The 72,089-nt window shown below is 33.2% G+C and overlaps 6 protein-coding genes and 1 pseudogene across 13 annotated transcripts in view; 3 read left to right on the top strand and 4 right to left on the bottom strand.

Annotated features, from left to right (window-relative positions):
* Positions 1-230: 230 nt before the first annotated feature.
* On the top strand, positions 231-12,443 carry LOC108224377 (protein PELOTA 1). Of its 6 annotated transcripts, none has more exons than XM_064079978.1 (19): positions 232-525; positions 626-708; positions 1,908-1,983; positions 3,188-3,262; positions 3,346-3,402; positions 3,967-4,012; positions 4,606-4,681; positions 6,101-6,176; positions 6,315-6,347; positions 6,450-6,518; positions 6,727-6,833; positions 7,971-8,043; positions 8,181-8,219; positions 8,549-8,643; positions 8,822-8,932; positions 9,084-9,141; positions 9,277-9,408; positions 10,267-11,260; positions 11,364-11,865. In XM_064079978.1, exons 1-15 carry the CDS (start codon positions 475-477, stop codon positions 8,919-8,921), a joined length of 1,056 nt encoding a protein of 351 aa, XP_063936048.1. In that variant the 5' UTR covers positions 232-474; the 3' UTR covers positions 8,922-8,932; positions 9,084-9,141; positions 9,277-9,408; positions 10,267-11,260; positions 11,364-11,865. The 6 variants fall into 6 exon arrangements, with proteins under 6 accessions (XP_017254455.1, XP_063936048.1, XP_017254452.1 ...); XM_017398963.2 differs by having other exon boundaries at positions 8,822-8,928; XM_064079977.1 differs by having other exon boundaries at positions 9,084-9,408.
* Positions 12,444-17,852: 5,409 nt separating this feature from the next.
* LOC108226718 (sucrose transport protein-like) lies at positions 17,853-20,439 on the top strand (annotated as a pseudogene).
* Positions 20,440-24,427: 3,988 nt separating this feature from the next.
* Positions 24,428-26,066, top strand: LOC108225657 (GRAS family protein RAM1). The gene has a single exon (XM_017400583.2). It carries the CDS (start codon positions 24,605-24,607, stop codon positions 25,970-25,972), a length of 1,368 nt encoding a protein of 455 aa, XP_017256072.2. The 5' UTR covers positions 24,428-24,604; the 3' UTR covers positions 25,973-26,066.
* Positions 26,067-27,318: 1,252 nt separating this feature from the next.
* Positions 27,319-29,748, bottom strand: LOC108224632 (protein SENSITIVE TO PROTON RHIZOTOXICITY 1). The gene is made up of 2 exons (XM_017399309.2): positions 29,639-29,748; positions 27,319-29,012 (listed from the first exon to the last, which is right to left on the bottom strand). Exon 2 carries the CDS (start codon positions 28,975-28,977, stop codon positions 27,436-27,438), a length of 1,542 nt encoding a protein of 513 aa, XP_017254798.1. The 5' UTR covers positions 28,978-29,012; positions 29,639-29,748; the 3' UTR covers positions 27,319-27,435.
* Positions 29,749-43,763: 14,015 nt separating this feature from the next.
* On the bottom strand, positions 43,764-50,171 carry LOC108224706 (uncharacterized). Of its 3 annotated transcripts, none has more exons than XM_017399403.2 (7): positions 49,747-50,171; positions 46,144-46,311; positions 45,761-45,995; positions 44,860-45,082; positions 44,630-44,778; positions 44,162-44,300; positions 43,764-44,054 (listed from the first exon to the last, which is right to left on the bottom strand). In XM_017399403.2, exons 1-5 carry the CDS (start codon positions 50,095-50,097, stop codon positions 44,634-44,636), a joined length of 1,122 nt encoding a protein of 373 aa, XP_017254892.1. In that variant the 5' UTR covers positions 50,098-50,171; the 3' UTR covers positions 43,764-44,054; positions 44,162-44,300; positions 44,630-44,633. The 3 variants fall into 3 exon arrangements, with proteins under 3 accessions (XP_017254892.1, XP_017254891.1, XP_017254890.1); XM_017399402.2 differs by having other exon boundaries at positions 43,764-44,051; positions 49,726-50,165; XM_017399401.2 differs by having other exon boundaries at positions 49,726-50,165.
* Positions 50,172-56,004: 5,833 nt separating this feature from the next.
* On the bottom strand, positions 56,005-58,747 carry LOC108226615 (aluminum-activated malate transporter 2). Its single transcript, XM_017401605.2, has 6 exons — positions 58,377-58,747; positions 58,088-58,228; positions 57,547-57,819; positions 57,343-57,455; positions 56,750-56,893; positions 56,005-56,636 (listed from the first exon to the last, which is right to left on the bottom strand). Exons 1-6 carry the CDS (start codon positions 58,651-58,653, stop codon positions 56,229-56,231), a joined length of 1,356 nt encoding a protein of 451 aa, XP_017257094.1. The 5' UTR covers positions 58,654-58,747; the 3' UTR covers positions 56,005-56,228.
* Positions 58,748-66,092: 7,345 nt separating this feature from the next.
* Positions 66,093-72,089, bottom strand: part of LOC108193032 (protein CHLOROPLAST J-LIKE DOMAIN 1, chloroplastic) — a 10,616-nt gene continuing 4,619 nt past the window's right edge. Inside the window, exons 7-10 of the mRNA XM_017359598.2 lie at positions 68,763-68,885; positions 68,563-68,658; positions 67,036-67,107; positions 66,093-66,432 (exon numbers count right to left, since the gene is read on the bottom strand). Of these exons, the coding sequence (XP_017215087.1) occupies positions 66,370-66,432; positions 67,036-67,107; positions 68,563-68,658; positions 68,763-68,885 (354 nt within the window). The 3' untranslated portion in view covers positions 66,093-66,369. The remainder of the gene's footprint in view (positions 66,433-67,035; positions 67,108-68,562; positions 68,659-68,762; positions 68,886-72,089) is intronic.

Below are 72,089 nucleotides of genomic sequence, written 5' to 3' on the forward strand. Positions count from 1 at the left end.
GCGCCTCTCACATCGTTCCGTTCTATTTTTCAATTTTTTTGGAATTTTTGGATGAAAAATATCAAAAATTAGAACTACCTTTTTTAGTTTCGGGTATATTATAAGCAAGTTTTAAAATCTGATTTTGTTTCAAATTATTTATGGAATATATTAGTTTGAAAATTTTATTTATTAATAAAAAATAATATAACAAATATAATGTATATTTTTATATTAGCAAATTTTAAGCACCAGAACATTTCATGGGGAAAAAAACGGAATCTGACAAATCGCTACAAGTCCCCAGTTAACCCAATCAAACCAACCCGACCCGAATACAATTCCCGCTACACTCAAATTTGCCTCCTCCTCTCAACCGAATCCTACACAGAATTTGATTTAATCACCCTATATATAAAAGCCCTTCTTCTTGCATGTAAAACTCATTCTGTACACACCCAGAAAGTAAATTAATAAAATTAGTAAAGTTTAAAGATGAAGATAGTTCACAAAGACATAAGCCCTAATGGCCCTGGGAGTGTTAAGGTATAATCAAGCTGATTTTTGTATGTTTTGTGTGGTTTTGCTTAATGGGTATTTGTTTTTATTGAAAACTGGGATTAATTTGTGTTGGTTTGGTTTCCAGATGGTTCCTGAAGAAGCAGATGATTTGTGGCTGGCTTATAATTTAATTAGTAAAGGTGACAAGGTGATGGCTGCTACTGTGAGGTACTTTTTGTTTCTTTCGGTTTTTCGTGTTAGTCGTAAATTTTAGCGAAGATGTGATTTTTGGTAGTTGGGTTGCGAAATTTGGTGGGGGGAAGTAAAGTTTGTGACTTTATGTCCTGTATGATGTTCTTGTTTAAGGACGTTATTTGGGGTTAAGTTTGTTGTGTATTTAGTATATTAGAGTAAAAAGTTGCAAAGAATTTAAGGTGGAATGAATTAATTATGTTAATTTCTGATATCTTTATAAGTTTCTAGTATAGGGTTTACCAAGAGTTGGATATATATATATATATATATATATATATATATATATATATATATATATATAGTCCTATGCCAATACAAACGAGTAGAATAGAAACTAAATAGAAACCAATGCGATTAAGTAGAATGATGCGGGTTTTGGGACCGGGGATGGACCCCGAGATGGGCCTAGACGGGGTCTACGTGGGGGCTAGTAGGGCCGGGTCGAGACCTAGTGGGACCATGGTGGGGCCAAGTTTTGGCTCTTAAGACTGTCTGGAGCATGTCCAGGGCATGTGAAGAGCCTTGGCGAGGCCCTAGCGGGCCCGGGGTGGATTGAGTGGGGTGAGAGTGGACCCTAGGTGGGTGATGACATATAGGGGGTGGGTGATGACATATAGGGGGTGGGTGAGGTCATTTAGGTATAGTTTCTCTTGGTTTCTATTTTAGTTTTTATTTTAGTGGTTTGTATTTGAGCAATTGCCTATATATATATATATATATGTATATTTATATACATGTATTGCATTATGAAGGTAAAAAGTGACTGGATATGTTAAATTTATTGAAGTATATCTAATCCTCTGTTATGATTTTAGAGTAATGGGACATGTGTTTTTGTAATAGATGCTTACTACGAGAAAGAAGCTAATTTGTGCAAGAACTTGTTGTAGCAAGAGGCCTAATATTGTAACTGATTACAGTACTATTACTATTGAATGTAATTGTTTTTGAACATTTACTGCTTTTTTGACCATGTATAGTCTTGCAAAGCCTTCAAAAGCAGTTTCTGTTTTCCTTATGTAAAGCCGAAATTCAAATTTTAAAACCTCATATAAGCTATAATCACCTTGGCAGCATTATTCAGCTTGTGAATATTTTTGAGGTTTGGCATAATTAACATATATCATCCAATTAACTTGTTTTCATAATATATATATTTTAATTTTTTGCAGGAAAGTTTTGAGGGAAACAGCTTCTGGCGGTAGAGATTCAGAGCGTCTGAAATTGACGTTGGAAATCAAAGCTATGGTATGACCATGCATCACGAACAATGGTTTAGCTTAGCTTCCGGAATGTTAATATGTGGTAGTGTTAATATAGTATTATAGTTTTCTATAAATTGTGGTGTGTATACTGAGGAGATTATGTAATGCAAGTATAAGAAATAGATTATTTACATACTTAATACGAGAGAAACTTTTAATTAGGGATGAAGCTCGAATCACTACGTTGATTGGTATCCCTGGATGATTTTCATTAAGGGCTCATTTGGCAAATCTGAATATAAAATATCTAAATGATTAAAATAGCTGAATGAATAATCTTATTTGAGAAAAATATATTTGAAAATGTCTGAATGATATTAATTTTTATTTTTGACCTGAAATAAAAAAATTATTTAACATAATATTATTAAATATAAAAATTGCTTTAAACTAGCTATAATATAAATTAGTCGTTAAATATAAAGTAAATATAATATTACATGAAAATCTATATGAATGTTATAATAAAATTAAAATTAATTTAATATATTTAAAAGTAAATGCGATATTACATAGAGATATTGTTTAGAATTGTGTATTCTTTTGATTATATTTAGGTACCTTGCACTTACAGAAAAAAGAAGATGAAAGCGTGTAAAACTGGTGTAATTACAGAAATATGTTGTCTGAGCCATGCAGCCTCCAAATTCTACACTACTCGGTCAGCAATTATTTTGAATCATTCTGCCTCATCAGCTAACTAAATAATATACCAAACAGGCTGAGCCATTCAATTTATATTTATTCAGCCACATTCAGGTATAAACAAATGACTCCTAAATCTCTTGTACTTTAAGGTTCTCTCGTAGGATAATAATTTGATTAGTATAAAGCACTAACCTGTTGACCCAAACAAAATAACAAATTAAATAATTATACCTTTATTTCCTCCTGTGGCTCTTGTCCAATTCTATGACTATTGTGATCCAGTAGTATTGGTATGTAACTATACTTAGTTGCTTGTAGGATTATAACTTCTCTTATCCATTTTGAAATATTTCTTCTTTTCTGTTTTTTCCTTTTAGCTTTAAATGTTTTGTTAGCCCTAGAGAACAATATATTGCAAGAGTTATCATTCTATATATATGCATATAATTGCATCAATTGAGGAATTTTGAAGCAAATTGCGGCATTGCAATACAAGGAATCTAATTAAAATATGTTCCTTGTTATGAATTTCTACATAGGATGTGGACTATGACAAAGAAGGATCTTTATTGCGTATACGAGGAAAAAGCATTGTGGAAAATGCACATGTAAAGGTATGCACAATATAACATAAAATTGATATGTAACATTTAAGTTTCATTAAATTTATTAGTGAACATAAAGCGATCTACTTCAGATTGGAGCTTTCCATACGCTTGAACTTGAGCTGCACCGACCTTTTGTGCTAAGAAAGGTATGCTTTTCTCTTGTTATTGCATCAGTCAAAATTCTGTTATTGCGTCAGTCAAAATTGAAATGCCTATCTGTTTAATTCTTTCATTGTTCATGAAGATAAATGTTTGTATTAATTCGTGGAGGTATCTTCAGGCTAAGACTGTACTAGACAATCATTGTGGGTGCTGTAATAAGTATCAAATGGGTTGGCAAAAGTAATATATTAAAAGCCAAGTGTAAGCAATATAATGAATAATTTTGGCACCAGTGGTGTCAGATAATTTGTGTTGAAGTGTTTGTATGCACATATAAATTTTTATTTGTGTCATTTATACGTTAGGAGGTGTGTATACATGTATGCTGGTAGTATATGCTTTAACTATCTACTTATGGATAAACAAAAATTTGAACGTAAGCTGTATTTTCCTTCATTACCTGCTGTGTTTATATTGTATATCTGTGCAAAATGGATCCTCCTCATCGGGAATCAGTGCTATATGTAACTAATGTGCACAATCAGGCAATTAATTTTAATACCACTTGTACTTTCTATAATGCTTAACGAGGATTGTCTCTTCAACAGGTGGTTTGGGATACAATGTCATCAGATGCACTCTATCAAGCCTCTGGTATGCAATTGCGTTTTCAAATTTTGTTTTTTTTTGCTATTTACCTGGTTTGCAGTTTTAACTATAATTTTTATAATGCACATGTTTGAAGAATATAAAGTATAGCATGCCCGTTAGAAGTCATGCTAAGATGAATTATTCGAAACTGCCATGTATACTCTTTCGTAGCTCTCTACTATTTCCTGACTTTATTTGTCTGTCTAATTGTCATGTAATCCAGTTAGGCAGTGCTAATCTCTAGATTGTTAATGCAAATGTTTGTTTTGAATTTCGTGGTGCCATTAAAAATTGTAATAGGGTTGTAACTTGTAGCCTTTAAGTTGAATCGAAAGCTTGGGAAAAGATTTATATTTTCATTTGCTCAGTGGATTGGATTACTTTTTTTTTTTCTTCACAATGGTATCTCAATTAGAATTTATGATGCAAAACCTGTTTTGCATATTTGTGGGGTTTTTTCAATTTTGTGCATGTTTTGTGTCTTTTGTTTGCAGAAGCTGAAAGTATGAAATGCTTTACACCTCCTCACGTGTTTTTTGTTGTATACATAAAATTATGATTCTAGTAATTCATCTCACTTTTTAGCTGTCATACAGATCCTTCTGCAAGTGCTGATCTGGCTGTGGTTATGATGCAAGAAGGGCTAGCACAAATATTCCTCATTGGAAAAAGGTACATTTGAGTGATTACTCGCTTCTCAATATGTGTTTGTTCATGTGATTCGAAGACTTGGACCTTTTTTCTTGTTACTCTTTTGTTTTCTATACTTATTCTTCGTTTAGCATATGAGAGCTAAGGATGTCTAGGGTGTAAGAATCTAGGAGAGCATTTAACTGATGTTTGGTAATATATATATATATATATATATATATATATATATATATATATATATATATATATATAGGTTTCGAATTCTTTTAGTTGTGGTAGAGATCTTAATTATGAACTTGCATGCTCATTACTAAATTGTTCAAACATTAGAAACTTCATATTTATGATAAAGATGGGTAATTAGACACTTGCTGCCATCTAAAATGTTTTGGCACTTACTCCGAAGGTACCAAATCTTTAGGATCATCATAGGATATACTAAATATGAATTTCGCTTAGCTCTCCTTTGCTGCAAGTATGTTTCTCTTGTTGCCACTTTTGTAAGTCTAATCACTTCACGACATAAGTTTCCCTTTATATAGTCTCTCCCCACGCTTCATATTTTTTTGAAGACACTAAATATTTGGAATTTTACTATTTAAGCTTTTCACCTTCTACATATAATCTTGACTTTAATGGACTTGGCGTTCTAACTCAAGCTTTTGGTTTAAAAGGCAAGATATTAAAATAAACTGCTTCTGAAAGAATAATCAAATTAAATTATGGAATTGATAAATAAACTCCAACATTTACTAAGCAAGCCCCAATTGTGCTTGGAAGTAGTTGTAGATCATGCATAAAAGGTTGTCCACTTTAGAAGGAATGTTGTACATCATGCACATGATTTTGTACATGGAGCTTTCGAGTAAATTTTAGGGCTTACTTATCGTTTCCCTTATGTTAGTATCAGTGTAATTATACAGGGACATACTCCACTACAAACTTCTCAGCCTTCCAAAACTACAAACCAAAATAATTTACCAATATCGACATGGGATGCACTACAAGTATAAGTAAGACTCGCCAAATTATTATGCATATATAATTTGTAGAAAAAATACACAAGTTGACCAAAACATACCTAAAATCACCAGGTATATAAACTCCTTAGTTTGTAGTTTAGGTTATGATGATTTCTACTTTTAGCACAAACCTGATTATATATACATATTGTTTAATGTGTGTCCTGCTTACAATGAGCACATTCAGTTATTAATATAAAAATCTGAAACAACATTAGTCTAATTTCTTTGATTTGTTTTTCTGTATATGGATACTTGATGAATATTAATGAAGTGCTGCAGTCGATTTGCTATAATATCTGTAATTATTATCTGATGAGTTACAAGAATGCAGTTATTCTGTGTATGTTTTTAGTTTGAGAACTTTTTGTTGTATTCGTCAAAATTTGATTTCTGTAATTTGGTGATTTTTCAACAGTGTGACAGTAATGCGTTCAAGGATAGAAGCTTCAATACCTAGGAAGCATGGACCTGCTATAGCTGGTTATGACAAAGTATGGTTCCAGTTTCCTATCCATATGTATTAAATTGACCAGTTTCATTTAATGCAAGTTGTGAGGGTAAACAGTGGTAGTTAGTATAGCTGTGTATATAATGATTATTATTGAATATTTCCACTACTTGGTTTACAGGCTTTGGACAAATTCTTTGAGAATGTCGCACAGGTGAAAGCTCAAACCAGGACTTATGACTAAGTCTTGTTATCCTACAGAGAAGTTATAAAAAAATTTCGGCAACTTAAAATTTTCTTTTTGGGTGTGTTACAGGCTTTCTTGAAACATATTGATTTTCAAGTTGTTCGCTGTGCTGTGATTGCAAGTTCAGGATTCACAAAGGCGAGTTATTAAATTCTTTAATTATGTATTTGGTCCTGTTTAGAAACAATTAATTGCGTAAAGGGGCCATGCCTTGTGTAACTTATCTGCTTTTTGTACAGTGGAAGCTTTGAAATTGAGTTCTCAAGTTAACAGTTTGCATAAAACTGAAGTCATAAATATTTTTAAATAATTTAATAATCCGGAGCTATTTTCCAATTTGTTTCAGGATCAATTTCATCGTCATTTGATGTTGGAAGCAGAAAGGAAGCAGTTGAGAACTATAATCGAAAACAAGTCGCGCATAATTCTTGTGCACACGACCTCAGGATACAAGTATGTCTACCTCACTCTTTTATGAAACTAAATAGTATCATTTTTGAAGACTTTTAACACAAAGTGAGAATCAATTTCAACATTTTAACCATTAAGCTCATTATCAGTTTAAGCAGAATTTTGGTTGCAAAATATGCCTGATTTTATAGGCTTGAGAATCTGCATGCTATACAATTGTGTAAGATTGGGGATTCTTTAAGGGGACTAAGTTTGTAGTAGTATAACATGAGCTGGTAATTCCTTTCATAAGATTCTCAATATTCCCTTCTATATGTCAAAGTTAGGTGGAAGCAAAGAAAAAAGTTAATAGGAGCTTCAGAAATAGGCGTGAACTGTTGATGGTTTACAGAATATAGGTTAACAAGCTCATCTCGGTTTAGTCAGTTACTATATTGTATATTTCTTAATTTACTTTAGTATTAGTATTTGTTACCTGAAAAACAATCTTATAGTTGCCCAAAATGACGGGACTGACAAATGAGCAAAACACTATAAACCTAGCAAGTAGCTTTCGTTTATCTATCCATTAGTGCAATATACTAAACAGAAAGATATTCGAGGGAAAGCGGCATGTTTGATATTCTTCCCGCATGATGTGACCTTTTTAGTACTTCAGAAATACTCTCTCCGTCCCACTCATTTCTATACAGTTTCCTTTTTAGGATGTCCCATCATTTCTATACATTCCAAAAATAGTAACTTTTTATAACATAAAACACTATTACAACCACTACTTTCTTCCACTATCTCCTAAATATAATAATAAAAACACTATTACACCCACTACTTTCCTCCACTATCTTAAATCTATTATTAAAAATAAATGGGTCCCACCACTTTACCCACATATCATCTAACGTTACTCATTTTTTTACACTTTTTCTTGGTCTCCGTGTCCCATACAAATGTATACAATTGGTTGGGCCGGAGGGAGTAATTGGATGCCTTAAATTTCTCGCATTTGGTTATGATGAGTTAATATAAAAACTGTGTTATAGTAGTTTTATGGGCCCAGGGTGTCCAGTGGGCTTAATGTTTCTATTGCTCGGTCTTTTAACCGCCTACACACATAGTCATTTTTTTGTGAAAATTGTTATTGACATGTAATTGCTTAATTATTGCTCGACTTATACACAGGCATAATTTAAGAGAGGTTCTGGATGCTCCAAATGTGATGAATATGATAAAAGATACAAAAGCAGCACAAGAGGTAATTTTAGAAACCGAGGTGCCAAACTATAATTATCAGCTTTCATATCAGAACTTCTCATTTTCTCTCCTTTGTTCCTTCATGGCATCTGCTCTTTCTCTTTAATCACTAAAACATATTTCCTTCTGATTATTAAGGCCCGAGCACTTAAAGATTTTTTCGCCATGCTTTCAAATGTAAGTGTGTGCGTGGAATAATACTTCATTTCATGTAAAATAGAGGTTATCACAAATTGTAAAGAATGTTCATCACTCCTCATGGTTTACCAGTGTTCACCTGTCTATATATTTATGTATGTGCTTATGCAACAGTGGTAAGGAAAAATAAGGTTGGATAAAAATCTCACGCTATACAAGGAAAAGTTAGGGTGGATAGCATTAGTAAATGGTCTATGACATATTTTTACACAAAAATAGTTATACATGTATGGGAATATTAATGTTTCACTTATCTGTTTCAAATTGTACTTACATGTCTTTTCCTCTTTTTTAATTATTTGGAGTAGGATGCATATCGTGCATGTTATGGACCAAAGCATGTTGAAGTTGCCCACGAACGCATGGCCGTGCAAACACTTCTCATCACTGATGAGCTCTTTAGGTTAGTAATCTTTTGTATCTATCCTACAAGTCTTGCCTGATGTCCAAATTCTGGACTTTGTTTAAAGTGTTTATTCAATTAAAATGGCACTGCTCCCTCCCTGAACCACAGCAACAGTTTTACTTAAAAGGGGTACAGTCTTGCAGTCTATAATTGACAGTGATTCATTTATTTGCAGGAATTCTGATGTAGGAACAAGGAAAAAATATGTCAGTTTAGTCGATTCGGTAAAGAATTCAGGGGGCGCTGCACATATATTTTCATCAATGCATGCTTAAGGAGAACGTAAGTATAGTTTATCTTCCCTCTTGCTATAAGTTACAAGTTTGAGCTTACATCGATACTTATGGCTACTTAATGTTACAGCCCCTCCAAATGATTATTATGCTTCTACTTTTATTATTAATTATCACTAGACTAACTGGATCACGATGTAACAGAATTGGCACAGATAACTGGAATCGCAGCAATCCTTCGATTTCCATTATGCCCTGTTTGGTAACCTTGATTTGATTTCAAATCCTGCATTTGTTCAAATCTACTGTTTGCCAAATTCTATAAATTCTAGATTTGGATTTGTTCAATTCCATCAAATTTAAACAAAAGCTAAAACAAAATAATTTGAAATACTAGTCAGCAAAGTGTCATTTGAAATCAAAAAATAGAAGACAAACTCCATGCCTTCACTTCGGGCTGCTCGCTCATCTTCTCTCCCTCGCCCCTCTTCTCTCCTGCCATTATTCCGTCTCCGCCGAAAATTCAAAGGTGCAATTCTCTCTCTCTCTCTCTCTCTCTCTCTCTCTCTCTCTCTCTCTCTCTCTCTCTCTCTCTCTCTCTCCCTCCCTCTCTCCCTCCTTCTCCCTCTCCCTCTCCCTCTCTGCATCTATCCTTCTCCTTGTCTCTCTTGCTAGTATTGGATTATACGCATCTTTTCTCTCTGTATACATTGATTGTTGTCATTTTATTCCTTAATTTGATATCTATATGTATATATGTGCGTGTAATTGATTTCACTGCTCTCATTTTTGTAATTAGGGTTTAACATTGAAGTTGTTTGTTTTTCTTTATCCTTGTGTCGCATTATCTTCTAGATGTCACAGCCTTTAGAGTTAAGAATGTCTGTAGTTACCCTGTCTTAGTTTACTATTCTGGGGGGGCAACACTTGATTGACATTTAAGCCATATGTTTTGGAGTTCACCAGCTATATGCAAACTTGATATGTGTTTTTAAAAGAGGAAAAGAAGGTAAGGAAATGATAGAATCTGAAGATTTTAACAATTTGGTTGCTCCTTTACTTGGTTCCTAAATCATGATATCGCTGCTTTCAATTTCCTAAAACTCTGGCTGTCATATCCAGAACTATAATGCGGTCTAGAAATTTGGTGGAATGTTTTTCTAGCTTTTTAGTGTGGTCTCGGTTTGTACACAGAGAAACATGCTTTTCTTATATAGGCCCGGTGCCCAAATTATAGTAGTCAAAGCTCTTCCTAATTCCAGCTAACTCCTAAATTTTCATGTCAGCTTCTTCCTTATCCAACTATACTGCATCGAATAATAATAGAATAATAGAATAAGATTTTGTCTTTCATCAAGATTTCAATTTCTTATCCTTTCATATTCAGTTTCTTGGATTCCTGATTAAACTTCTTCGACGCAATAGAGTCCAAGGTGTGGAAAAAACTTGTTAACATAAGAGATTCGTGTAAACGTTTGAGGGATGATGAAGATATGGAGTTAGTTACGATAGTTGCGGGTTTTATTGTGGTTGTAGCAGCGGTCTCATATGGTCAAATGTATGGTCAAATGATGAAGATATCAAAGTTCTGCAGGAGAAGCAGTAATCTGCTCTGCTCTGTTCTTTTTAAAGCTGTAATCAAAGTTCTGCATGAGAAGGATTTGATAGAAAGTTCCATTTAAATGCATTTACGTTGTTGTGCTTCTTAAATTAAGCAGTGATAAATTATGTAATGCTAGAATTACTCTGTCTTAAGCAAAAAAACAAAATATCAAACATAGGAATTGTGCTAGAATTATGTGCTATCAACTAAATAATTATGAGCAGATTTCTTTATCAACTAAATATCTATGGCCTTAGAACAGTATATAGCTGTGGCCTGTGTGCTTGTAAAGTATTCTGTATCAATTACCAAATAAGCATTCTTTAGATAATATATTTGCAATGCTACATTGACAATAATTAGCTCACTTGTATGTTTTGGTCTGACCAATCAATGTTTCTTATTATATTCTTGTGATGCAATGCTTTGGTCTGATAATATATTGAAATGTTTCTTACTTGTGATGCTTTGGTCTGTGCAATATAAACTTGTACCAGACATGTATTTCAGATTACTAAGTTCACATTTTTCTAAGATAATTAATAATTAATACTGATCATCATTTTGCTCTTCACATTTCAGATTACTAAGCATTTCAAAGTGTATGTTAAGTAGTGTGTATGGTGCGTGGTCAGTGTCTTACTTGTGTGTCTGACTAGATTCTGTATTTGTTGAATATATTGATGAGAAGTGGAGTGGTGATAGCTCCTCGATTCTCCCCTCTGATCCTTATGATCGTGTTGTTGCGCGATTCTGGGCTGCGTATTTTGATGACAAGGTACATTTTTAAATTTTGATTTCGTAAGTCACGTTATTTTAACAATGCGTAGAAGTTTTCTCATTTTTCTTAAGATTTTTCTTAATATTGTCGCATATTGCAGGTGGTTCCAGTCCAGAGAGCGAAAGGGTGGCGTTGATAGAGCAGCTAGCGGAAGGATTGGTGCCGCTGGAGGAGGCTTTCAAGACATGTAGCAAAGGGAAGAGCTACTTCGGGGGAGATAACATTGGTTACACTGATATTGCTGTTGGAAGCTTCATTGGATGGATCAAGGCAATCGAGAAAATGAGTGGCATCAAGGTTCTGGCTGAGGCAAAAACACCGGGCCTCGTCGGATGGGTGACCAAGTTTCTGTCGACTGATGCTGCTAAGAAATTTGTTCCGGAGCCTGAAGTGTATGTTGAGCTTCTTAAGAAGATGCAGGCTTGAGCCTGAGCTGCATAAAGGAACTGGGGGTGTGTCTGTTTGATCCAATAAGTGACTTGTGTTTTCTAGCAAGTTTATGTAGTATTAAAATCATAAGATAAGTACAGATCGCTTGTAATATTTGAATTATAAGTGTGAAGTACATGTTATAATAAAGTATTTACTCATTTTATCTTGGATTTTATTTGTAATTTTGAATGAGATTAAATATTTATCTCATGTGTCGTCTACTTCAAAATATTATTTAGATAAATATTGAAGAACGCATTTGTGATTAAATTTGGAGTTATGATTAAGTTTTTAAGTAAAAATTTGTTTAAATTCCAAATTCAGCTTTTGAAATACTTAAATAACCCAAACAGTGGATTTGGATTTCAAATCCAGGATTTGAAATTCTAATATTCCCAAACAATGGATTTGGATTTCAAATTCTGGATTTCAAATTCTGAATTTGAAATCTCACATTTCAAATGAAATCTGTGTTTTCAAACGGCACCTTACCGGATTTGGACGACATTGAAATGTGATGGCATAGCTGTAGAGGAGTGAACTGATATTAGATTATTCACAATAACTTATTTTTATTTAATCTTGTACAATAACCATGAGTTTTCAGATGACTTGTGGTATAATTTTGTTAGCAAAGGCCATCGTGCCTTGTGTATGTAGTACTTGTTAGTAATTATTTTGCCAAAGGAATAAAAAAATTATATTCCAGTATTGTTGTATCTTTGCCAAAATGCTAAACAGGTTCAACAAATTTTAGATAATGTGTTTGATTTAGAACTCTAATTTAGTCCAGCGTTTTTAACCAACATTGTTAGTGATGCTATAAACAACAAATGTGTCATTTGGTATGTTCTCAATTTTTCAAAAATAATGTTTTAATTTTTTCTGTTGTTTTGTTATATATTTTCTGAAAACCTTGTTTGAAAATAGGACCAAACATCACATATGTTTTTAAAAACAATTTTCCTGTATAATTTTTTTTTGACAAATGCAAGAAGATTTTATTAACTTGAATATAGTACGGCCGGGACAAACCCCCAGCTATCGATACAACCAGGTGGTAAAACAAATAACATATTAAAAACAAGTAGCTGATTTGTTTCCTGATCGTTTAACACATAGAATTTAAGAACTCTTGAAGCTAAAAACAAAATCAAAGAAATCCCAAGCGATCCAACTTGCACCAACATCTCTGGAAATAGTAACATCGCAATTGACCATATCACATAAAAACTATTGTTAGCCCAATGTTCAAAAACACCAATCACATAAATTGAGATTGGGGAAGCGGCACCACAGCTATCTACATGTCGGACACCAACTATAGACATGCCGAAAGCACCCCAGCTATCTATATGCCGGATACTAGCTATAGACATGCCGAAAGTATAAATCCGTGAAGGATGAACAATCTTTGATTGTGAAAGGTGAGCTATTGCAATAATCACCACCGTCTCAGAATTGATACAGTTTTTGCAGATCACCAAAAATATCAATAACTCGTTTTCAACAGATCTAACACCATATAAACTCAATCACAATTAGACAAAAACATAACAAAACACTCCAAAAAGAGAGACAAAGCACACACTCTAAGAGGAGAGACACACAAACACTCAAAAGTTTGGGCTTTATTGAAAAGAAATTAATGAGAATAAAGGATAAATGAAGGGGTTGGGGCTTTCCACCGGAAAAAACCAGTGGAAACCCCTTGATTTATTTGAAAATAGACAAACCCTAGATTAGAGGAGAGGAGGGAGGCGGTTATAATATATTTCCTGTATAATTTTAGTTATGAAACCGTAGACCCGCTCATAAGCTGAATAAATGGTTCATATTTCTGTCACTTTACGAAAGTTTTACTTAGGTACACAAAGAACTGATATTAACAATCCTAAATCTTGAGCCCGACTTTAAGGAGCTTCTCTGATCATATAAACCCCTTAACTAAAAAGTATGTTGTATATCAAAAATAAAAAATATAATCAATTTTTGAAAATATCACACTCCAACCATTCAGTTTAGGGCTGTCAAAAAAGTCCGAAAAATCCTATATCCATCCGGAAAATCCGTATTCGTATCCGTGATAAAGCGGATATTATCCGTATCTGAGTCTGGCAATTCCGGATACGGATACTGATATAAGCATATTCGTATCCGATAATATCCGAATCCGAAATAAAATATAAGTGATATTTAAATATTATATATATATATATATATATATATATATATATATATATATATATATATATATATATATATATATATATATATATATAGGGTAACACTCCATAGCATACCCTCTTATATGGAGTTACGTAGCACACCATTATAAATATATACATAATATATATTTTATTATATTTTTTATGAAATATAATTACAAATTTTGATTATTAAACCGAAAACGAAGTTATACAATTTTTTTATTCCAAAGATCATCTAAAATTATGCAATATCTCAACATGATTCTATAACAGAATAATCATCATCCAGAATTATTCTGTTGTGGAATCAGTTTCGAAAATATATTTTTTTAATCAAATTTTAAATGTTAAATTACTTAAAATAGATTTATTTTATAGTATTCTATATTAGAAACACGTTTTATATGTATTCTATAACAGAATTTATAGTAAAATTGATGATTTATAGTGGCGCACTATGTAACTCTATATAAGGAGTCCCTCTCTGGAATGTTGGCCTATATATATATATATATATGGGTTTGTTCAAATACAAACCAACTTTATCATAAAAACCTAAAAACTAATTTCAAAACTAAACAAATATCCCCCCAAACTCTTAAAAACTAACAATATCACCCCCTAGCTTTGCCATCAACTTCCCCAAATTTACACTTTCCACCCCGCCACGTCACCACGTCACGTCAGCACAGGGGGTCCCCAACTGCTGACGTGGCACTGCCACGTCATACCAAGTATTAATTACTTAGTAGAGCTTATTCTACACTTTCAGCACTTGAGTACTGATAGACAAACTTGAGTTATTAAATCTTTCTGTGATTATAATTGATGATGCACTTACATCTCTTCTTCTCATGCAATTATCTGCTATTCTTTATGTTCTATATTTGGTAGTTTGCTCCATTTTAGGTTCTTCAAGTTAGTACTTAGTAGGCATCATTTACAAAACTTACAAGATGGGGTTATGCAGGTATTAAAATCAGGTCCGGGCTTGAGATATTCCGGCCTCAGTTGAAATCAGTTTTCGGTCTTTATCCGTGTACTCTAAAAAATATTTTAGATTATATATTCAGTGAATGTAATTATTATATTTTTTTAATTATTTTAAGAACAAAATATAATGTGATGTCAGGATTTTACATTTATCTATATCCGTTAAATTAATATTTTAAAAGTTCAAATTTAATATATTGTTGATGGGAATCGTACGATAGACATTTGTATGAATTTCGGTTCACATCCTGACAATTTTAAAAGATGAGGGTCTTTATGTACCATACCAAAACAACAAAAAATACATGTATTCGGTTATCGTAGGTTCTTAGGCTGTGCTCACTTGGATGGAATTGAATGAGGGGAGAATGGAATGAGAAATTATATACAAGTTTTAAGGAGAAAAAAGAAAGTGTGAGATAATAGTGACAAAATATGAATGCATTTAGATTTCTTGTGAGGATGATTGTAAGGAAACATGATGTAGAAATGGAATGAGCATTCCTTCCAAAAACATGTGAGTTAAAATAGTAGGAATGGAATGATTGAAGGAATGAAAAATATATACACTTTCTTTGATAAACACCATTTTAGAGTACAAAATTCATTATATTCTCCCTCTATTCTATTCAATCCGAGTGAACACAACCTAAGGATATAAGGATTCCAAGTTGTGAGATGTTAATTTAATAGGGTAAAATCAGCATGAGGAAATTCCCAAGGATAATTCATCAGTTGGAGTCTTGAAGATTATGGACAATTGGACATGGTAATGGCCATTTTGCTTTTGGTTGTGGATGATTTTAATCTACTTTGTGAAAGGCCAGTGCAATATTTCGATTATGTATCTTTTAACGGAAGGCATGAAAAACTGGATAAGCAATTACGAGAGGCCTTTTCCCTTGTAGAAAGAGTATAACTAAGGTACGACAGTTTTGTAACAATATTATCATGCAGTTAATAGTTTGATGCTCATTATGCATGTGACTTTCTTAGACTATCAGATATTAACATTTTCATCATTTTTTTGTTCTAACTGGTATGGCCAAATCGATTTACACTGTCCTGTACATTTTTTAGGCAATGGATGAACACGTAGACATTGTACATTACTTGCACATTTGGCAGTACTGTTAATATGAAAATTTGATGCAGCACACGTGTAAGCTATCAACTAATGTTGCTGTTCTATAACCCAACTGATTAGCTTGTGGAGATTATACTGATGGGAAGAGTGTGTGAGGACTTCTTTAGTCGCTTTCTATATTGGAATGGAGTGAGGAGGGGTAGACAAGTAGAGCCATTTCAAACAAGGTTAGAATTGCAGTAAAACCTTTTCCAAATTATATTTTGCGTAACCAGGTCCAAAACATCTTTGTGGGGATTACTGATTTTTCATTCTCCCTTTTATTCAGGAGTCACAAGTTTAAACAACATTTTTCAAATATAGAAATATGAGTGGTGTCCTTGAATAGTAGACTTGCCTGGACTTGGAAGGAAAATACAGGTACTGGTGTTAAGATATTAGTTACAATGCGGTTTTTTCCAAGTGTAAACTTAAGTTTGGAATGGAGAACTGAGTTATAATTTAATGACTAGAAGAGCATGATTGTGTTGGAGTGATCTTAATTCATAATTTTAGTTAAGCTTTGATCTGTTAATAATTAATTCTTGATTTTTCCCAGTCACCACCAAATCTGTGACTAGAACAAGTTTTATTCCTCCAAATACAAGGGATGTTTTAGATCAGGGATTACCACCTCACCTTACGTCTGCCTTCTGCTTGAAATCACACCCTTTTTTACCTGAAGGGAGACATATTAATTCTTTTAAAGATTCCAACTCTTTGCTCCATATATACTATAAACCGGCGGCTCCTAATTTGTATAGGCAGCAACTTGTACCAAATTCTTTCTCCTTGCTCTGTTAGTTTTAGTTGCGTGCCTCTGGTTGCTGAATGATCATGAGTATTCCCAATAGTTCTATTACAGCCTAGTGTCCTCCGAGTAGAAGCTTATATGGAGAAAACTTTGCAATCTCTTAACCATTCCCATGGCTACTAAAAATCACAACTTATTGAACATCATCTTTTAGTCCCTATGTGATCTCTTCGAATTTCCCCAATTTTATGATTTGGCCAGTTTCTTTATATATCACTAACACCTTATTTGACACAGTATTCTGAAATTATTTATAAAAACATTGCTATCAGGAAATATAATGATACTAATCGCATGATCCTCCAATGTCACTACGAGACCTGTCATTGAATATTATAAAAACATTGCTATCAAGAAATATAATATTGACAAAATGAGAACAGTGAATTCTTCAGTCTGAAGTTTTTTTGGGTCCAATTTTATAGTGCTTGATAGTGGGTTCTTTCTACACATTACCAGGAAAGGTACTATGTAAGATAGCAGCTGATCTCGAACAACGAAAGGAAATGTACTCTTCCATGTCAATGTAAGGTATGCTTGCATGTGATTTTAAGCCAATATTTTTGGATAGATATGAAATTCTGGTGGGGGAATTGCAGAAATTATAAAGAAGGGAATAACAGTTTAGGTTAGATAAATACTCAGTCCAGAATAGTCAATACTAGGGAGTGATGAAGTCGTGGCTACTAGTACCAGAGAGGTCTACAGAAAAATATGTAAATGATAATCTATGATAAAACAGTGTCACTGATGTGTATAATAAAATGGTGAAGATCCAAGAACCGGGCTTAAGTGTATAACTCATGAACTTATTGAAAAAACATGGCATTTCTGCATATTTATAAATAGCATAACTATTTTGTCTGGACAAATGTTTAACAAACAGAAGGCTGTCCTAATAAAAAGGAGGACCTCAAAAAATAGGAACAATTTAAATTTTGACCTATATACCATACCAACATCATCTCCATTATCATACTTTCTTGGGACAGGGAACTCATTGGTGTACTTCACAAATGTAGATAGAAATTGGAGGGGTTTTACTTCGTGAAAGGAGCACAGGTTTGAAGAATAGCACATAGCCGGATCAAAAGATCGAGGTACCCTATATAATTTGTTTATATATATGCAGTTTCATTGTTTCATAACCTTGTTCTTGGTCCAATCCATATAGAGATTAGAGAGACATTTATTACTGGTCGCTTTATTTTCAATGGGAATTTAAAGTTCCCGCTCTAAATTTAAGCATGTAGTCACCAAAACAGAGACTAGTTTTTGGGATTACTATTTACTAGCATATATACAAAGAGATTATCCACTGATATTAGTTTGTTTTTTACAGCTTAACTGAATTCGGATTTAAGGCTGCTATTCTTCCAGGCAAGTCACCCCTTCTACTCCCTGTAAAACTCCTTCACACTTTCTATTTACAAGTACACAGAATCACATCAAAATGGGACAAGAAGACAGACCTTCCTCCAGATATGAGGATGAAGCAACGCCTGTGTGGAAACTTATTATTGTATCAGCCATTGCTGCTGGTGTTCAATTCGGCTGGGCCCTCCAGCTCTCCCTTTTGACACCCTATGTTCAGCTTCTCGGGATTCCCCACACCTGGTCCGCCTACATCTGGCTCTGTGGCCCTGTTTCAGGCATGTTAGTGCAGCCAATTGTTGGTTACTACTCTGACCGTTGCACTGCTGCCTTTGGCCGTCGTCGTCCGTTTATTTTAGGTGGGGCATTATTCGTCGCTCTTGCTGTCGTTTTGATCGGTTTTGCTGCAGATATTGGTCACGCAGCCGGTGATGTCCTGACAGATGAATTGAAGCCACGGGCCATTACAGTGTTTATTGTTGGGTTCTGGGTACTAGATGTTGCTAACAACATGTTGCAGGGGCCATGCCGGGCCGTATCGCCGACACATTTTTTATGGCCATTGGTAATATCCTTGGGTATGCTGCTGGTTCCTACCAAAAGCTACACACATTTCTCCCATTTACAAAAACTGAGGCCTGTGATGTCTATTGTGCAAACCTGAAAACTTGTTTTATCATTGCTATAATATTACTCATGACTATTACACTAGTAGCAATCACTTTAGTACAAGAGAAACAACTGACACCTGAGGAAATCGAAGACGATGGCTCAAGTGGAGGCGTCCCAGTTTTCGGACAAATATTTGGTGCATTTATGGGATTATCACGTCCGATGGTAATGTTACTAATTGTGACATGTTTGAACTGGATTGCATGGTTCCCGTTTTTGTTGTTTGATACAGACTGGATGGGAAAAGAAGTGTATGGTGGAGTTCCAAATAAAGGAAAGGCCTATGATGCCGGAGTTCATGAGGGTTCACTAGGATTGATGCTTAACTCAATTGTCGTGGGACTTACATCCTTGGTCGTGGAGCTCACTCTTCGCGGAGTTGGTGGTGTGAAATTGATGTGGGGGTTTGTCAACTTTTTACTCGCAATAGGGTTTGGTATGATGATATTTGTGACAAAAGTTGCGGCTTCGCAACGCCAATACGGTCCTGATGGCGATGCTCTAACACCTTCTGCTGAAGTTAGGGCTGGTGCTCTTGCTATCTTTGCATTATTAGGAATCCCTCTTTCGGTGAGTGCATACATCCTTACAGGGAATGTTGGATTGTACATGTACAGGGGGTGTTTGTTTACGACTTAAAAGCTCAGCTTCTGGATTTATAAGTTAGAAGTTAAGAAGCACTTCTAAAAACTTAGGAATGCTAGCTTTTGTTTCACGGCTTCTGCTTCTTTCCCAAACACTTTAATCACTTATAAGTCTTAACTTACTTCAAACTTCTATTTCACTTTTGTACTTTAACCAATAATTACTTATTTTAAACTCACTCAAACGGCCTTATAGTATTTGCTAACAACCACATTTTGGATACAGGTCACCTTTAGCATTCCATTTGCTTTGGCATCCATTTTTTCAGCTGGTTCTAAAGCAGGACAAGGTGAAATTAGCTCAAAGCCTATTTGTGATTATTTAATTCTTTCGATAAACTTTCAATGAATTTATCTGAACTTTTAATGTACAGGTCTCTCTTTGGGAGTCCTGAATATCGCAATTTGTATACCACAGGTATAATCTTATTGTTCATATACATGTACCTCGCATTGATTTTCTACATAAATCTTAAGCAACTGCAAAGTGGAAATGCTAAAAGGTTAAAATGAGTTTGCCAAATCCGAACTCGAAACTTACAATAATAGTAGAAAAATGTTACATGCACAATTGGGTACAAAAACATTCACAGAATGAATATGTGTTAACTTGTGATTGGAATGGGCCCCTGCAAATGCAGATCATTATCTCTCTTACGAGTGGACCAATAGACGAGGCTTTTGGAAATGGCGGAAATTTGCCAATGTTTGTGATTGGATTGTTCTGCGCTGCACTTAGCGGCATTTTGGCGATAGTCTTGCTTCCAAAGCCTAAAACATCTGCCAAAGTGACTCTTGCACCTGGAGGCCACTAGATCGGTGTATGCATATATATATTTATACATATACGTTCAGATGCACGGCCATATACATTATAAATGAAGAATTCATTTATAATGTATATGCTTGAAAGACAAAGAAAAAATGTGCTGTGTTTTTTTATATTTCTGCACATTTTTTGCCAGGTTTATATATCTAAACCTGGAATGTTCATGTTAGTCAATACAACGGAGCAATGTGTTCGTGTCAATCAATACATGAAGGGGGAAGGAACTATCTGTTGAACGAGTCATCTATATATTAAAATGTTCGCAAGATTATCAAGATTGTCAATTTTTTGGGACTGTTTTATAATCAACAGCATTTTTGTTTATATTGTACTCGACTAAATTGTTATCTGATTATGTTTGATGAGAAATCTTTTGCGAATTGCCAGAATGAGCAGGCTTAGCTTATGCAACTTTTCAAATCATTTTCTTTTCTTTTTTCAGATACTGCAAGAGTTCTCTAAGCTTAAAGATCTTAAAAGGAATTATGCTGAATATAAATGAATATAAGGTTACCACTGGCAAAATTTATATGTAGGACAAAAGAAAGAGTAAAATTGTGACCGTAAATGTAGTCAAATTTTAATAATATGAACAAGTTTTCAAATCTGTAAATTACTGGTCAGATTTTTTCCGCGTAACATTCGGCCATGCGAACTTGAGAAGAATTTAAATCAAAATATGGTTGAAATTCGATATTTTATATGAAAATGCTTAATATTGTTAGAATTAATATAAACCGTAATATAACAAACAATCGTTGTACCTGTAGCATCACAAATTAATCAGATAAACAGTATTTACGCTCTTTATAAGCACAAATAAATTTGTATACCACTTTGCTAACATTTTTGAATTGATCTATGGTGGGTTGTTGGTTCCGACAAATAACAAATATATACTAATTTGCTAACATTTTTGAAGTAATCTATGATGGATTGTTGGGTCCGGTTAAAACGCATGCGTACAATAACGGTTGTTGTTTCGTCGGCAGTTACCGACAGATGTGTTTCCGTCGATAAATTCCGTCACAGTAAACGGTTATTCAAGTAGTTGGCCAACCTTTGTTCCGAAAATTAGACCCTGAAATTCGAATTCCTATACAATAACGAAAAAAATAATAAAACAAAATCCCAGCACAATGTCATATTCAACGGCAAGTATAATGCAGAGTGCATAGACGAATAGCTAGCAGCGCCAAATGTCAACTTCATGTTTCAACTGCAAGAATCTAACCACTTGATTAAAAAAAGTCCTTAAATCTTAACTTAATCATTGTGTCTGCAGCTAAACACCATGAGGATAAGGACCCTATTATTTTTGTGACATTGCATGGGACAAAAGTTGACACCACTTCTGCATTAACAAGAAGAACAATATTCATTTGAGTTGAATTTCAATATGCGATGTTAACGACTTGTTTTGTCTTTATTGCTGCTTCTCAATCAGCTTGATTCTTTCAAACACAGGTTTCAATGTGATATCGATTTTTAAATGTTCTGATTCTGTTAAGTAATTGTGTTGAGAAAATCTTCCGTTAGTGACTGTGAAATTGTGTGACGAATTAAGATGTGTAAAATCGATTAAAAAAAGAAAAGAAAAAACCTTGATCGATTTGTGATTGTAGTAACAGGAAATCTTGGTAATGAATTCATTGTTAATTATTTAAAGATATATAATATATAATACGATACATATGGGGTCATATTCCTCTCAAAATTTTTAATCTAAGTATTCTTAGAACCCTTAACTTTATTTATAGTATTAATTAAGATCTTGCAAAAAGACCTTATTTATGTATTATATTTTAAAATTATTTTTGAACACACACAGCAATGCAAAAAGACACTGAATTTAGATTTAGATCCTAAAAATTTAATTAAAAATTAGATTTTGCGGAACTTTAGTAGCTCTAAGGTTCTATTTTAAGCATTGGTTCTTCCTTGAATGCCACCCAGGTCATTTTCCTCTTATAACCCTTAGAAGTTTTATTTCTAGTATTAGTTAGGATTTCACATGAAAAATATGTAGTATTATATATTACATTTTGAAATTATTTTTGAACACGCATAATAATGTTGAAAAACATATATTTATCCTAAAAATGTATTTAAAATTTAGAGTTCGGCATCACAACCTTAATGGTTCTAAAATTCTATTTTATGAATGGGTTTTCTCTTGAGCGCAACCCTAAAAAAATAATCATAATTTAATCACTGCAAGGTATTAGTGAAATATCAAGTAAGATCAAACCGCATAATGAACATAAATATAGATGAATGGAGTTGAACCCGAGTCATCGTTATTCAACACGTAATAAACGGTGATGAATAGATTTGAACTCGAGTCTCCCACTAAACTAAGTTGTAACAAGTTCATCTAAATTTTTAAGAAATACACATTATCACATGAGCATGATTTTATGTTATAATAAAAGTTATCTAATATGATAATAAGAAATATATGATATATACATGATTTGTCTTACACCAGCATATTCAGAAAATGGACAAAATTGATTGCATACGAGGCGCAGGACATATCTACATGACTAAAAAAATGCCCAATACAACTAAAACTATATTTACTTGATAAAGATGTATGTCACATCAAAACTTGAACACATAAAAGGAGAAAAGTTGCGCCCGCACGTAATGATACTTTTGACAAATTCATAAAACAACAAAAATGTTTAAAAAATACGCATATTGTTAATGTTAGTATCGAATCGTTTGTTTTTCTAATAGATGCCCCATTGTAAAAGTTGCTCCTTCCATTTGTCTTTTGTGCATTTCATTTCTGGCTAGGAATATTAGTGCATATTGTAGCTTCCTCACGAGATTCTTGTTCATTTTGTTATGTTTGCCATTTTGTGAAGGAAAATCGGTGAATTTCGAGACTGATAGCTTCTATAGTGAATCGAATATGTATCAGCTGGTTAGTTTTGGGTGAAAACTGAAAAGGAGAAGATGGATGTAGTAGGGGTTGAGAGCAGCTCCAATAGGTTACTTATCTTATTACTTATTAATAATATAAAATAATGAATTCTAAGTGAGTTTTAGTGATTTAGGTAATAATCTATTTTTAGTGTCAACTCCAATACCAATCCCTATATTCGTTCTCTTAAGATTATTTTAATAATAAATTTAAGAGAGGGGATGGGAAAAGGAGGGAAAAGACAAAGAAAAAAGGAGAGCGATGATTATTTTATTCATAAATATTAAATAGCTAATGGTCAGGGGTTACTTATAAATAGGTAATGGCTAATAGATTTGAGGTTGTGCCAGTGATTTAAGTAATCACTAGGATAGTGTTGGAGTGCATTTTTTTTCCCACATATTATTTAAATGTGAGTTTAGCACATCATATAGGTAACTTATTCAAGTTGCTGTAAGGTATCTAGACGAGATGGAAAAGACAAGGTTTTGTTGTAGACGGTAGGTTAGATTCGTTCATAATTTCTAGCTCATTTTTGTTGCTTTCAAATGGCATCTCTTGATCCACCATACAAAAGTTAGGGAAACAAAACAAAACTATTTTCTTTCATAGTACTCAGCATATCCCTTTTTTCTTAGTATGTAAGATAATTTTTTGGATTGGTAATGATTTTACTTTATCTAGGGTATCAAAATTGTACATATCTCGAAACAGAACGAGGTAACCAACGAAACTCCAGCACTTAAAAAGGAGTAGAGTTACGAGGATCAGTCAAAAATAACTGCGCATATTTTAAAATAAAACGAGAGAACCACTAAAACGTTTAATCAATTGAAGCGATAGATATAAACTTTCTTAAATACTCAAAACTTGTACTTTTACATATCATAAAATTATATTCAAGGTGTCTCGTTCAATAATATATAAATAGGACTCGACGTGTATTTTAAAATATTATAAAATATAGTTTCATAAAACATTTTAAATTTCAAATTGAATAAAATTATAGAACTAAATATCATACAAATAGTAAAATAGGAAGTACAGAAATCAAAAAATCCTTATATATTTTACATCATCAACATGAAAGATGTATACTATCCCAATTTAAACTTTTGTTTATATGTTTGTAGAGCTCTCCCTTGTCTTTTGTTTCTATTACATGTAATGCCATGAAAGAATTTTCAAGATATATTCCCTTACCCGTTCCCTAGTTTGGTTAAACCAACCTTCAAGTAGGTCTACCTGCACCCTTATTATATTCTTCATGCACTTTTATTCATCTTTCTCACTTTCTTTTTGAGGTTTTAACATGGAAGCTACAGATCATGATGAAGAGTTCTTGAATTTAACACTTGCGATCGACTCAAATTCGAGTTTCGACAAGAAGAGGAAAGGAATGAAAACAGAGGAGGTTCTGATCGAGCCCAAAGAAGAGTGTGAAGGTAAAATATTAAACCTCCTTCAACTGAGAGAAGATATGTTGAAACTAGATCACAAGAGGAAAGGTGTGGCTGAAGATGGAAAAGGGCTTCATTTGATTCATTTGCTCCTGATCTCAGCCACTTCTGTCGATGAAAATAAGCTCGATTCGTCTGTCGAGAGCTTGAGTGAGTTGTTCCAGAATGTGTGCTTGTCAGGAGATTCTATCCAAAGGGTTGCAGCCTATTTTGCTGATGGCTTGGTGGCCAGGCTTCTTACGCGAAAATCGCCTTTTTATGATATGATAATGAAGGAACCTACTGCTGAGGAAGAGTTCTTGGCCTTCACTGAGCTTTACAAAGTGTCTCCTTATTACCAATTTGCTCATTTTACAGCTAATCAGGCCATTATTGAAGCCTTTGAGAAGGAAGAGGGGTATAATAATAATGCCTTGCATGTTATTGATTTCGACGTCTCGTATGGCTTCCAATGGCCTTCCCTTATACAATCTTTATCGGATAAGACCACGAACAGCCATCGGATATCTCTTCGAATAACTGCCTTTGGAAGGAGCACTGAAGAATTGCATGAAACTGAGACAAGACTAGTGTGTTTTGCCAAGGGATTCAGAAACCTGGTTTTCGAGTTTCAAGGATTGTTAAGAGGTTCAAGTTTTTCGAACATTAAGAGAAGGAACAATGAAACACTTGCAGTAAATTTAGTCTTTCATCTCAACACTCTCACTAGCTTTTCGAAGATTTCAGATACCTTAAAATCAGTCCATTTCTTGAACCCTGCCACAGTAATCCTAGTGGAACAAGATGGTAGTAGAAATCCTAGAAGCTTCTTAGCGCGATTCATGGAATCTCTACACTATTTTGCTGCAATGTTTGATTCTTTAGATGACTGTCTACCCCTTGATAGCGCGGAGAGACTTGGGATTGAGAAATATCATCTTGGTAGGGAAATCAAAAGATTTATAAATTTTGAAAAAGATGTGACAAATTGCATGAAATATGAGAGGATGGAAACATGGAAAGGAAGAATGGAAGGCCATGGATTTGAAGGGGTCAAGTTGAGCTCGAAAAGCGTAATGCAGGCTAAGCTTCTGCTGAAGATCAGGAGCCAGTATTGTCCAGTGCAGTGTGATGGAGAGAATGGTGGATTTAGGGTTTTTGAAAGAGATGAGAACACAGCTATCTCTCTGGGATGGCAGGACAGGTGTTTGCTAACTGCCTCTGCATGGCATTGTGTGTGATGGATATATTTATTGTTATGTATTCTTTTAACATATTGGTTCGGTTTTGTTGATAATCATTTCAACAATAAGTAATAATACAACATTTAACATATTTTTTTATTTTTTATCGATTAATTTGTCTTCGAATAGTAAGATACGATTTGTTATTAAATTCTTACCCGTATGAAGTTCAGTTTTCGTGCATCTCGAATAATATAGAAAGATAAGTTATACGATTATGTTTCCAATATGATGATCATATTCTTAATATGTATCATTATGTGGAAAAATCAATAATAATTGCTGTTAATTAGAGCATCTCCAACGGCGTTGGCTATAATCGTTGGCTAAATTGAACGTGTAAAACATTATGTAAAATTTGTTGAACTGTGCTTCAATGGTATTGACTATATTGGTTGGCTATAATCTAAAATTTGTGCTTTGATACGAAGATGGATGTACTGCAAGTAGCTAGTTTCGTTACCTAACTGGGCTCAATATGAGTTTGGTGATTATGTCAGTCATCCTCCAGGGCAGTCTGTGGCGTACTTTACTGAGGTCTTTAAGGATTATGAACCTGCAGATGATGACTATGAAGACTACGAGCCTGAACATGATGAACCTGAAGACTACGGGTCTGAATACGATGACTTGGAAGACGAGAAACCTGAGGACTAGGAGTTTGACTACCATGGAAATCACTTTTTGGACGTGTGGGTATTGGAAGATGACAAGATATTTAATGAATGTTTATGGGTGATGAAGACGAGGATTATTCTGAGTGAAAATATCCGGGGGAAAGTTCTGTTGGGAGTAAGGAACAATGGTGAACCGATAGTAGCACAGGGATATAATTTTATTTTTTTTGACAGATCACAGGGATATAAATTAGTTTCATATGATCTTGATGATCACAAAGCAACTGAAATTGTTGATTCATTGAACCATTGGACTCCTTTTTCTTATTTTGACATCAAGAACAACGATGACGCACCAGTTTTCATTCAGCCTTTTGCGGAGGGTCTGGTTTTGCTAAATACTGATAGGTACAACTGAACAACACATCAAGTCCAAGGCCTTGTTATGTTGATGTTTTCTGATGATGCTGAAAAGGATGAGGAAACAGTTCAAGGTTTTTCTTAACAATGTCTTATGCTTGTGTGGTTCTGTTTTGAGGTAAATTACAGCTAGGACAATTGAAGTTGTTTATAACTTGAGTGTTTAAGAAGTTCATGTTCTGCAATTGTTAAATCAGAAGCCTAATTGACCATTTCTTGTTTTGTTTTTGCCAATCTAGCCTAGTTGACTTTTTTTTGGTACTTTTTAATTTTGATATTTAACCATCATTGACTTGGTAGAAATCATTTGTAAGAATAATATTTATTGAAGACCAAGGGTTTACATAACAAAAGCAATTCAAGAGTAAACAATAAAATTCCTACCACAAAGCATTGCTGAAACTTTCTACAATGAATAATCTATCATTTTAAGTTATTAGAACCTGGATTCCTTTCAGTTCCCCTAGGGTAATTACAAGCACTCGGAATCAGGAACGACAGAGAATTGTCCGAGTCTTCAAATGGAGGCCGGGGAAAGTCACTGAAACCACTGAGACTACTAATGTCAAAGTCCAAAGGCGAGAAAATTCTTGTATCTTCGTCAGCAGTCCCCTTGGCGTCCATAATATTTAGGAAGGCAGCAGGGCTGAAGTCAAAATCTGTTCGAGCAACTTTACTTGGAGTTTCATTGGCTTCCCCATGATCGGACAACTCAACCATTCCTTTATTTTCATCAAGTGGAATGGCAGGAGTATGGCCTTGGAACAGTGTAATGTGCCCAAAAAGCTTGTCTTTCCTTGAGAAAGTTGTTCCACAAGAGCAGAGCCACTTGTCTCTGCCACAATGCTTTTCATGTGTTTTAAGATCTGCGATTACTGAGAACTTTTTTGTATTGCATCGACTGCAAGTGTAGCTTTTGTCACAGTGGGTTCTTTTGTAATGATTTTTCACGCACAAGATCGTTTTTAAAGGCTGGAACTTTTTGTGATCCTTGTTTCGCTTACAACCAATGTAAGGGCATGAATACCTCTTAACAAGTGATGGCTCAGAAGACATCTCCTTGTGAGGCTTTGCAAGTGCAGCTGGAGTTTTGTATTCATCCCCATGACCTCTCATGTGCATTCGCAAATTGGCATCCCTCTTGAAACCCTTTCCACATATGAGACAGAAATGTGTGTGAGGTGCAAGAATTTCTTCTTTCTCTAGTTGCAGAATTTCATACGAACCCGGGGGTAGGTGTTCGCCTTCATCAACTTCTTCTTCATCCTTCAGATCATGGTCTTCGACATTGTTCACAATCAGATCAATCTGGTCGGAATGATCTTCTACCTTGTTCACATGATTATTTACAGTTCCAGAAGGTCCAGAAGGATATCCAATTCCACCAGGCTGCCCAAGTCCGTTTCCAAAAGGATTGCCAGAGGAAAAGGTATTCTTGGATGATGGCAGAAGACTACCAGCAGTTGAGATCAACTGAACTATAATCGAGGTGAGATCAGCATTAATTAACTGCTGTTGCTGAGCTGCCAGTGCCTCGGACCCATTCATAGCTTCAGTTCTCCGACCAAAAATTATATGTACCAAATCTTGGAGCTGGTGGATCTTTTGTTCCATGATTGAGAGATTAGTCAGCATTACTCTCGGATCCCAATCACAATTTCGGATTGCATCACGAATTCCATTCATCTGACCATCTAGTTGGCCAAGAATATTCATCTGATTATCATTGTTGCAAGGATATGTACACTGTGTTTGAGAAGGCTGAACGAATTCAGGAAACTGTTCTCCAATCCTAGTGGAGTAATCAATAATTGAAGGATCATTCCACTTCTGCACATTTCCCTGAGAACTAAAATTGATGAAAGAGTGTTGATCAGGAGGCACCTTCTTCTGCAATTCAAGTTGCGTAGACGAAGGTAATTTTGTCCATGTTTCTACTCCACACAGCCTCTTTTGAAGATCCATAATTCCTTCTATCACACAAATCCAAAGCCAAAAATCTGTACATCACAAAGACCATCAAATAAAGAAACATCACCTAGATCTTTCACACACAATACCTATCAAATCCATCAAGTAAACCAAATAAATCAAAAAGATCGCCTTCATAGACCACAAACAATAAAATCCACATTACTATCAAACAGATAAATACATCGAATACCCTTTGCTGTCCTGCACAATATGAGACGACACAGTAGCAATCAACACCCCTGCCCCCTTCCCACTCCCCCCTTGCCCATACACACAAAAGATCAAGACAGTTCAATTTTCCGATAATCGATATTTTCTCACTACAGATAAAACTTCCTGGTGATTTCAAAATCACCTAACAAATCTCTCATCTTTCATTCTTTCTTCACAATACCTCAATTTCACCAAAAATCCCATCTTTTTGCAACTATATCTAAACAACAATCATAAACCACTTCATTCACACACAAATAAAGCAAAACCTAAATTTCAATTCAACAAATCAAATCATCCACAAATCAAGAACCAAAATAAACACAAGTACAAACAAAAATTACATAATAAACTTAGAGAACACACAGTAAAACAGTAAAAAAAGTAAAGAACAATGAATAAAGGTGGTAATTTTATAAAGATAAGAACAAGAACTCACCAGATTGAAGATTAGAAAGATGCAGCTTGTTGGGGTTTCAACTGAGAGGATAGAGAATGTGAAAGAGAGAAACAAACTCAACTCTGAGTATATATATAAGGTTATTACATATCTGGTATCAAGTAGCATCACTAGTCTGCATCAATGTGGGACCACATGGGACCCAATAATATACATTTTATTAGAATCAATCAGAGCCCTTGATTTTTTTGTTTCAATCTGTACCGTCCATTTATAGGTCAACAGTAGTACATTATTAGTTTTTACGGTCACTGAGATATTTAATTAATTTTTTGCAGTCTGCAGCTTTATTTGGGAAGTAGGCTTTATTTTTTTTTAGTAATTTTATATTTGGCGTCACTGGATAGACATACGTAAGAAATCTATCTTCCGTGGAATTTATTTTTCCCCTAAATTTGGGTCCTAATTTAGATTGAATAATATTTTTTATTTCAATCTAAGTTTTGACTCAAATTTATATATCAATATCTTATTTTTTTAATTATTTTTATATTATTATTTTACTTTTAATAATAATATAAGATTTTATATTAGTATAAATTTTATTAAATTTATTAAATTTGAACAAAATATATCATTCAACTAAGAAAATAAAAGAAAATTTAGCTTTTCACTTAATTAACTAAAATAAAAATTAATTGTTTTCAGTTAATAAGCCCTAAACCTAAAATTCTCTCCAGAGCCGCCTCCCTTGCTTCTTTCTCCACTATAATCTCCGGGGCTATCATCGGTTTTCTCCGGCGGAAAGCCCCAATCTCTTGTTTTCTTTTCATTTTTCAATAAAAACTTTTAGATCAAAACCATCAGAGTATCCGGATTTTTGTCTTCTCCGATCAAATGGATGGCTATACGGTTTAGAGGGGTCCGGTTTCTCTTATTCTTGTGGTTTGTTTTCTGGATCTAAAGTTTGCTTTTATTTTGTAATTTTAGTTTAATTTGCAATTTCAGTTTCGTTGTAGTCTCTCCTTAGTGAGAGTTTTAGTATTTCTCTCCTTTGTTTGTGAGAGTATGGTGTTTGATTTAGTGATAAGAGTTTTTATGGGATCGCAATTATGGTCGATAGCTCAAACCGGATTAGTTTCAACTGGATATGGTGAAGCAGGTACATGTAAATATATCATCTTCAACAAATGGCGTGATTGTATCTCTAACAAGAATGGGTTAATCAGCTATTGTTTCTGTTTTATGGTTTGTTCGACGCGACATTTTTGTAGATGCCGTACGGCTTTTCATTATTGAATTGATACTTACTCAAAAAAAAAACTAAAATAAAAATTAAAAATCCAATATTATTTCGAACTAATATATTATTCTCACAACTACTCAATTAATACATCTCGGAACAAAAATTATCTATTGCGGGAGTACAAAGAAGAAAGTAAAATTTCGTTCAAGAACTTCTTTTTTTTTGATAAATGAGTTAATTCAATAATAAAAAGCCATACGGCATCTACATAAACAGTCGCGTCGAACAAACAAAATACAGAAACAATCACTGATTAATCCATTCATCTTGGAGATAAAATCACGTGATTTGTTGAAGATGATATCTACACAAACTTCGCCACTTTCGCTTCCGTCACAAACAGTTTGAGCTATCGACTGAGAATGCAATCCCTTGACAATTTCTATTACTAAATCAAACATCATACTCACACAAACGGTGAGAAAATAACAAAACTCACACAAACGGTGAGACAACAAAAAACTAAACCAAACGTGATAACCTAACAACCAAATGCGTAAATGAAATATTGGCTAAACCAAGTCAATCTTAGATCTGGGGAACAAAACTCACAGAAACACGATAACTCGGGCCACTTTCAAGGATAAAAGCACCGGGAAGAACGAGAAATCCGTAGTTCCGTGGAATTGAGATCTAATAAAAAAAAGCCAAATCGGAAAAGGTTTTGAATCCTTAGATCCGGAAAAACAAATGCCAAAGAAGTTTTATTGGAAGGAAAAAGCAAACACAAAAGAAGAGAAATAAAAAATTTTGGGGCTTTCCACCGGTAGAGATCCGGTGGAAGCCCCGGCTGCTATTAAGCAAAGAAAGGGACAGAGGAGGGGAAATTAGGGTTTGCGGAGGCAAGAGGTAATCATATCTACTTGTTACTGCAATTGTTTAACTTGTCTTATTTATAAAATTTAATTACGTGAATTTATTTGTAATGAACAATACATATATCATATTTCACGATTAATATGTATAAATGATTATATAACTATATAAAAAATATTAAATATTTTTTATGACTATTTAATAATTATATTAACATATAATCAATTAATTAACTACATAAACAAAAGATTAATATTTAATTATTAAATATATTTTAGGGAAATTATCTAAAATACTACCTTTATAAAACTATTATAAAAAATACTGTACCTATAAAACTTATTTTCAAAATTATTATCTTTTAATTTTATTTTCAAATATTGGTAGGAATATGTGATACTTGATGATACAAAGTTATTTTATTCTTATTTATAATAAAATCAAATGTAGCTGATCAATTGCTAGCATGCTAATGCAGTAGCAATTGATCTGATTCACCCATCAACGGCTGATGTGGTACTGTAACAAAACTGGAGTATTTTAGCGATTGATAGGTTAATAATATATGCTTTTATATTAGCGGTTGATCTATCAATGGATGAGTAGATAGGGCGACATAATTGTAAAATTTTTGAAGTCATGTAATCTATCCAAGTGAAGTGAAGATCGATCGCTTGTAAAGGAGTATCAACGGCTAAATAATCATTCTATCAATCGCTACATAAATTGTGACGCCCTCCAAACCCGGGTCAGAAGTTTGGGGTCCACATCTCAACATAAACCTGTAATTAATGATATAATATATATAGTGACCCTTCACTGTCCTTGGATCGCAACAGGTTAAAGTATAAAACAAGCCACAACACAACTTTAATTATTACAAACCCAAATCCCAAAATAAAAACTTAAATCTTACAAGCTTACACGCCATTTGTGTCTCATTATTCAAACTAATACATATATCAAAAGTCAAGCGCTGCTGATAGCTCTCTCCATCTCTCAGCCTGGAATCCTGGCCTTACCACTAGCCTGAGTATCATCGTTACCAACCTTCTCTGCTTTCACTGGAAAGAACATAGAGTATCGCAAGAGTGAGCTGACAAGCTCAGCAAGTATAACAATATCCATTTAAACATTTATCAAAAGATGATGGAAATCAATATTTAATAGAATCAACCTCAATGTCAAAGTTTCTTTTTAGAGTATCAATTAGAATTGGATATTAAATTTTATTTTTAAAAACCAAAGGTTAGGCTGCTGATCAGTCAGACACTAACCCCGAGCAGGCCCCGCCATGCTCGTTTACTGGATCCAAGGCACACATTGGCCTAAAGTGACCACTCATCTGGTCTGACCATTCATTTGGTCCATTTAAGAAAAACTATCCAATTCTATTATAAATCAGGATGAATAACAATATAATGCAATAAACAGAATCATTAAGAACATGATTAAATTTTGGAGCAGAAACAGAATTCATTTCAGCAATATCTTTAAGATATTCTACAATAAGAATCAGGAATAATTCCACGAGTCAAAGGATCAGATATAGCATATCTGGATTTCAAGTGAAACAATAGTCATGGTCTGTATAAAAGAAGGTTTCTGGTTTTATTAAAGAATTCACATGTAAAAAGGGTGTTTTCAAGTCCAAAGAAATTAGGTTATTGAAAAGGAATCACAATTGTGGGGTGTATGGTATTCCAGGTATGATTGACTTCCAGTCAATTGGTTTGGATATCAAAGGTGTGTCAGAACATTGAAATAAGGTTTATATGGTAGTTATCCAAAAATCTCAAGGTTTGAAGGGTTACAATTGAATAAGGTTTCCAAAATAGATATCAAAGAATCAAGTTAATGGCTCAAGAATCAATGAATGAATAGTTCAAGTGATAGTCAAAGAATCTGGTTGATGGTTTAAGAATCGATGAATTAAACAATTCATGATATGGCTCAATAAGTGTCATGAGTGAATTAGAAAGCTAGCAAAGCAATCACATCAAGGATCATATATATATAATTGAAGGAAAGTATCAAGGAAACTTGCCTTATATTGACGATTTCAAATTTCAATCGCTCCTGCTCGATATACTATTCTATATCCACTTGCTTTCCCCCTTTATTACGTCTGGCTTCTCTGCTGATCATCACAACTAATTATCAATATGTGATCTCATACTATTCTCATCATCTTACATTCGAAACGGGCTTCTAACTACCCTTCGTTTCACCCAAATCCGATTTACGGATCAAAAGATATGTAAAAAAAATTTTATATCAATCACGTAAACACATAACATATCAATCAGATAGCATATAGCACATATCACATAAAATATTTAATAAAATATATTTTTCAAAAGGGGTTTGAAGTCAAACGGATTTTTCTGGTATTTATTATGAATTTTTAAACATTTTTCGGAATTAAAACGGGTCAAAGAATCATTTTATAAATAAATAATCCATTTTTGGATACTCGAAATCAAGTCCGAAATCATTTGAAATCAATTAACGAGCTTCAAACATATTTTAGAATAATATTTTAAAGCTCGAAACTATTTTTCGGAATTTTAAAATCATTTAAAAATATTTAAAATAATTAAATCTAATTAATAAATCAATTAAAATCAATTAATAATTAATTAAAACAATTAATCAATTAATAATTAGATTAATTGAATAATTATAATAATTAATTATCAATTAAAATTAATTAATAAATTAAATCAGATTTATTTTTGAATTTATAAATAATTAAAAACTATTTTTGAAATTAAAATAAATGATTTTTCGAAATTAAAATTAAATAAATAAAACTTTTTAAAGGTTTTAAAACTTCAAGGTTTAAAGTGTAAAGTTGAGAAACTTCAGGGGGTGACTAAACTGCAAAATTGAAGACTTCAGTGACTAATCATCACCGTCTTCAAAAGATGGGTGACCGGTCGGTAGTTTGCCGCCGGCCACCGCGACCACCCGCCGGAAACGGCCTCCCCGACCTCAGACAACTACCAAACTCTCCAGATTTATTAATCTTGCAACCAGGAACTTAAAGGCTTCAACCAAATCACCATTCGTTGCCTAAAAAGGCCGGAAAATGAAAACGAAGCTCGCCGGCGGCGAGTTCCATTTCCAGACTCCGGCAAGCTGTACACAGCTCATTCCGTCGTTTTAAACACACATACATACTCCTCTTGACACGCTCTTCACAATGGTATCAACAAATCTTCTCCAGAATCAACAGATAAGAAAGTCCCAAAATTTAATTAAGAACATTCAAACATTCATATAAACCCTAATTTCAACACTCGATAATTAAACTTAAAATTACCTATGTTATTGAACTCCAAATCATGCATATGATATACCAAAATGATCAGGAGAACATTATCTACAACATACAATCATCAAAACACCTAAACAACTTCAAAATCAAAAAGCCCTAATTTGAGCTTATTTATTTCGAATTTAAAACTCAAAATCCAAACCCACCTGATGATTCTGCACTGATTCTGATGTTGGATTATGATTCTACTTGTTAAAACCTTCAATTTGAGTCCTTGAACGCCAAAATCCGAGTCCGATAACGCGTCCAAATCCTCGTTTGAATCTCAAGAACACAAAGAACTCTCTCGGGAATTTCTCGGTTTTAACTGGTTTTATGATTTTCGTAATGAAATAAAGTACGGTTAAGAATATTTATACTTATGAATAATTAGTACCCCTTTGGATCATATATGGCATAAAAATACAATGTTTAATAGCTTTATACTAATAAAACGGGTCCAATCGGTACCGGTTTTCGAGATAATCATCAAAACGGGGCTTTTAATCCGTCATTAGTATGCGGGTCCCACCGTCATTATGACAAGATAAGGATAAGTATAAAATATCTAGTTTCACGTTTATCGATACAACCGGATAATTATCGAATACCGAAAGATTCCGCCAGACCGGCTCCGGAACAAACCGTACTCCGGATCGAAAAAGTCAAAACATGAAAAGTGTCCGGAATGTTCAAATTAGGCTAAAGGTGAATTTTCTTGAAATTTTCGGGAAATAAAATCTCGGTACCGTTACAAGTTGACGGTTTTCGTAAAATCAAAATAATTAATAATTAAATGTAATATACGTAATTAAATCCATAAATCAAATATAAAATCATACGACAATGCATAAATCGATATGAAAATATCTAAATAAACTATATTTCGTACTGAACATATAAAAATTGATATTCCTCAAATTTAGTCAGAAATACACAACTAAATTAATAGAACAGGAACCAATTAATTCACAGAAATTCACATAAAATTCATATAATATTCATATAATATTCATTAATCATTCAAATAATTACACCGATAATCCCAGATGTTACATAAATTCCATCAATGGCTAAATTTGGAAGACTATCAATCGCTAATTCAAAAAGGCCATCAATCGCTAGATGTTTTAGCAGTTGATGGTTAGCAGTTGAAAGCTACAAGTCAGTAAAGGACAAAAAGCACATGGGTTGATGTGACAGATGCTGCACCAGTTTTGGAAGTTAAACCAAAAGCAGTTTAGTCAAATATTGAGAACCTTGAAACCTACCATTTCTGGCAAAGCAACAAGAATTTCAAGCTGCCAAATATTCTATCAAGTCCAAGAAATTCTACATTTGTAATAGCTAGAAAAAGAGTAGGAAAATACTTTTGCAGACTAGGTTTGTTTGTAGTAGTATATATTCACATTGTAATTTTCATTTCAATGTATCCAAACACTGAGAATTGAAGAGCAAAGCATTAGAGATAGCAGGTAAAAAATTGTGAGATTCCGCTCTTCATTCTTTTGTAAGCAGCCAAGTAATTCTTACTTGGAAGGTTCTTAATATAAAAATCTCTAAGGTGGATCAAACAATCCACCTGAAATTTTTAAATATCCTTATTCTTTTAATTTATGTTTTAGTGATTATTTTTTCTTGTAGCTTGAATATATTCTGTTAAGCAAAAATTGGTTGAAATTTTTGTAGATTGTATTCAACTCCCCCTTCTACAATCTAACATATTGTTTGCATTGTCTGAATAACAAATATACTGTTTACAATTTTAACAATTATATTTGTAACTTTGATATAAAAGTTGTCCAATCTCTCTCTCTCCCTCCCTCCCATGATCTCCGTTCATCAACACGACATATTAATGACAAATATAGCAAAGCAAATAAAATAGCAGCACATCACATAATTCACAACTCAGCATTTGAATTTGACAATCCAAACAAATCTCCTTATCTAATTGATTGCAATGGACGAGAGACTTATACAGAGATTAAGGTCTACGATGACGCGACCAAAATTACTCTCGAGTGGCAGTGGCGATAGAGATAATGGAGAATGAGAAGATATTAAGTTTGGGTATTATTAGCGTTCCGCGTCTTTTGACTGGGATTGTCGAATTGAAGAATAATGTGTGGATTACGACTAACTTTGACTCATATGCCTTGTCATTATCCTCATAGTCATCAAAGTAAGCCATTATTGCATAAAATATTATTTTTATATCAAGATAATGGTGGAGAAGAATGGGAAAAATGGGTTGATGATGATGGAAATGTTGGGGTTGATAATGGTAAAATTTTAAGGATGTGCAAGCGTAACTGGTTATGCGACATAGTATTTGTGGTTCATCTGGTTCATACAGTTGAAATCATGCTGTGTTTTTAAAGTTGCATTTGTGGTTGATTTTGGTTGATCAGTTGTAAATGTGGTTGCATTGTTTACAAATCATTCTTTAATTTTGGTTGATTAGTTGCAAATAAATTTGTAACAGTTACAAACTGTATTGTTGAAAATATGTTTTAGAAAACGGTATTTTTGAAGGAAAAAAATTCTCCCAAAAGTATTTTTAAAAATATTTTTTATAGTTTGGATATTTTTTAAGTAAGTCCAAAATTTAGGCTTGCCGGCGTAAATTTGAGCCGCAATTTCGACCAGATTTAAGTCGAAATCGGCTCAAATCTAGAACTTTAAATGACCGTTGGAGTTGTCCTTAAAAAAAACTCTCATCATTCAAGAAATTATATATTCATTTTGTTTCATCTTACGTAATATTAATTCTTTTCAATACGAATATTAAGATGGAAGAAAGTAATAACTATATTTAATACAATTTTTTGGGTTAAATTAAACTTGGATTCCAAGTTGTTGTTTGATATATATTTTGTAAAATATCTATATTCAGATTCGATTTTTTAGTATCTTAAAATATGTGTATAAAATATTAGTTAAATTGTGATGGAAAATAAGTACTTATACATAAATATATATTAATTTGGGTCATGTTCTACACAGAATCATTAGTCAGAGAACCCTTAGAACCTTAACCTTATTTTTAATATTAGTTAGGGTTTTGCAACAGAACTGCACATGAAAAAAATGTCTTATTTATATATTACATTTTAAAATTATTTTTATTTTTATTTTTTGAAATAAGAAAGTTTGCATTAAGAAGAAGAATCAGACAGCAAAATCTCCAACAACAGGTCTGGAGGAGACGTAAAAATGCTTTGGCAACCTAGCAAACAAGGTAATCTAGCCACCAGATGGGCTGCTTTGTTTGCTTGCCTTTTAGCAAATGTAATTGACACTCCTGATCTAGACTGAATCATAGCACGACATTCATCTAAAGCATAACCAACCTCTAGAATATTATCATGCGGTCGCGTAATGGCTTGAATAGCTAACAAAGAGTCAGACTTAAAATTATTTTTGAACTCACACAACGATAAAAAAAAATATGTATTTAAATTTGAATCCTAAAAATGTATATAAAAATGAGTTTTGCAACAGGATCTTTGTGATTCTATGATCATATTTTAAGCATCGAACCTATATACTATCTTTTTTCTGATTCCAAAAATATTGCTGTATAAAAATTCGTACTTTATATGATTTATACGAAATCTGACTGAACTTTGGATCCACAGACACACAACCCAACTGGATGATTCTTTTTACACTCACTTTGTGTCCATTATGTACACTAAACAAGATGAAGTGCAGCTAATTATGTGGGAGTACAATAATGTAATTAATTACCATTAAACTGTAGAGGATTAAGAGTTAGAAGAGACAAGGAAGCAACGTGAGCAACTAAAATGGGTTTTTTAGTCAATGAATGCATGAACGGTGGTGACAACATATGTATTGACTAGGTTTGTTTCTTAATTTATACTTAGTTTAATAATAATATTATATTGTATGACATACTTGCTTACCTATTATTTCATGCTTCTTTATATTTCCCTATCTACTTTGTTTATTTAGTTTTTCAATAAAATGCTCTTTTCTGCATTCCAACAATTTTGTGACCACATCATATAATCATATTTTGTTTGATCCTGTGCATTGCTTTTGCCTAACTTTTTAAAAGTGGACCTATAACAAAAATTGCTTGTTTTTTCCGTGCAATTTGCTTGTATACCTCTTTCCATTTGCAAAAGAGTGCAAAATATAGTAGACGATGATCATATAAAATAACTGTTTTTTAATAAACTTATGTGCCTCAGAATAGTATCATTTTTTACAAATTGATAATCAGATCGGAATTCGTAATTGATTAAAAATCGAACTGAAACTTGAATTTGAGAATTATAATTATCGAGCGACTGAAAATCGAGTAGAACCGAATCTGAGAATTATCCGAACAATGTGAAATAATTAATTACTCCCTCTGTTTTGAAATACAAGTCGTTTGATTTTTTGGCACGTATTTTTAAGTCTTTTGACCGTATAGTTAATATCATTATTTTTGAAATTTTTTTGAATAAAAATATATATGATTAATATTATAATTCAAATTTTTTAAAAAAAAATAATAATTTTAACTATGCGGTCAAAGGATTTAGAAGTGTGTGTGAAAAATTAAACACCTATATTTCAAAACGGAGGGAATATCACCTTTGAAATTTAATTAGTAAATGGGAAGAAAATGTTGGTCAAAGTGGGAAATAACTATTTATACATATACATTGTATCCATAGATATTCCAATAATCCAACTAATGTGAAGGTGCATCTATATTTGGAATGAAAAACATGGGGGCTGCTGCTTGGCTGCAGTCCGATTCCATTTTCATGTCTTACAAAAGCATTGCAAAGATGTCTTTGCTTTTTAGGGGATAAATCTTTATTTTATAATTTTTGAAAAGAGGTTATTGCAAATTTTAGATATATACTACTCTAACTGCAATGTGATGTATGCTAGAGATTCTATGGGTGATAACGCTAATCTCCGATCCCGGTCCTTCCTCCGCCGTGACTGGTGGTTCCGTGGTGTAGCTGCTGGATGGGAGCCTACAAAACAACGCCGGCGGGGGGGTTTTGCCCCAAAGCGCCTCCGGCGTGAGAGTAAGCGTGGGTTTCGGAAGGATAGAGATTAGAGAAGGTGCTATCTATGTGTGGTGAGTGAAGGTGTTTGGCTGGTGGTTGCTGATGGCTGAGAGTGTTTGAGTATATGCTGAGTGTAAGTGTGTGTATGAATGAGTGTAAAGAGAGAGCGAAGTTAGAATAATCCTTAAGCCCTTGGTCCTTGGTCTATTTATAGGCCAAGGATTAGGGTTTAAGGGCGCGTACCTGGATCCTGGTCCTACACGTGTAGAGGTTTGATCCCCTACACGTGTCCAGGTGTCAGCGTAGGAGTAGTATTTTGGAATGTTCCTTGGCTTGTCTCTATCGCCAGTAGTTGACCGTTATGTTTGTCTTTATCGTGTCAGTCTGTGCTTTGTGCAGCAAGTGTCGGCTGGTACATATAGGGATCCCGGTCGAGGAGTATGATTTGGTTGTATCCGGGTCCAGGACCTCACCCGGTGATGTGCCCTGGTAGGGTTGAGGGGTTATCCGTCGTGCCAAGTAGCACACCAGGGGCCGGGGTCACCATGTTTCCGGGTGAACACGGGGGTCTAGGTATCCGGGTTCCGCCATCCCGGATCCCACCCTATCATTTGCCCCCCACTCCCTTATACAGATTTTCTGTGTGAGGGAGTAGAGCTTGTCCTGGATCCGGGTCCTTTGCACTGTTGTCCCCCTGACTGGGTAGATCCGGGTTTAGAAGGGAGTACATGTGTTGTTTCACTGTTTGATTGGATCCGGGCTGGGTGATTCTGGTCGACCTACTTGTTCCGTTTGCCTAATCAAAGCAAAACAAGTGGACCCGGAAGGGGAGATGTACCCGGGTTGGCTGCTTGTAATAGTTTTGACTTGGAAAGTTTTTGCAAGTGAAAAGAGAGGATTGGATCCGGATAGGACTTGTGGACCCGGACAAGGTTAGGGATTTTGTTGTGGCCTTCTCCCCCCTGCCCTGATGGACCCGGGCAAGAGTAAGGGTTCGCGGAGGGATCCGGGTTAGATGGACCTCGCTAGTTTGCATGACACTGTGTTGGGGGACCCGGGTTGCTTTCTGTGTCCGGGTCATGGATCAGTGAAACGTTTGAGATGTGCGGAATACGAAGTGTTTCGTGTCTTGGAAGTTGAACCGCTACACATCTTTTAAGGCGGCGAATTATTACAGCTGTAATAATTATGGATTGTCCAATAGGGCGCGGACACGTGGCCCGTGATGTGATTGCATGTGTATATATATCAGACTCCCCCCATTCCAGTTTCTTCTTATTTTCTCATTTGCTTCCGTTATTTCTCTGAGAAAAAGGAAAACGCCACCGTCGTGCGCTGCTTTTCGTCGGATTTCGGGTGTTTTTGTTTGCTTCATCTCCTCCGTCTCGCCGCTAATTCTAGTAAGCTTTTCTTCTTTTTCCTTCGTCATGCTCTTTTTTATCGTATTATACTGCCGTTATTTGTATGGGATTTGTTTCGAAATGCTTGCTTTCGGTTGCTGTCGTGTTCTTCTTTTCAATGCTTATAGCTGTGTAGATAGGTTTGTGGGGATCTTTTTGGTGCGTGTTTTGTGGTCTAAAGGGTTTGGGATTCTTGGTTTTTGATTTTTGGTTATGTTTTTGCTTGACTGTTCTTGGATGCGTATGTATAGATATGTGTATAACTGTGAGGGTTTGAGTTTTGATCTTGATTTTTGGTTTGAAATGGTTATAAAACTGTTTGTGCCTGTTGGGTTTTTCGGGGGTTTGAACTGAACCCCGGGTTGGGTAGCTTTAGGATATGGCTGTTTTAGGTGTTTTTGTAGATGGTGTATATAATAGCGAAGAGTAGGTTTCCCGACCCGGGTATATATGTCAAGTCCGGGTAGGGGTTTTGGGTTGCTTTGTTTTCGTACTCGGAGGAATTTTGTTGTGCTGTAGTGTGTATGCGGGACCCGGGTAGCTTTCTTGTATGTAGTCCTCTCCTTTCCCCACGGATAACCCCTCAACCCTACCAGGGCACATCACCGGGTGAGGTCCTGGACCCGGATACAACCAAATCAATGGGATTATTTGGGTAATCTTAAAATAAGTGTTTTTTGATTAAAGTAGAGAAGTGAATAAGAAGTCAGAAGTATGTTAAGATTTATAAATGATTAAAGTGTTTGGGAAAAAATAGAAACTCTGGAAGAGAAACTAGCATTTGTAACTTTTAAAAAGTGTTTCTGTTTTTTTACATAAACAGGTAAAGAAACAGAAGCCAACTTCTTTGAAAAAGAAGCGTTTCTTGTACATTGCCAAACAGCCCCTATATTTAGCTGCTTCTTTCTGTTGGTACGTTTTTGAGATAAATTATTGCATAGTTGTCACATTTTTTGAGAGAGTTTGGATAGGTATGAGTTTTCAGGATGGACTTATAATGTACTGTGATATAAAGGTGCGTAATCTTTTTTCGGATAAGAATGAAATAATACTTCCTCCGTTCAATTTTTCACAACTTAAATTGATGAACTTTTCCTACATATTAAAAGAAATTTAAAATTACATTTTTCATAATATAATTTTTTATTTTTCAATTATATAATATATATAAATTTCATTTAGCAATCAATTTAACTAGTTAAAAATCAAAATCAACACGTATCTAAACACGGAGCAAAAGAGTATAATTAATTTAATATTTGAAAATCACAAGAACTACATAAACTATAAATCAGGAGCGAAAATTGAACAGGTCATCATCAGTACATGAATATGATGTCAATTGTCAAGAACACCACAAATTATTAATTCGAAACAGAAAATTAAACAGATCACCGCGTGCATGAATATAAATGTCACTAAAATTAATATCAACATGCTTTTCATTGAGCAGAATAGTCTGAGTTCATAAACGAAATTGGAATTGGAATTTTCTTCAGTAGAACATCTCCGACGGAGGCACATGTTAGTTATAATATCAATATCAATACCGGCTGAAAAAAAACCCGACTATAATATGATAATGATATTGTCAATATCATCGAAGCATTATATGTTACATGTATAGGTTTAATTGAGCCCCCATTACAGCCAACCCCATTAAAAATGTATACATAATAATTTCTATCATGTGTTACATGTACAGGTTCAATTGAGTCCATGATTATAACCAACCCCATTAAATTTTTTACATATTTTTAATTTTAGATAACGCACACTACATTTGTTGAATAAATACGGATTATCTATATTATTTCCACGTCATTTCCCTCTAAAATATACCCTGCTATACTCCTATCCAATGTATCCATTTATACATTAATAATTATATTATATATATTACTATTATAATATTAAATTAGAAATTTAATTTAATTTTTATCAATTTCTTTATTAAGATAATAAAGTTAAATTTAATTATTAACTTTTTAAGTTTTAAATTAAACTATAAAAGAAGACATATTTTATACCAATGGCTGGAACCGATGTGCATGCTATGTCATACTTGTTTAGGTAAAATTTCTCCGTTATTTCTCGAGCTTAAAGAAATCAACCTCCACTTAAATTATCAGAATCTTAGCACCCGTAAATATCTATTTTCATGAATGTTTTTAGCAGAAAATAATCGAAACGTTTTAATGATGGGCAATGTTATTTATCCACCTGGCTATCCAAAGTATGCACAATCATATGGCTTAGTGTGCGTCTCCAATGTTCAAATTTAAAGATGATAAGCCTCTATTTAAGGATACACAAGTTTGTTTAACCAAGTCCCTACAGTTATGTCCACACTCCTCCCAACCCTCACAACCAAAGAAAAAAGACGGTAGAAGTACGAATTCTGAATTTGTATGTTTAGACTTTGACGCGGGCAGTGAGTATCAGATATATAGATAAACATAAACCTCCACAAATTGTGTTGCAATTATTGATACTCCAGCTTTGTAGTGAACAAGCCATGGGAAGTATTAACCTGTGGTCTCAAAGAATGTAAATTTGCCTGCTGAGAAAACATAATCTTATTAGATTATGCCAAAAAGAGGCAAGGAGAGGTGGAAGAAAAAAAAAAATAGCAACCGCCCTCAAATTCATCATAATATTATTGTATACCAGTGGTTTCTGGGCTGCCACATCCAGCAAATTCCAAGAAATGCGATCTAATTTGATGCAACGCAGCACTTGTCATATACGCATTAAAGTCCTGGACCGCCCAGACGCACTCTGTTCCCAATCATATGTTAACTACTACCTGGGATGCAAGAAACATACAGAGAAAAAAAATTAATGCACAGTCAGAAGTCCTGATTCAAATGAGCTGGGAAAAATAACTTCCAGCGATATAAAAGTCAATTAAGTGAAACTGCAAAAATATTTTGAGCTATAAACTGCAAAGATGAGAGAATTTTGTCCCTAAAGGCCAAATAAATTTTTATTCACAATAACTCAATGAAAAAGATAACAAAAAGGACCTGGAAAAAGAGAGAAAAGTGTGGAAAGAAACAATTATTCATTGGAACTAGAACTACTTTGGCGGCAGAACACTTTTAATTCGAAACTTCAAAACACTTTTTCACTTACAAGATCATTCATTGCAACTAGATCTACTTTGGCGGCTCATATTCCAAGTAGTTTCACCCAGTAACTCAATAAAGTTGGCTAAACTTTTTTCATCATTGTTAACATCTCTATGAGACAACCACTCCTCCTGAAGATGCACATTAACATCCCTGAAACATTATTAGGTTTGATCAACAATTGCGATCACAGGTGATACTCCTCCATTCCATATATAGGGGGAAAATTGCTACCTCCTCAGTGCAAGAACTTCATAATTTTTTCGCAAGTAGTCTGCATAATTTAAAAGGGCTTCCTGAGCATACGGTTTGCCAATGGTCCTTACTGCAGCAACACTGAGTAAATTTTCCAAGGAACCATGCTTCTTCAAAAGCTTTATGGCAGTCTTCCGACCGAATCCAGGAACCATCTGCTGAATTCCTGGAACACCATCAACCTCATCGCCCATAATGCATCCTACATAGTTACATCAGCATTATGTGAATTTTGACTACATTGTAGTAATAATTAGTATTTAGATGGGGTAAGTTTGGGTAGATAAGTGCCTAATTAAGTACTTATTTCCTGTTATAAGGGCAATTTAGCTAAACCAAACACCCATATCACTTCTTTTCATTTATTGATTTTAGAGTTCAAGATAATGACAATAAAGGGTAGTTAAAATTCCTCAGTTTGGCAAAGCATATAGAGTATATATCAATAGATGTCATTGGCGTTAAAATCTAACCGCAAATGGAAACGTTAGAAGGAGCAAGTAACAATGAGATGTAGATAATGTAATGTGCATTTGTGATACAGAATCAATGGCAAATACTTTTGGGCATCTGAGAAACGACATACGTGAGTTAGAATGACCATTCATGCAACACATTGTCCTAAATTTCCAAATCACTGCCAGTCTCTTGAGGTCCTTCCCCAATCGGTAATTGTAAATGAAACTCTCAACTAACTAATCCTTAAAACTTATGATGGTTGCACCATGAAAAGTAAATATGAATGTAATAGAGGACCTGAATCCAATTCATGTGAATATCTATGGACCTTTTATTTTAGTAGTTTAGTTCGCACACAAAATCCATTTTCAGGACTCATATAAATACATCAGTTATATACCATAATATGAATAATACTTACTGAGACTCAGATCAGAGTGCGGATCACAGTTATACTGAGCAACATAGTGCTTTAGAGTGTAAAAGGACCATCTATCCAACTCTGGAATAGGCATTACAATTTGCACATCTTCTGATATTAGTTGCTTGAAATCTTTATCAGGAGAGGCAATAACAACACGGTATCCCCTTTCTAAAACTTGACCTACAAGTGTAGCTACAACATCATCTGCTTCATGGGATTCAATTCTAACAACCTGCAAATTCAAAAATAATCATCTTAGTATATAGTCACCTATAATATTTCAAATTACGAGACATGCATAAGAGAAAGTCACTAGTAAGTGCAGCTAAAGAAAACAGTGTTTTACAGTCACCTAATATGATGATAAAATGTTGACTTACGGGCACATTGCAGTTCCTTAGAACATCTGTAATAAGTTGATGCTTTCCAGTTGAACTCTTTCCACAAGTTTGCAAAGCTGATAATGGTTGTACAAACTTCCGCCTATTTGCTTTATACGAAGGTAATATTTGTCTGCGATATTCATTGCCTCTTTCCCCATCAATAACCTGCATATAGATGCTTCAATGAATCAATATTAATGCATTATACAAAATCACACTTAAAACAGTATCCTGAGTAACAATTTGATTGCAGTTCTTTAACAGATGAAAAAGAAGACATAAACTAGGCAAATGAAATATATTCAAGAAGTCCAGATTGTCTTGAAACAGATAATTTTCCTATTTAATAATATTCCATGACTACCATCAAGATTTCAGTTGCTTTGAAAGGGATTGCTTACTTGCTAAAATTTTAATTAGTGTGTTTGATAATAAAATATATCAAAATAATAATACATTAATGAAACTTATCTGGGAAACAATATAATGTTACAATGGGAGCATTAGCAGTTCTTGTGTGCTCAGTTACTTTAGTACGGATTGACAACTTGTATTATTACATATTATCTAGTTGTCTTCACAAAAAAGAAAATCAATCGTATTTTCTCTAAGATGTTATTTTATATAATACAAATAATGCTCAACGGCAGTAAAAGAACAGTTTTTAGGCATATTTGGTAAATATAACATATCATCAAATTCAGTAACCTTCTCTAATATCTCTTTTTTTAGAAAACTGGTTACGGTATCAGAACCCGAGATAGGATGCTCTCATTTACTTAGTCTAGACCATAGTTACCAGGAAACGGGTACGCCTCCACGTTTCGCGAATCAGTTCGCTCGACTCGGAACACGGGTCGTTTCCGACCCAGGTCGCCGGAATTCGCGCCCGGTTCGTTGGTTCCGGCGACTCACAAAAACTCCGGCGACATGTCTTTTAAGAAGAAAAACGGACAAGGAATGAAAGGAAGGCTTACCCATTTACGGAGAGAACAAGAAAGAAAATACCGATCGCGAGCAAGATGATGAAGATGAACAGTTGTGTAGTTGTGTGTATCTCGATCGTGTGTATCTCTATTTGTGTGTATCTGTATTTGTGTGCTCAGTACGTTTAACAAGACAAGATATGTACAGTACTTATTTTGATTAAAAATTTTATAAATATTGGTTTTAAATTTTAATTCATTAAAAATTTTATAAATATTGGTTTTAAATTTTAATTCATATATTGTGAGTGGAAGCAATTTAAGAGAACTCCTCGATTGTTGTACACGTATTTAAGTCTCTCTCATCTTTTGTTCTATGTTATACCTAGTTTAATTTAAATTTAATTTATGTTTATACATTTTGTAAAATCTTGATAAATTAATAATATTGAAAAATGAAATCATATAAATTTATTAATTTATAGATTAATTGATCTTTTTATTAATTTATCGATAATTTTGATACCTAGAAATTTTGAAATTTTAGCTTTTTATATCAAGTATTAATATATTATAATGAAATGAAAGTTAATTTTTTTATTGATAATCCCCGAAAAAATTGTTATGGAAATAATTATCGATAATTGATCATATTACAAAAAATTAAAAAGATTATAAAGCAGAATATTGCGTAGAGATCTCTTTCAACATAAAATATGGGACGTATATTCTTTAATTAAAATGAGCATATTGTTTGAAAATAAGTATCTCCTACCAATACATCGAATTTGAAAAACGCATGAGAAAAAAAGAATTTACACATAGGAGCAATATATCGATTTAAGGTGATTGAGTATTTTATATAACACATATGACCTATGTAGAGATTATAATTCGTTAAATTGTAAGTTGATTATGTCTTTTTTATTTATTATAAGTTATTAATTCATCAAAGTTTTATGTTGAATATAAGTACTTTTTTATAAGTATATAATAATGAATTTAGGTTGAATTATTAACTTATAAGTATCCCCACCGAACCTGTCAATAGATCGAATTTGAAAAATGCATGAGAAAAAAAATAATTTACACATAGGACCAATATATCGATTCAAGATGATTGAATTTATTCTATATAACACATGGGACCTATGTACTTATTGTAATTAGTTAAATTGTAAATTGACCGTATCTTTTTAAATATTTTAAAATTTTTAATCATATCTTTTCATATTATTTAAATCTAATAATTACTTTATAATTGTATGTGAAATCTTGTACCCGTACGTTCCGGCGTACCCGTACGTTCCCTCATACCCGTACGTTCCCTCGTACCCACCCGTTCCCTCATAACGGAAACAATCAAGGTAATGTACCCCGTATCTGAATTGGTACCGCGTTTCGTATCGAACCGCGTCCTATGTAACTATGGTCTAGACACCAGGGTTATCTCTGTTGCAAAGAAAGCCTGCACTTTATCCACTTTACAACACAAAAATGGGCTCTCAGGCTGGTTACTTGCGAGGAATTGACTGGCTGGTACTACATTTCATCTAGCGCGCTACATAACAAACCATATAAAAACTGATACTTTTAAAAAGTAACAATGTGTATCACAATCTAATGCTACAATGGGAGCAACGAGCAAAAGCATAAACATATCATATACAAAGTACTTGTACCCAGGGACGGATCTACACTGGGGCAGTGGGGGTACTTGCCCCCAGTAGATTCTGTAGTGTTTAATATTTTCTACTATACATGTTTTCTTAATTACAGCCTTCACCCAGTGGTTCAAGCTTCAGTATGCTATAGAGTTGGTTTAGGTTAGAATCCTGCCTATTGCACTTTTTGTTTTGTTAAAAATTTTGCCCCCTCATTGTCGGAAACCTGGCTCTGGTCCTGCTTGTACCTTGTGAGCTCTATTACATTATTAGATCAACTACCTGTATTAATGTACATTAGACAAATATATAAAAATTGATTCTTTTTCCAAGAAACTGTATAGAGCACAAATAATGCTAAAGTGGAGCTAAATTATTCATTTATCTAGCTCTGAAATATCATATGAACAGTGTTCTTGATTATTAAAACATATCAAAATCGATTAATTCTCCAAAAAACTACATTTAACACAACTGAAGGCTAAGATGTGATCTAAATTATAGGTTCTGTAGCTGCAACATCAAATACAAATTCTTGAAAACAACACATATCAAAAACGATTGTTTCTCTTAGAAACTATATATAACACAATATAAGCTATAGTGGATCTTATTAACAGGCTTTTGTAGCTCTTTCATATCAAATACATATTGTTCTGAATAATAAAACAAATCAACAGCGATTCTTCCTCCTAGAAAAAATATCTAACAACACATAATGCTAAAATGGAAGCTAAATTGTAAGTTTTTGTAGCTCTAACATATCACATACATAGTGTTCTTGATAATAAAACATATCATTAAAATCAATTCTATTTCCAAGAAACTATATTTAACATGACATAATGCTAAAATGGTGACTAAAGTAGCTCTAACATATCAAAAAATAATCAATAGACACACACATGTATAAATTAATCAATAGACACACACATGCATATAATCCGTGTGTGTGTGTGTGTGTGAGAGAGAGAGAGAGAGAGAGTTACAGCAATAACAGGGTCACTAACGCTGACTTGAGCAAAGAAAAGGGAAACCCAGTGAGCAAAAGCCCGCAAACTGGGTGTACTCCCTTTATAACAAAGTGGGTTCACGTCCAAGAAGAACACCCTCTTAGGTCTCCCTGCTTTGTGCTTGCCACCACAGTTGTCTGCACTTCGCGCACCAACTGTTTGATCTTTTGTCAAGGAAAAAGAACCCATAACAACAGCTCTGATTCTGAATGATTTTGTGACGTTATTAAGTGTTTTGAATTTGGGTATATGGGAAGTGTGGGAATAAAGGAACGGTGGGCAAGTATTGAAAGAAGGAAGTATGGGATGATTGAAGGAGAAAACAGCTGATTCTACCATGCTTGACATTACCTCAAACAAGTCAAGTCAAGGCTCACTGCTAAAATTAGGAACGATAAGAAAAATGAGCAGGCCTTAAATCCCCTTAAAATCATAATTTTCAAGCTCTAAGCATCTCCAACGATGTTGGCTATAATCGTTGGCTAAATTGGACCTGTAAGACATTATTTAAAATTTGCTGAACCTGTAATACATTTTGCTTCAATGGTATTGGCTATATTGGTTGGTTATAATTTAAAAATAGTATGTTATTAATATTTCAGATTGTTAAAATAGAATATATCAGTTTAATATAGTACTAAATGATGTGCAATCTTCCTACAGATTTCTTACAGACCTGTAGAGGTTCGACAAATTTAGCCATCCATAAGAGGTTGGCTAAAATTATAGACAACAGGTTCACGTGGTTGGAGTGCTATTTTTTCAGGACGTTGGCTATATTTTTTAATTTTGGAATGCCAACTCATTTTTTAGACAATAGCTTTGTATGGTTGGAGATGCTCTAAACATCGGAGACAAAAGAAGAAAGTCCTAAAATTTTCTATAAATATAAAATAATTAATGATAAATATAATATTTTCTCCCTATAAAAATCTAATATCAACAAATTAATAGTCGAAAAAAAGTATGATTTGATTATTATTAATTTATTAAGATGTAAAGGTATATAATTAAACTTTTTTCTCCCTATAAAAATTAATATCAAAAAATTAATAGTCGAAAAAAAGTATCATTTGGTTATTATTAATTTATTAATATGTAAAAATATATAACTAAACTTTTTAACAAAATACGGAATCAAATAAATTTTTGGACATTAGCAAATAGAAATTTTGGCATTTAAATGAAACATGAAATAACTTACTGCTAGGGTGTAAATGAGTAGAGTCAAAACACACTTTAAAATTTTATGTAGTACCAAAAAAATTAAAATTATACCCGCGTTACGCGAGCTCCCGTTAAAATTATTTAATAATCAATAAAATAAGCATTACGAATTTGTTTAACAAAATAAAGGTATGTGAATTTATAATATTATTTAACAACAATTACATCGGCAACAACAATCACGATTACTCTACTCACTATGTATAATCCAAATTTATCCATAGTGATCTCACATCTAAAAAATTTATTTGGAAAAATTAAAAATTTATACTTAGGGGCGTTTGGCTGAGCTTAAAAGAAGTGACTTAGCTTAAAGTAAAGAAGTGGATTAGAAGTGAGAAGTTGATTTGAACTTATAAGCTATTATAAGTGTTTGGATACCGTGACTTATAAGTTTTTAAGTGTTTGGATAACTTAAATTATAAGTTAGTATATTTTCGTAGTTTTTAATATAATTATTTGATATTTACGAAATAAATTGAAAAAAGGTTGATAAAAATATCAGATTATAGTGATATTTATATTATATAAGAAAAGGTTTTTGGTTTATTTTGTCTCACATTTAAGTCATCTATAAGTGTGTTTAAAATTTTATATAAATATCAATATATAATATTAATATATTTGAGTATTTCATAAAATTGAAGACAAAAATTTAAATAAAAAGTACTTATAAAAAATAAACAAAAACAGCCGAAAGTGTAGAGAGGGAAGGACAACTGAAATAAGTTTAAGCTGTGTCTCAAAAAAAAGCTCCAGGTTGTAGCTTTTTTTATCTGACTTTTTTGTTTTTTTTTAAGAGATTCAGGTCACTTGCCAATCGCATGGGAAAATAGAGGAAGTGGGCTTCTGGGCTTTTAAGCCCAGAAGTTCCCTCCTCAAACATCCACTCCCCTCGCTTCTCTTTTATATAATTATATTGATTTTTAAACTTTCTCCCAATAATTTTGATAGTAAAAAGTGTAGGCAGATTTTATTGTTGATATTTTGAAAAAGGTAGTTCTGAAATTTGTTTCCAATATATCCGAAACTAAAAAAGATGGTTTTAATTTTTTATATTTTTTAACCAGAAATTCCAGAAAATTAGAAAAATAGAACGTGACTATCTCAATGGCGCCATCTAGACGCCCCTTACTTCTAAGTATATTTATTTTTATATATAATGTACACGAAAAGTATATGAAAAATACACCAAACGTTTCAGATCTGATACAGGTTTTAAATTAGGTGCACGAAATTAATAAAAGACAAATACGAGTTTCAGTTTCGACTACACGAAACACGAAAATACACGGAACGATAGTATACGAAACGAAACGATTGCCACCTCTAACCAGCATGTTGGAATAATCTTAAATTTAGTTATTATTAATTATTTAGTTATCTATTTATTTTGATGTAATTTGATTATTTGTGTTTATGTTAGTTTTAGATAAAGGTAGTCAGATGTTTGTTTGAGTGTTTTTAGGAAGTACTCCCTTTGTCCCTCTCATTTATTTACAGTTACTATTTTGGGATGTCCCTCTCATTTCTTTATGTTACTATAAATAGTACTCCCTCCGTCCCCTTGAGTTGTATACATTGGGGACGGGGACGCGGCACGGACTTTAATGCTCCTGCAAAATGTAGTTGTGCAATTTGTTTTTAAAATTTTTCTTTTCTGTATTAAAGTTTGGATGTTATATTTTTATACAGAAAAAGAAAATCTCAAAAAAAAGTTACGGAACTATATTTTATAAGAGCATTGAAATGCGTGTCGAGCAGTTAAAAAGAAACGTATAGAATTAAATGGGACAGAGGGAGTATGTGTTTCCCATCATTACACCCACTATCTTCACCTACTATCTCATATTTAACAATAAAAACTACTATTACACCCACTACTTTCATCCACTGTCTCAAATCTATTATTAAATATTGATAGGTCCCACCACTTTACCCACTTTTCATCTAACTTTACTCTTTTTTATACATTGTGTCTTGGTCTCCGTGTTCCCCTTCAATGTAAACAATTGAGGGGGACGGAGGGAGTATTTTGAATAGGGTTTGTCTATTGTGTGCCCATGGGCACATGCTAAGCGCGAAATTTTATATGTTTGAGAGATTGTGATTGGTGTGGTAGTTGTATATGCAGGGGGTCCACCATTATTAAGATATAAGAGCCAATAAGAATGATTCAAACTTATAAAATTCTGCGCTTAGCATGTGCCCATGGGCACACGCTAGAAAAACCGTTTTGAATAAGGTGGAGTGCTAGAGAATTTGTAGGAAGTAGTGGTTGGTTTGTAGCCAATCTATGTGGGTTTATTTAAATTGCTTGTATTTTCTAATTGTGCAGAAAAACAAGAGAGAGAATACAATATATTACTTGGGATCAATTTGTGCTTATAAATATCACTTTTCCATATTGTTTATCCTATATTTATCATTCTAGTGTTTATTATTTGCAACACAGCATACATATTTTAGCCGCAAAAAACAACACAAAAACCACTTGTTGCTGGCCAGAACTTAAGAAAATACTCTATGAAGCATCGGTTCAGATGAAAACAAAGCCCACCAGTACATGAAGATTCGTTCCACAATTATGGAATTGCGAGACCACGTGGAGGTCCAGTTGAATATTACTGGAAACCTGGACAAATTGATCTGTCAATTACAGAAACTTTAACTTTTGATTTAAATAAATCAACATATTGTTCTCGTCGTTAAATATCCACCGAAAAACATAGATATTGTTTTGGGTTCATAACTCCAAATGCCGGTCCGACCATCCTGTCGTGCCTGGTTATCTTGCGGTGAGCCCGCAGGGTTTTAACTCCCTTCCATGTTATTTTGTAGGAACTTTTTCGGTAGTTGACCGCAAGACAACCAAGAACGGCACTGCCGACCAGAATTTGAAGTCATCATGGGATAGCTCCCCAGGAATAAGATCATTTAGTAAAAAGATATAATATGAATTAAATGCATATCTTCCTGCCAAAATTATAATTTACTCTGTTAGTTGAGTGTAACTAAAATTGCGAGATGTTATCAATGAAGAGCAACTTTAACAGACTCCTCATTTTTCTCTAAAAATAATATAAAAGATCAACTCTTAATTATTTAGATGATTAAATTAAACAATATCTTCAATAATATTTCTATATACACTCTTTATTTATATATGTTATTAATATACATATACCTAGAAACTGTGTGTCATGTATGTCGAGTGCATTTTACACTAGCAAAATAATATAAAAAGGAATTAGAAGGGACGGTGTACTCCATATTGTTGACGAAGCAAATAGAACTCCTAAATTTTGAAGCGTTGCTCGAAGGTTGTTGGAATTAATTTCAATTTCATGTTTTGTAGGAACCTTTCTGCTATTCACCGCAAGACAACTAGGCACGACGAAAGAAGGTTCCGACCGGAATTCGGAGTTATCATAGGATAACTTCCAAGGATTAAGATCGTTTGGTAGAAAGATATAATATGAATTAAAATACATATCTTCTTGCCAAAATTATAATGCACTGTGTTAGTTAAGGGTAACCGAAGTTGCGAGAGGTTAACAATGAAGAGCAACTTTAACGGGCCTTTTATTTTTTCTGTAAAAAAATTACAAAAGATTAACTCTTAATTATTTAGATGATAAAATTACACAATATCTTCAATAATATTTCTACATACACTCTCTATCTATTTTTGTTATTAAAATACACATACCTAAAAACTGTATCATGTATGTCGAGTGCTTGACAGTAGAAAAATAATATAAAAATGAGTTAGGAGGGAGAGTGTCCTCGTCAACATTGTTGAGAAGGCAAATAGAACTCCTAAATTTTCAAGTGGTGCTGGGAGGTGGTTGGAATTTATTTGAATTTCATATTCATCAATTTTTGACTAAAAAGCCCATCAAAAAGTTTTTAGACCAACTTTTAAAACATCTACAAGATTATTGATAAGTTAAATTAGACTTACAAAACATGTATAAAATATGTTGAACTAGATATTTTTTTTAATAATTATGACTCGGTTATATTTTAAAAATAACATATATTATTAATTGAAATTGTTATAAATAAAGTATATTATTTTAATAGAATTGGGTTCTGTGTTGTACTAGTTTTATTGTGGTCTTTGTAGACCAAATAATCTATCATTGGATGATAACACTGAATAACTGGAATTGAAGGAATAAAATATATATCTTCATATTAATTTCAGCAGTCATATACGGATTTGCAGGACCGTATACTTTGCAACTATAAAAAGGATTCTCTAGTATATCCCATATACATCATTATCCCGTACATATCTTCTAGAAATCTTCAGTTACGAAAAAATCTCATAACTATTAATAAGCCTGAAACACCATCGTGGTTTGCATCGGTGTTCTATTTCCGAGCATAGCATCGCTGTCGGAATGCCATCATCGACCTCAATTGTGTTTATCAGTTGCATGCAAGACATCCCACCAAACTATTACCATCATCGTCTTGTATTTTCATTGTATGCGTTGTGATACATTATATAATGTCTAGAATTTGTTTAATTAGTTCTGATTTTGTAGAATTTTAGCGAAAGTGGGTTATAATTGAAGAACAAACGAATGTTCACTTGATTTTTTGAGATAATATTATTTTTCGAGATGCATGTCATCTATTTTAGTCAACTGGATCGAGGTGCAGCACGATGGAGAAGAAAATTAAAAATCAATGATGAACAGGCGAACAAGGAACACAGAATGCAAAACTAACGCAAACAAATGAAGGTGCAACACAATGGAGAAGAAGATCGAAATCAGTAAAAAATTGATTTGTAATTGGTCTAGGGTACCAATGAGGTGCTTGTTGGGAGCTGCAAGGTAAAACATGCACGTAATGTCCCCTAAAAGGTTAAGTTAAAAGAGTTTGCTTGGTGTGTTTGATAATAGCTAAATTTGATGTATTAAACTTGTTTTGATTTGGTGGAGTTTCGAACATGTAGCCGATAAAAATATTTAAAAACATAAAAGCATCTCCAACAGTGCTCCTAAATCATTCCTTAAAAAATAATATAAAATGTGGCTCTTAGTAAATTAATACATCAGAAAACGCGAGAACTCCAATACTATTCTTTATAGTTAGCTCCTAATTCACATTTTATATAAATGGGTTGCATTATATTTATGGTTCAAAAGTATCGGAGTTTTGTTTATTGTTGATTACATGCACAACTCGCTACACAGCTAGCTACAAAAGCTGAAATATATGAGTGGAAAAAACTATCCATCGATTGTGACCGCATGATGAGCAGATAGATTGGATGTTCCGCGATGAATTACTCGCGGTTGATGATGATTCGACGCCCTGGTAACCTTGAAGTGTGCTAATGTTGCAAGCTCATGAACAGCCTCCGAAAGATTGACACTACAAGTAACAACTTCAACTAGTAGTGAAGCTACCGTCAAGGCTGGGATTATCTGTAACAGCTCCGCGTTAACCCACAAGCCTGTCTTTAGTGAAGATTTCAGGCTCTTTGCAGCATTTTTCGCATTTAACACATGAGCATCCGCAGCAGATGACCTTGTCATTGTTCGAATCGACAAGGCTAATTCCTTCAGAGCTAAACTACACTCCGTGCTCATCTTCTTGCAGTGTTGTTGAACTTTCTCTCGGATTTCATAGGGTATCTGTCGAAATTTAACATGCTATATGTTATTGCTAATGTGGTAACCTACTCCATATTTTAGTCCACCTGTTGTTATATATATAACTGTCAGATTGAATTTGAGGCTGCTTATACCTGGTTATCAGAATTGAGGTATCCATTAAGTGCTTCAATTGAATATGCACATTGACGAATGTGAGCTCCAACTTTCAAGTACTGGTCCCAAGGATGTCTGTACCTAAACCGACCATGTCGGGGTTCCCATTTTGCGAAATTAGCCTGCAAAAACAAATTAATACAACCAAAATTAGTCCGTGGATATTATGTGCTTGTTTGTTTACAAGAAGAGGGAGCTTAAAACTAACTTTTGTTTTTCTTGACACGTTTATGTCAAAAAGCCAGAAGTATTTATAAAATCTTGAGAATGTTAGTTTCTCTTTTACGGTTTCTACTTCCTTTCCAAACAATTTAATAACTTGTAAGTCTTAGCTTGTTTTTCACTTCTACTCTATTTCTTTAATTCAAAGAAGAAATCACTTCTTTAAAAAAGATAACCCAAATGGCCCGGCCCCTATATATATACTGAATGTTAACTCAAGTCCCACGTCCTAAAAATAAAAACAGATTTAAATCCTATTTATCTTAAATATATATAACCAACAAAACCCCTATTTTTTTGAGCATGTTATGTGTCAGGGGTGTGACTGTGTGCGCCCACCATCTCTTACCAAGGTCTCTTCTGTGCCTTTGGAATTGAGCACACTTTTGTAAGCTTGTAGCGATGCTCTTCTGTCTTCCACAATCGTACTGTCTGATGTCTTAAAGAACTCATCTCCAAATCCTGTCAAGCCCATTTTATAAGTCTTTTTAATACAACATACACAGAAAGGAAAAGAAACAGACGATAAATAATAAATTTATGGTGTTTTTACCTTGAAGAAATGTTGCTAGTTTTTCCATGTTTGTAGCCAGTTGTTTATGAAGATCATCCCCAGCCCAGGCTGGATAAATGAAAATGCAGACGAATATAGACGTCGCGCCGCCGATAAAGATGGTGGACATTCTTTTATGAGCCAAATCTATCACCTCATCGTCCCGATAACCAGATACCGAGATCAAACAGAATGTTAATATGAATATGACTAGCCCATAATCATATCTGGCCTTCAGTTTTGGAAAGAATCTTGCAAATGTAAATACCGAAGCTGCATGCACGTACATGTATATATGTAATTAATAAAAATTATTTAAAAACTCTGTACAGTAAGCTTATGAGTTTCCAAGCAGTGTTCTAAAAATATCTGATTTATTAGAAAATTGCCACAAATATTATCGTTTAGTCGATTATATTCTGGTTTGACCCAAAATCTCCAATTTATCAAAACAATCTCGGCCGGTAAATCTTGAATCCCGCTTTCTAAAACCACAACATTATATATAGATGGGTAACATATAATGAATATATATAAATACCTACTAAGAAGACTGTGATTCCAATGACAAAGGGCTCAGCGGTTTCCCCAGGTAAAACAGCTAGATGATGAGCAGCCACGCCTAGTGATCCAGCTACCAGTGTGGCAATGGCTCGATTGACGCCTTTTCCGAGCGTGGCTCCTGAACAAGTAATTAATCCGACTAACGAGATTCAGAAACAAAAAATCTAAAATAGAAACAAATCTAAAGTATGTTGACTGAAGTGCGTTTGGGCCAAAGTTCGAGGGTGCATTTTGCAATTAACTCTACAAATTATATCCATGCATACCAACTGAAAATTCGAAGACAACGACGACAGTGAGAACAGCCCACATTGCAGAGACACCAAAACCATCATACAGAGGGTTGAAATAGTAGAACAGAGAAACTATGGTTATGGCTAAACCCACTTTGCAAGAATGAATTATTCTTCTGGGATCGTCTTGGCCTAATTCTTTTGCTTTGCTTGCTGTATGGGCTATATTGGACCATACTTTGAGAGGCAAGGCTTTCAACCATGACCATGCACCACCGAAGAATGAATAATCTTCACTTGCATCTGCCATTTATGAATTTATTTGAATCGAATGATATAGGTTAAAGAGAAGGTTTATAGATGCTTGAGGAGGTATGTTTCAGATCTATGTCCATAGGACTGTGGATTGCCAAATATATAGACACGCACTTGGCTAAGGCTCTCGAAAACCGAAACATATTTTATGCGAAGCATCAACACGTTTTCGCGCGTCTTCTATGACCGCTCTCCATCTCTTTGTCTAGACGTGAAAATTAGAGAGCGCAAGGGAGCACACCTTACCTAATATACTACTCCCTCCGTCTAGGGCTGTCAATGGATCGGATATCCGGTCCGACCCGGTCCGATCCAGGGGCTAACGGAGCGGATATGGATCACTTAAAATAAAATCCGATCCGAAAAATATCCGATCCGATATGTATAGGATATGGATTTAATATGATCCGATCCGAAAAAAATCCGATCCGACTTATATATATATATATATTTATTTATTTATTTATATGTGTGTATATATACTCTATTAATATATTATATACATAAATAAATAAAATTAGAGAGCATTTGAACTTGGATAGTTGAACTTATTAAGCATCTGGTTTCAGAGTTTTGAGCTGCATTAGTACAACCTATAAATTTGAAGTTTCACATATTTTATTTTATTAGAGATTTGTAATATTTATAAGTTAACGTAGTGTTCCTAAATTCTAAACTTCCAGAATTTATCAAAGACTTTCAATATTTGAACAAATATGTTTTTGTATTTTAAAACACTACATTTTGATTTTATAAATTATTATTATGAGTGGTTTCAACACATTTTTATAGGTGAAGACTTTTTTTTGTTTGAATATAAACGGAGCGGAGCTCCGATCCGAAAATCCGTGATCCTACGGATTAGGATATGGATCGTGTTCTAAAAAATCCGGTTGAAATCCGATCCGAATCCGAATCCGATAAAATTATACGGATCAGGATATGGATCATGCCTGATCCGATCCAGATCCGATCCACTGACACCCCTACCTCCGTCCCAATGAATTGTATACAATTTTCTTTTTAGACGTTCCATCAATTGTATACATTCCAAAAGTAGTAAACTTTTATAATATAAAAAATCATTACACCAACTACTTTCTTCCACTGTCTCCATTCTATAATAATATAAACACTATTACACCCACTAATTTCCTCCACTATCTCAAATCTATCATTAAATATAAATAGGTCCCACCACTATACTCACTATCCTCATTTCTTACCCAATTTCTTGGTCTCCGTGTCCTAGTCATTTGTATACAAATGACTGAGACGGAGGGAGTACTTGTCTAATCACATGCCTTATTAATGTTTTACAGCCTAGGGCTAGGATATATTCGTCACAGAAAATTAATTTAATTTATGTAAAAAAAATAGTGGGTAAAATAATTCAAAAATTATATATTTGTTATATTAAACAAATTTATTCATATATGTGTGTGTTTCTGTGTGAGAGTCACACTTTATGAAAATAATATAATAGTATATAGTGTAGAATAGATTTATAATATTACTTTTAAAATGAAACCATTAGAGTATTTAAAAATAATATTAATGTATTTTGGTTGGAAAATATCATTGGTTATTTATTAATAATTATATATAATAACATTATATATGTATATATATATATATATGTCGCCTGTCAATGTTAATTATAGATGATCGGTTTTATCAGTGAGAAAATCTAAAAATAATGTGTTTTAGTTGTTATGGTAATTATTATATTGCTTGATTTTATTTAAGAGGATTGGGTTTTTTAGTTAGATCGGAAAAAAAAATTAATTAAAAAATATAATCAGATATATAGATTGGTCCTTATCTCGGCCCAAGTAACAACCGACCGAATGACCAAATATTCAATTTTTAGGCTTTTATAATATAATATAGATGTTTCAATCTCATTATTCATCAAATATATAAATTATAAATCAAAAAATTAAGTTTTCATCATTTTCCTCCGAAAAGATATTGAAAATTAATCATAATATACAACTAGTTCTATATATAGTAGAATCATATTCGTCCAAAGTAGTTTTACTATACAACCAAATTTAAAATATAATATTTAAATTTAAATTACTAGTGTTAAATTATTTATGCATATTAAATATAATATTTAAATTTAAATTACTAGTGTTAAATTATTTATGCATATTATGTATGGATAGTATTTTATATTTGAATAAAAATTCATCCATATGTATAACTAAATTTCAAAATTATTAATGAAATTATAAAATATAATGAAATAATTATTTAGGATACTCTATATAAGATGATTCATTTTGAAGTAACTAATATACTGATTTTCAAGAGACCGGCGGTGACAACTCCGGCCTAGTTAAGTAGGCTAATTACCGACAAATTACACCTAATCCATCTGATAACCCCTTCTAGAACATTGACATATATACAGTAACATAGAGAAATAGACTTTTCGTTACCGTGAATTGTATACATGATAAAGGGTACGTCACATTCATTTTAATGTTCTTATAAGATATGATTTATTGTTTATTTTATAATATTTTTAAATAAAATTTTAATATCTAAATTTTTATTCAAAAAAAACTTATAAACAAATTATAGTACTACAGTATAATTTATAAGAACATCGAGGTGTTGAGCAGTAAAAACGTATAAAAATAAATGAGAACATTGAATTTATTAAAAGTGGGATCCAATAACAATCAACAGACACAAATTACATCAAGTAAATCCAACAAATGTACGGTACGTTTGAAGTGTTAGAGTACATGAGTATGAAGTAGTTGTTGGCTAGGAACCGACTAGTTAATGACACCGTGCCAACATGCACCTAGCCGGGCGGTCTGTGTAAATGCGAACTGTACATCACTCACCATAAGTCAAAATTTTGGTAACAAGCTTGTACACGTTTACTGATCTACCAGCTATATTTCAATTCACTTGTTGGAAGTATACGAAAATGATTGAGACCAGTGCATGTAGGTAAGCAAAATATTTAAATTTGCTTGATCACTGTGATATGGCTATCAATCATACATGCAGCTCATCTGTACATATATAGGGGCCGTTTGGGTTAGCTTAAAAGAAGTGACTTCTTGCTTATAGTAAAGAAGTAGAGTAGAAGTGAAAAGTAAATAAGTTAATAAAATGTTTGGAAAAAAAACAGAAGCTGTCAGAGAGAAACTAGCATTTTCAACTTCTTAAAAGTGCTTCTACCTCTTTACACAAACGGGTTAAAAGAAGCAGAAGCCACGAACCAAACAAACCCATAATGAGGCATGGAAATAGAAGTGGGGAAGATAACCCACCAAACTTATCAAGAGTATATAGGTGTCTGCGAGCGCCATGTGCCCATGATTATATTACAACCGTTCGTTCGAGTATTCTATCAAAGTTATTCATAGATATACCTAATTTATATTCTCTACACTAATAAAATATTATTCGGTCCCGGTCTTTGAAAATTTGAGGAATATTGATCGTTTATCATTATATGTTAAGTTTAGATTTGTTGGATTGAACTCCTGCAATCAGTATTTTTATTATAATTAACTATCCTTATATGTTATATAAAAGAGTCAATTTTCTTGGAGCCCTCATTGAAGTGGAGTTTTGGAGTTATCATTATTCAAAATTGGATAAAATATAATATTTTTAAATCTCTGACAAGTGCTCTGGGACCATGGATCCCATAAACTCGGTGACCATTAATACCATAAATCCTATGACCATAAGTTCCATAGCTATATTTCCTTACGTCATTTGTGGTGCTTTAAACCATCATATTCATAGGTCCATAAGTTTGATGACCATAAACTCTAGGACCAATAGTCATAAGTACGGTGATATAAGTATCATAAATACGGGATAACAAAAACCATAAATGTCATAACGCCATTAATATATATATATATATATATATATATATATATATATATATATATATATATATATGTTTAGGGAATGCAATTATGAGACTTATGGTGGAAGAATTTATGAGACTAATGGTCCATGAGTTTATGGGTCCTATGATACATGGGCTTAAGAGTTTTATGGTGAACAAATTTACGGCGTTATGGCATTCATGACTTTGGTTTTGTATTGTGTCCAGTATTTATGGTACTTATGATCATCGTACTTATGTTACTTATGGTCCTGGACAGGAGCGGATGATTTCAGCTCTATTTGGGTTAGAAATTTTTTTGTGTCAAAATATTTTAGCTCTTATCTATAAAAACTTATATATACACTTTTTGCGCAAACATAAGTACCAACATAAATAATTTATTAAAATAAGTAATACTCTACTTGAAAGTTATGCTTATTTAAATTATACTAAGAAATAACTAACAAACATTAAAAGCTTTTGTTCAAGATGTACACATCCCCATGCATAAAAAAATATTCAGCCTATTAAATTTAGCAAATATTATATATATATATATATATATATATATATATATTAGATTTAACAAAATATATATAATGTATATATATATACACTAAGCAATTATTATTTATTAAATGAAGTTTTTATAAAAATATACCAGATAGATGTATTAGATTTAACAAAATATATAATATTTATATATATACACTAAGCAATTATTATTTATTAAAATAAAATTTTATAAAAATATACCAGATAGATAAAATCAAAAGACTCTGAGGGGTTGCTCAAAAAACAAATGCTGAGGACGTACGCCTGCTTTATCGGCCATCCCAGATCCCCTAAAAACTCAAACAATATAAGCCTTTCTCCTATAATGGATCGGGCTGAGCTTTACCTAACGATAGCTATTAATAGTAGAAAAATTTATTTCAAAAATCTGACCTGGGTTTTAGCCCACCCTAGCCCAACTGTAGATCCGCCCCTGGTTCTGGAGTTTATGGTCATTGAACTTATGAACCTATAGGTATCATGATTCAAAGCATCATAAGTGACATTAGGGTATGTAGTTATAGAACTTATGGTCCAAAAATTTATGGTACTAATGATCACGGACTTTACGAGACCCATGGTCCCAGGTCTTTATGGTACCTATGGTTCTCGTGGTTTAAGGCACCTTAAGTGTTCTTAATTTTATGTCTCTATTTGACTCATAATTATTCTAATCATTATTCCATCTGTTTTCTTGTTTCTTTTTTGTTGATGGTATGCCTCAAGTCACTCATACGTTATGTCGGAGGACATGCATGGTAATGAAATGTACATGGAACGATGGAACGATGGAACGATGGAACGAAGGAGAGAAGCCCTTAACTTAGCTAGGCCTAGATGTGATCTAATAGCCCACAACCATTGATGTGGTGAGAATCATTCCATTTATCTCACGCCTTTGTCACCTCATTGTTGGTCTAATCACATGACATGCTGCTATATGAACATTCCAAGTCATCTTTGAGAATCCAACACTGTATGCATACATCGTTGTTGCATACACATTTTTTTAAACTAAAATGTACTTTTTTTGTCCAATATATTAAACCTTCCTAAATAAGATAAAAAATGATAATATGTTTAATACCCTCCTTTATATAAATTATAATTCATTTTTTTAATATTTTTTAATAAATTTCTCGAATATATTGTCCATTTTTTGAAATTGTAATCTGTTTTTTTTTTTTAAAAATTCCATTATATGTTATTTGAAATTTGATTCATGAGTTGGATATTTATACACGTAGATTGTTGATAAACTTAGTTATAAATGCCCAACCCCAACAACTCAAAAACTCATCTCTCGCCGCAATGAAGTTAAGCATATTTGAGTCAGAGTAGTATTAGGATGGATGACCCATGAGAACCTCTATTTCTATATAACTTAAAATTCATTTTTCTAAAAAGTTCAATAAATTTCTCGAATATAATCCCCATTTTTTTATAAAGTAAAATTCATTTTTTATAAAAGTTTAATAATTTTCTCGAATATTTATCTTATCCTTGCTATCAATTGCCTTTTCATTAGTATTGTGTCCCATTTGTCGTGTTTCATTGCGTGATGTTCCTGAGAAAAATGCAACCCATGTTTAGTTCATCTTTTTCATCTCAGTATGCTATGGAATCACTTGCACCAAACATAGGGTATGGTACCACCTCTCTCAAGCTTTGGACTGGAAAAAAAATGAATTACGAGCTAGTTTATTGCCAGTTTAAGATCACGCTAGAACATTCACCCATAAAGAAGCTGCAAATGATCTTTAACTTATAGCCAGAATATAGTTACCGCATTACTTGTGGTTCTTCTTCTTTAAGTCCGCAATCTGCTACACCCTCGCCAGAGATTCTGCCTGAAATTTGATCACGGAGTTCAAGATAGAGGACGGAAAATAGGGGAGTCGATGAGGGGGTTTCCAGGTCGGTGAATTCGGAAGATAATAATGGAAATAAGGGGTTGTTTTCCTTAAAGAGAAAATGAATATTTTTGTTTACATTGTTTTTAGTTTTTAATTAGTTTATTTTTATATTAAATACGTATGTGAACACCTGGATTGCCACCTACACTACAGCTCAGCGCCGTCGTCATTTCCGTTTGGTTAAGAAGTCAGTTTAACGGGAGTATCATTACTCATTACTAAAGTGGTACAAATGAGACCTTGTTCAAACTGATGAAACAATTGATACATGAAGCTCACTTCAGTGACCAAAGTGATATTTAACCCATTTTCAATATTGTGTTCAGTTTGACCAGTTGATCCACCAATTGCTCCGCTAAGTTGTTGTTGGGATTTTCTTAATAATCCTTATCCTCGCAAAGAGATTCTGCTTGGATTCAAATCATCATTATATCAATGATACCACCTTTAACAACTTGGAGCAAAATGTCATTCAATGTCCCCTTCAGACTTACAATCATCTTTTGTTGATTAATTACATCACCCTGTAGACTATGGACTCCACTGAGTAGCCGAGAAAAATATCCTTTGAGCTTTAAATGCACGGGTGCAATGATGCTCACACCAAAATTTTAATACGAAACATTTTCCTCCAAACACACCAATATTTATTGTTTACTTCTGATCAACTACTTACAAGAATGGTGTCCTTCTATGTTGATCAATGATAAGGATTCAACTCGATCAATCTCAATCTGTAACGTCTTGTTCTTCGAGCACATTTGAACAACATGAAAGAATCTATAATCAATGATTATCTCAAAAGATATCTAACTCTGATTATAGATACATTAACTGATCCGTAGAAAACTATACATATCTATCTGAAGCAGCTCAATAATGTTAATCATGTCTTTGCTTTTGTACGATGCTCCTTTGGTTTCCCCATTGACATACCCCAGATCCTTCGTCCAATTAGAATTCCAAATGAGGCGATCCTAAATCAACGTGGGACCACTTTTTGCACTCCTAAAATCCTACATAAACTTAAGATACACATTTTGCAATTGTTAAAATTAAGCACAGATTGCATTTTGGCCAAGCTTGAGATGCACATTATACTTCACTCATTTATAAAATCTGGACTACATAGCTATTTGAACACCAAATTTCTCTGCAGAACCAATTTGGTAATTGCCCAGTTTTCCCGCTCAATTCATTAAACAACCTATAAACTAGTTGTAGAAAGTCTACTTTCTGGATACAAAAGGCAACTGATATCTAACAGATTAATTCCATAATCCGTCTACTTTCTGGATCAAAGCGAGAAACATCCCACTGATATGGAAGTTTGATTCTTCACTGGCCAAGTGGAAAATCATCATCTGTAGTAAGATGCCATAATGTAAAGTGCGATTGATGTTGTCGCAGTAACCAGCAGTTCCTGTCCAAGTAAATAAAGTGTGATCATCTTGGAGATTAATCTAGCATAGCAGGAGAAAGACCAAATGCAGCAGCTGGCATAAAGCTAAAGGAGAAGAGCATGCTATGGGCACAACGTATTTGATATCAGAAGCATAATTCACAACTAGAGATGTATTTTAAAGGACAAAGATCGAAGAAAGTCACACATAACACAAATCTTTAATTCTACATATCCATTACTTGAAATATAAAATGAATTCTAAGTTTAGTACTGACTTAAATATGCTCAAATATTTTATAAGAAGAAAAAAAAGGGAACAGAAACTGGTCATAACATACTCTTCTAGCTACAAGTTCTAAGATAAGCTCCATGCGAAAAAAGCAGAGAATAGTCACTCACCTTGTTAGGTATGTCAACACTTGAAATAAGATATAAAGAACAGAATTATATTTTCTCATGAGTCAGGGATATTTCCTAACAAGGCATGCCGATGAGTCTAAGAAGCTTAGGAAACTAAATGCCCCTTTCAGTACATAATGTCAGACAAGCCAAAGAACAGTGCAAAGGTATATGTAAACAAGGCAAAAAGGCCATTTGTCTGAACAAAAGCATGGCATATACCTGGTTATTGTATAGGAAAGTAGGTATATAGCCGCGCACCAACTCAATAGCATTAAGGACACCAGTATACCCCTGAAATGATACAACAGTGTGCAATAAGAACACAAAAATACTGGTAATGATCAATGATTGATTTTCAAGTTCTATCACTCGTCTGTAATAAATTCCCAGTGACAGAGAATGCTTCTGATATTTAATTATCCCTGGGTTCAAGATTATATCATGCCAATGGTTGAAGATCTTATAGTTGGAGGGAAGAAGTGAAAGCAGCTTTATAAAACTGTAAAAAACATTTATGGGAAAAACATATTTCATATAATATACATCACTAAAAATAAAAAAGTAATAGAAGTGCCTAGCATTGTAAAATATACAATCCCAAAATTGGCAATGTGATATTTGAGAAACAAAATAATAATCTACAGCCACATTATACTTTGACTAGCTACTATTCTATAATAAGAAGCTGAGAGCAATGGAAAAACTTCCACAATAACAGATTCCTAGCTATTTGCATGAGCAAAATCTCACTGAACATATTTTAATAAAAAACATTGGCTTACTGCTAACGCACCAAACCAAACTCCGTCCTAGGCTGCTTTTAGGTTGTAGTAATGGCTTGTCTGGTTGATCGGAATGTAATGAGATGCCAATTAAGAAGATATCAAGCAACTTTAACAACATTTAGGTACAGTTTTGATTTTTCATTCATTCCCTCAAACATACTATACTAAAAGATTCCAATTTTCCCATCATATACAAATTTTGCTCATTCCCTACTACGTATTCTTGAAAAATTTCATATCCATCTTTAAACCCAACCATCTCCTTTCATCCTTTATTCACGCCTAATTGCCCTAACAAGCTCCTCCATTCTCAACACCCTCAACCAACCAAATCACACATACTCCAAGAGTTCGTGAGGTCCTCTTCCATTCTCAAAATTTTCCAACCAACCAAACACACTTCCAAGAGTGTGTGCTGTCATTCATTTTAGTGTGTTTTAAATGAACTTAAGTTTTAACTATGCGGAACAATTACAAGGAGAAAACTGGAGTTTCACAAGTCATAAAAATCTAGATTACAATTTATAGTCATTTTGATGGAAAGATGAAGTTGCTATATGCAACAAAAACTTGACAGAGCTATCAAAATGTAGCCAAGTAATACAGAACACATATAAAACTTGTAGTGTTATTTCTCTGAGCAGTCCATCTTTTCTTAGCAGTTAGGAACTGTTCCATTCTAGTTTATACTATAAAGGGTCTAATCTAAAGGTCAATATAGCAAAAAAGGTCTGGTGCTTTCTCCATTATCTGATACATTGACATATTTCAGATTACATATTTATTGGAACTAGATACAGTCTGTTTTGCATTTGTGAAACCGAATTGGAGAATTTTATCCTTTGTCTTCCAGTTATTAAAAGTTTTTGGTTGATGTTTTAACACAAACATGGTACAGTAAAAGACAGAACAGCAAATACAGTGCTTCAACAACAATCAGACTCCATTACATAATACATACCAAAGATGACACTGCTATACAACCAAACACCAGTGAAAGAGATCGAAGAAGCCTTTTTCCCATTCGCATCAGACGTCCCTCTTCCTCACCCTCTTCCTGCAGCCAGTAACAGCAGATAAGCATGCATAGAAATGTACAACTTGCAACAACATTATAATGTCAAATATAGAAATAAAGTGAAGATTGTGAACGAGACTTACAGTGGATGTGGATACCGGGGGTTCAAATGTTTTTAGCTTCTCAAATATTCTGTAAACATACACAAATGATATGAACTGCACAGGTTGCCACTCAGCAGTTCGCTTAATGAGAATCCAAGCTATCTGCATGAAGAACAAAGAGCGGCAAAGTAAAATACAAAAATTAATAATTAGCATCGATGTCTTGATATTAGCATCTATACTATCTATACTATACTGTAGTAAGCCAGCATGGGTATACTTTGTAGTATAAATGATTTTTTGGTGTTGTCATATTTTTTTGTCATCCCTAAATTACTCTTCCTTAATCGATAAAAAAAATACAACATTTAAAAACACTACTCCTTTATAACTACAAGTCTACAACACGTGTAGGTCTCTTACTCACTTCTTACTCACTTGTGATGTACTAGAAGACAAAAACTCCATCATTATCCTTTTAAATATAATTTATTATTAGTTAAAAAAAAAAAGTAAACTACTATCAATAACATATATTGATATTAAAAAATACTTATAATTAGATGTATAACTTATAACATATATTAGACGTCAAATAAAAAAATTCATATAAATAAGCTTGAATCTTCTTTAACTATGATGTCTTAAGCTCCAAAACAAACCGTAAGTTATCATGTAATTGATACAAGATAAATAATAATTTGTTTCCTATTATGAAAAAAATTAAAAATACGAAAAATAAAATTTATAGTTAGTTTAAAAGTTAAAAAAAGAAAAGTAAAACTAGTATCAATAACATACTAGTTTATAACCCGTGCAATGCACAGGCGGTTATAATATTTGTTTTTTTATCGTATACTACCTCCGTCCCATTTTATGTGAACGGGTTTGACTTTCACGGAGATTAAGAAAAAGGTAGTAAATGTAGTTGAAAAGTGGATAAAATGGTGGGACCTATCAATATTTAATAATAGATTTGAGATAGTGGAGAAAAGTAGTGGGTGTAATAGTGTTTATTTAATAATAAGAGAGGATAAAATATAGAGTTAGTGGGTGTAATAGTGAAAAGTAATGTTCATAAATAGTAAGTATTCTAGGTTCATTTTTTTTGGAACGTCCCAAAAAGGAAATGAGGTCACATAAAATGGGACGGAGGGAGTATATTTTAACTTAAACTAATATTATTTTTTAAATAAAATTATGATAGAATAATATGATTAAATAAATTTTTTATTTAACGGTTGATAAATACTTAATAGTTAAGTCCGTCAAATGGCTAATTAAAAATTAGGTCGAACATATATATTTTACAGAGAATGTTAAAATATGTTTTTTTTCATGTTATAATTTAAGATCTATAAAATCATATATAAATCAACCAATCAATCTTTTAATATTTCGTTATTGATAATTAATAATATAGTATGGAACATATTATAAGTTAAAAGAGACGCGTAAAACCAAATACCGACCCATCAAACTAACTAACTAACCTAATTTTTAATATTTTAATTTAATAGATAATAAAAAATATAATATGACATGTAAAGTATAAAATAAGGAGGTTCGTGGGTCGAATACCAACCGGCTCACCGAACTCGACTGAACGACCGACTAACTGAACTTTTAATGTGAGGCCATTAGAGTATTTAAAAATAATAATGTATTTTGGTTGAAAAATATCATAGGTTATTTATCAATAATTATATATAATGATATTATATTTTTATATATATGTAGCCCGTGTTAATTGTAGAATATCCATTTTTCAGTTAGAAAATCTAAAAAAAATAATGTGTTTTAGTTAAAAGGGTAATTATTATGTTACTCGATGTTATTTTAAATGATGGAGTTTTTTAGTTAGAAAATATAAAAAAGAATACATATTTTGGTTAAAAAAAATAATTGGTTATATATATAAGCCCGTATTTTGGCACAAGTACCAACTAACCAAACTTTCAATGTTTTGGCTTTAATAGTATAGTATTGATATGTATAGGCCCGTATTTTGGCACAAGTACCGACTGACCAAACTTTCAATGTTTCGGCTTTAATAGTATAGTATTGATATATAATATCTTTTTTATATGATTGTTGCATGTTTTATTTTGGAAAATCAATTTTTTAGTTAGGATTCTGAAAATGATAATGTGTTTTAGTTAAAAAGGGTAGTTACTATGTTGTCCAATATTATTTTTAGAAAATTGAGTTTTTTAGTTAGAAAATATAAGAAAGATAATAAATTTAGTTAAAAAGATAATTGATGATATAAGTAGACTCATAATTTGGCCGAAGTACCGACCACCCGACCGACAGACCAAACATTATTTTTTTGAAAATTGAGTTATTTTACTTAGAAAAAATAACAAAGATAATAGATTTAGTTAAAAAGATAATTGATTATATAAGTAGGCCCATAATTTGGCCCAAGTACCGACCGACCAAACTTTTAATATTTCGACTTTAATAGTATAGTATAGGTATTAATACTTAAAAAAAACTAATGAATAGATGATGAAAATATATATATTATTTCTACTACCCATTTATAATATATAAATATTGTAAAAGCTAAATCTCTAAAGAAAACATAACCAATTTGTCAATGGTATTATATCAAATTTCAATGCATCATTATATAATTTTTTATACAAAAAAGAATATAATGACATTAAAAATAAAATTATAATAATATAAAATTTTGAATATCTTTTTAAAATAACAAATATAAACAATTATAGTATAGATATTAATACTTAAAAAAAACTAATGAATAGATGATGAAATATATATATTATTTCTACTACCCATTTATAATATATAAATATAAATATTTTAAAAGCTAAATCTCTAAAGAAAACATAACCAATTTGTCAATAGTATTATATCAAATTTCAATGCATCATTATATAATTTTTCATATAAAAAAGAATATAATGACATTAAAAATAAAATTATAATAATATAAAATTTTGAATATTTTTTTAAAATAACAAATATAAACAATTATAAAGGGTTAAAAATGGGGTGGGGAAAATGGGGAACCCGCCCCGAATGGGGCAAATCCGCCCCGCTAATATGGGGAATGGGGTAGTGGCGGGGAATGATTTTCTGCCCCGCCAAAATATGGGGCAGATCCGCCCCGCTAATATGGGGAATGGGGTAGTGGCGGGGAATGATTTTCTGCACCGCCAAAATATGGGGCAAGTATGATATTTGTTGAATCCCCGCGGGGATTCCCCGCCCTGCCCTGCAAATATTTAATATAAATAAATAATTATATTTAATATAATATATTTATTATATTTAATATTATTATTTTATAATACACAAAACTATAATTTTACAATGTATAACATGTTTCTT

This window comes from Daucus carota, chromosome 6, assembly GCF_001625215.2.
Source record: "Daucus carota subsp. sativus chromosome 6, DH1 v3.0, whole genome shotgun sequence".
In the NCBI taxonomy this organism is placed as follows: Eukaryota; Viridiplantae; Streptophyta; class Magnoliopsida; order Apiales; family Apiaceae; genus Daucus; species Daucus carota.

Coding starts and splice junctions, on each gene's coding strand:
- LOC108224377 (XM_017398964.2), top strand. CDS start 475: ATGAAGATAGTTCACAAAGACATAAGCCCTAATGGCCCTGGGAGTGTT. Junction 6,519..6,726: donor CAAGTTCAGGATTCACAAAG/GCGAGTTATTAA, acceptor AATTTGTTTCAG/GATCAATTTCATCGTCATTT. Junction 8,220..8,548: donor TTTTCGCCATGCTTTCAAAT/GTAAGTGTGTGC, acceptor TATTTGGAGTAG/GATGCATATCGTGCATGTTA.
- LOC108225657 (XM_017400583.2), top strand. CDS start 24,605: ATGGAAGCTACAGATCATGATGAAGAGTTCTTGAATTTAACACTTGCG.
- LOC108224632 (XM_017399309.2), bottom strand. CDS start 28,977: ATGGATCTTCAAAAGAGGCTGTGTGGAGTAGAAACATGGACAAAATTA.
- LOC108224706 (XM_017399402.2), bottom strand. CDS start 50,097: ATGTCAAGCATGGTAGAATCAGCTGTTTTCTCCTTCAATCATCCCATA. Junction 46,312..49,725: donor TTAGTGACCCTGTTATTGCT/GTAACTCTCTCT, acceptor ATCTATATGCAG/GTTATTGATGGGGAAAGAGG. Junction 45,996..46,143: donor TAAGGAACTGCAATGTGCCC/GTAAGTCAACAT, acceptor TTGAATTTGCAG/GTTGTTAGAATTGAATCCCA.
- LOC108226615 (XM_017401605.2), bottom strand. CDS start 58,653: ATGGCAGATGCAAGTGAAGATTATTCATTCTTCGGTGGTGCATGGTCA. Junction 57,820..58,087: donor AATCACAGTCTTCTTAGTAG/GTATTTATATAT, acceptor ACGTGCATGCAG/CTTCGGTATTTACATTTGCA. Junction 56,637..56,749: donor ACCTCAATTCTGATAACCAG/GTATAAGCAGCC, acceptor AAATTTCGACAG/ATACCCTATGAAATCCGAGA.